Source organism: Callospermophilus lateralis, chromosome Y (genome assembly GCF_048772815.1).
Source record: "Callospermophilus lateralis isolate mCalLat2 chromosome Y, mCalLat2.hap1, whole genome shotgun sequence".
Lineage (NCBI taxonomy): Eukaryota > Metazoa > Chordata > Mammalia > Rodentia > Sciuridae > Callospermophilus > Callospermophilus lateralis.
The window spans coordinates 7,927,212-7,999,300 of NC_135326.1; the positions used below are offsets into that span (position 1 = coordinate 7,927,212).

Sequence of the window (72,089 nt, forward strand, 5' to 3'; positions counted from 1 at the left end):
CAAAGGAGTCTCCTTGAACCTTAACCAACTCCAGATTTTAAGGGACTTCAAGCTCCCCAGGTCTTACCTATTCGAAAACTTGAGACGGAAAGGAGTCACCCTTTGCCCCAGGGTTATGCCTTTGCATTCACAGTGCAGCAACTCTTGGCAAATCTCTTTTGCTAATTACAGGGCCTTCCACAGAGGCCACCGCAGGTTCCCCTTCTCCCTTCCCCCCAGGCTGGCACAGCAGTGGGGCCCGCAAGTGGTTGTCCAATTGCATAAAATCTAAAGGCGTCGATGGGCCACGCAGTGATGTGGAAAGCGCTTGCTTTGTTCTGATCACAGTTGTGCCAGAGACGCCCTGTTCTGTCTGCCGGGCTCTGTCATTTCCTGAGAACAGTCTTGTTGCTTTTGGAAGAGGGCAAGATAAGAATAATGAATCGCATACGGGATCGTACTGTGAACTGGATCCTTGGCCTCCGTCTGCGGAGCCTGTGGGGAGGGTGGCAAGTGAGATTCCTGAAACCCTGGAAGAGTGGAGCCGCTCCCTAGCCCTCTCCCCTCCCCCAGAGACAGCAGGGCTGGGAACGCAGGCGGCATCTGAGCCTAGAGTAGCATAGACATTTTTATTTGCACGTGTACCCCATGTAGCCTATGATATGTTTTCCAACAGGCACGTGCATGCTCTGCAACCAGGAGTCGCCCGCTGTTTGGCATAAACGGTGTGACTGAGGTCCTTTTATGCTGCTGTTTCGATTTCTCTGTAGCTGACCTTGTCCGATGGGCCCCTGCACCTTTGGATCCTGCAAGTCAGTGACTGCGTCCTGCGGGCTGGGTTGCAAATCCAAGCCAAACGGAACCTCAGCCGCTGGCCTTGAGTGTCTCTTATCTGGAGCGTCTGGGAGGACTCCTCCACTCCACAGCGCCTGCTCAGCTCAAAGACTTCCAAATGGCAACAACTGGCCAAATGTTGCCTTTGGTCCCTGCACCCTATCCCGCCTGTTCCTTTGCAGTGTCTTCACATTTCCTCTTTGTTGACTCAGAAGAATGATGGAGAACACGCAGGGGGGGCGGCTGGAAGAGAAGAGGAGGAAGCCAAGCTGCCCAGAGGCTCTGGGGAAGGAGCCAAGTTCTTCTTGCCTGCACCTCTTTTTGTTTCAGAGAAAGCCACCCGTCAGAGCTGCAGAGGCTCCCGGCTAGGGGACGCGTAGAGGTCGGCGATCTCCATGAAGGACACAGGATTCCAAACAGCTCTCAGGATCCTGAAAGGCATTCACAGGACCCCTGAGGACCCCAGCAAATTCCGCTTCCTGTTCATTTCTCTGAAAAGCCTGCCAGCTCATGAGGAATTATCACCGCCTTGCAGAGCCTATCGATGCTCCTAAGCACCCCCCTTCTTTTCTCCCTCCCTATTTGGTCTTCACAGAATTTCTTTTGCATCTAGGGTTCCTGGTGCTCTTATATTTTAAAATGTGTTCATGATTTAAATCATGCAACCAACACATCACCTGGGGCAAAATCACACATTTCAGAGAAGGCACACATTTCGCCAGATGGGAGCCTTCAAAAAAAAAGAAAAAAATGTTGCCACATAAATATGTGGTTATTATTTGTCGATTAAAAGCATTTTTTTTAAGTTTTTACTTTTTGATTTTTTTGTTTGTTCTTTTTAGGTATATATGACAGTAAAGTGTATTTTGACATATTATACATACATGGAATATAACTTATGCTAGTTAGGATCCCATTCACGGAGATTCCATCTCACTCCAGTCAAAATGGCAATTGATCAAGAATACAAGGGGGCTCTGGGCGTGGTGGCACACGCCTGTAATCCCAGCAGCTTGGGAGGCTGAGGCAGGAGGATCAGGAGTTCAAAGCCAGCCTCAGCAAAAGAGAGGTGCTAAGCAACTCAGTGAGACCCTGTCCCTAAATAAAATACAAAATAGGACGGGGGATGTGGTTTAGTGATTGAGTGCCCCTGAGTTTTCAATACCCAGTACCCGCACCCCCCGCCCCCCAAAAAAAGAATACAAGGGGCCTGGGGATGTAGCTCAGTTGGTAGAGGGCTTGCCTTGCATGCATAAGGCCCTGGGTTCAATCCCTAGCACCACAAAAAACAAAACAAAACAAAACAAAAAACAAGCAACAATAAATGTAGATGAGGATGTAAGGAAAAAGGTGCACTCATACATTGCTTGTGGGACTGCAAATTGGTATAACCACTATGGAAAGCAGAATGGAGATTCCTCAGAAAACTTGGAATGGATCCACCATTTGACCCAGTTAACCTGCTTCTCAGTTTATACCCAAAGGGCTTAAAAGTAGCATAGTACAGTGACACAGCCACACAAATGTTTATAGCAGCTCAATTCACAATAGCTAAGCTATGGAACCAACCTAGGTGCCCTTCAACAGATGAATGGGTAAAGAAAGTGTGCTACATATACACAAGGGAATATGACTCAGCCATATGGAAGAAGGAAATTATGGCATTTGCAGGTAAATGAATGGAACTGGAGCCTACCATGCTAAGTGAAATATGTCAATTAAAAATTTAAAAAGTAAGCCTGATATGGTGATTCATGCCTGTAATCCCAGCAGCTGAGGAGGCTGAGGCAGGAGGACTGTGAGTTCAAAGCCAGCCTCTGAAACTTAGCGAGGACCTAAACAACTCAGCAAGACCCTGTCTCTAAATAAATTATAAAAAGGGTTGAGGATGTGGCTCTGTGGTTAAGCACCCCTGGGTTCAATCCTTGGCACCAAAAAATAAATACATTTTTTTTTTAAGGTAGCAGGTGCTGTGACTCATACCTGTAGTTCAGCTACTTGGAAGGCTGAGTTGGGAAGATGGCTTGAGCCCAGGTGTTTGACCAGCCAGGCAACACAGTGAGACCCCCTTCTCAAAAAATAATAAGAAGAAATTAAAATATCAATAAGTAAATGAATATACTGGGCAAATGTGCAGCGGCAGCCAGGATGAGTTCCTTATTCTGAGTCTTGTTGGTGATGAATCACTGTATGTACATGGCTTGACAAGCACAAGTAGCAGCAAGATGGCTCTATAGCTACTCCGTGAAGCACGTGTGCCTAACTAATATCCCCCAGGAAAGATAAGTATCCCCACAGTGACAGCCTGTGCTTGCAGAGTTGGGAGGCTGAGCCAGGAGGATTGCAAGTTCAAGGTCAGCCTCAGCAACTTAGTGAGACCCTGATACAGCATTAAAAGCAGAAAGGGCTGGCATGGGGCTCAGTGGTAGAGCACCCCCTGGGTTCAATCCCTGGTACCAAATTAAAAAAAAAAAAATCGCTAAGGAATGTGACTTTTGAGCTGAAACAATTTGCATTTTTAATTTTTGCTCCTACCTTGCAAGTGGGATCTGTGCCGTGGCAGCTAAACAGAGAACAAATAGGCTGTTTGTGTTTTCCATTCCTGGCTCAGAGCATGGAGAAGCTGGGAAGAAGGAAGTTGTGGTGGCGTCCTGCATGTGTGCCTGGTACCCAGGGTGGCCGGAGGGGTGGGGAGGGCCCATAGAGGATGGACACCCACAGCGATAGAACGTCACTGGATACCTGCACCCTCTGTCAGGGCCTTTAGACTAGGAGCCTGTGTGGCTTCCTAGCATTTCAGCCAAGATGCCCAAGCCTAAGCCAAAAGCCAGGGCAGGGTGGGGTTCATAGTTTGTTTCTGGGAGGAGCTTGGGTTGGGAGGGGACATTGTTAGACGGGACATTGGGCCTGAAATGGGGGTGTCCCCAGCACCTCACCCTGGAGTTTGATCTTTGGAGCTGAGAAGTGACAAGTGCTTTACATCTAGGTACAGGTGGTTCCAGGTCCTGACGCCAAGGAACAGTGGATGATATCCAGTGACAAGTTTAGGTGACATTCGCTTTCTCTCTCATCTTGCCATTGTCCCTACACACTGCTGCTCCACGTTCAAACCCACCAGCAATGGTTTCCATTTTACTTTTCAAGTAAGGGGCAAAAATACATCTGTGGAATGTCTATTTTTTTGGCCACACATAAATTATAATTGCTGGATTATTTTTGACTGTTTTTACAAAGCAGTCAAGAAATGTATGGTAGAAAGAACAGAAAAAGGAAGGCCTATTTTTTTTTTTTTTAAAAAAAGCATACTTCATGTTTTCATTATGCACAGACTAACAACGTAAGCAAAAACGGGAAATGTTAGCAAATGTGAAAACCAAAAGTGCTTAATATGTTAATTCTGATTTTGAAAGAAGCCAGGTGCGGTGGTACACCTGGAGTCTCAGCCGCTCGAGAGGCGCAGAAAAGAGTATCATTTGAGCCCAGGGGTTCAGGGCCAGCCTGGCAACATAGCCAGACCCTGACTTGTAAAAAATAAAACAAAACAAATCTGCAAGAATGAGTTACTTGGGCAACTGGTTATAGCATTAGCCTTCTGATTTGGAAAATAATTCACTACACCCTTTACATAATTGTAGTGGCTCCCCTCCATCTCTGAGGATTGTACATCCCCATTTCAACTCATTGCAGCTGGAAAATATTTGGAAAGACTTGCCTCTGTACTGCATGTGCACAGACATTTTTATTTCCTGTTCCCTAAATGCACAGAGTAACACCTATTTACGCAGCATTCTCATTGTGTTAGGCATTACACGTCATTTAGACAGGAGTTGACGTGTACTGAAGGATGTTTTATGCAAGGTGTGCGATGCAATTTCATAGGAGGGGCTTGAGTGTTTATGGATTTTGGTATCTGAGGGGTCCTGGATCAACTGTCCCCTGCATAATGGGGACAACTGTAAGAAATACGCTGGTCCTGGAGCTCAGGGGCAGACCTTGCCTAGCACGTGTGAAGCCTAGGTTCAACCCCAGCACCCCACCCCCCCTTGGCTGTGTGACAGCTGATCACATCCGTGTGACCCATGCTTGGGCAGGGTTCACGGTCTGCAACCTCCGTGAGAAAACTCTTCACCACTCGGAGTGTGACTTGACAGTCATGTCTGAGGGGGAGAGCGGAGCGTGAGCCTGCGGCTTGGTGGTCCCATGCGGCTGACTGTCGCCTCCTCTTGCGACCTTTCTGTACCCCACTTGCCTGCCCTCTTCCATGACTGCAGCTTCCTTCCTCCCCATCAGGCACAGAAGGGATCGGGTCACCTGTGCGCCACCCGAGGGTCAAGGGCAGGACCCTGGGTACTTGAGAGGGTGCACATTGGTTCCGAGAGGCAGTAAAAACACCATAGAGAGACTGGGGGGTACCAGGACGGGGAATTCTCACTTGCAAACAACAGGCCCTGATTTGCATTTTGCACTATGTCATGCAAATCAGGCGTGGTCCTGTGTATACATCACCAAAAACTATATCCCTGCACTACAGCAGGCTGGATGAAGGTCTGAGGAAGGACCGACCGGAGAATGACTCACCTTTCCACAAACAATTAAAGGGGTGAGCATCCAGAGAACCAATGTCTCTTCTCAATTCTGAACAAATGCTGCAAAGCCTGTTTTCAAACCCCATGGATGCTCTGCTTGCAGTTTTAAACAGCTACTCCTGGCCCGGCCCCATGTGGGAGCAGTGGTTGAACGGCATCCTGCCTGGTGTCTGCAGAAGTGACACACACTGTCCCCAAGCAGCTGCCGGCCATTCCGGACAGTTGGGCCACTCTTCTGGTGCTCAGAAGAACAGCTTCTCAGAAGGCTTCCCCAAGACAGAGTCGTGTGATGTGAAATTGCAACAGACCTGAGCAGGTGCCTCGTGGACAGGAGCCACACAGGGGTCAACCACAGGACCTCTCGGGCTCTGGAAAAGGAGGTTCATCAGCAGCAGAGGTGCTGAGGGAGGTGTGGCTGCGTCCCTGGGCTGGGCCAAGTTCACTGAGATCTTACCAGGCTTTGCTGCCAAGCCACCTGTGTCTTTCTCCAGGTAGATATTCTTCCAGCACGTCTTCTAAAGCTCTTTACGTACCCAGGAGAATAGGCCTGATGCTTTCTCCCACCTCCCACCAGCATTATGTAACTGGTTTGACTGGTTTGGAGAATATTTTTCGTCTTTGATACTGGGGTTGAACCACTGAGCCACATTCCCGGCTCTTTTTATTTTTCGTTTGTTTGTTTATTTATTTATTGTGGTTCTGGGGATTGAACCCAGGGCCTTATGCATGCGAGGCAAGCACCATACCAACTGAGCTATATCCCCAGGCCCTCTTTTTATTTTTCATTTTGAGGCTGGGTCTTGATAAATTGCTGAGGCTGGCCTCCAACTTTCGATCCTCCTACCTCAGCCACCAGAGTGGCCGGGATTGCAGACATGCACCACCATGCCCAGCTGGAAAAATATATTGGGAAAGAAAGTCTTTTTTTTTTAAATTTCACGTAGTTAAAAACATCAGCAAGCAGAAACACATTTCTGCATGTATTTTAAGTCAGTGGTTCTCAACTGAGTGCGATTTCACTCCCTCAGGGGATATTGGGCATTGTCTGAAGACAATTATGGTTGTGACAATTGGGGGAACTATTGGCATCTAGCGGGCAAGGATCTGCGATGCTGTCAAATACCCTACAATGTATTGGTAGTGCCCCACAGCCAAGAACTGGGCAATCCCAAATGCCAACAGTGTGAGGCTTGACTTAAACAAAATTTTGCGCGCACACACACACACACACACACACACACACACACTCGACAAACCTCATTGAGCCCCTCAGCCCTAGTACAAATATGGAATGCCCATAAATTCACATGTCATCCTTGTGCAAGGGCCAGCCTATTCTCTGGTTCCCGTTTCTCTGTATGTGCTGCCAAAGTAAGCATTAAAAAAAAATCTTAAAAAACATGACTCAGTTCCATCCCTCAGCAAATAATCCATCACTGCTTCCCTCAGAGAGGGAGATCTGCTTCATCGGAATTCAGAATATTAATTTATCCAAGACGACTTCCCGGGGGGCAATTGTGGGTTAGTCTCCACTAAGCAATTAAAAGAAGGGTGGAGTGGGCGGCCTGCTCAGGCTGAAGAGCAGAGAAGCTGCAGCTCTGCCCCGGGAATGTCCTGGGGGGCTTCACCCATCTCCACCCTGCCTGAGGAGGACGCACACTGTAGCCAAGGTGCCTTGGGGGAGCCAGGCCTGAGTCCTGTTCAGGCTGGAACAAGAGGCAACAGGAGGCCAGGCCTGGGCCTCCAAGGAGTTGGCCTTGATTTTAGAACAGTTTTAGCCTCAAGCCAGAGGGGCTACCTCAGCACCCACACAAAAGGCCAGACTGGGCTGAGGGCTCTGGTTCAATTATGAGTGGTGGTCACAGGAGCAGAGATTTAGGAAAACGATAGGGTCTCCGTGAGCCAAGCTGGCTGGCAGTCCCTGGCTCTGAGATATTGTCATCTGGGAACCCAAACTATGGGAGTGGAATACATGCAGCTCTGAGGACCTCACCCCAAACTCGGGAATCTCAGATGCTCCCCAGTCTAACTTCTTGAGCTCGGATACGAGGCTGCAAGTGGAAAATGTCACAGTTTTCTGCACAAAACTACTAGAAATATCGCATACAATTACCTTTATGCCATGTGTATAAGGTGTGTATGAAAAATAAATGAATTTCATGTTCAGACTTGGGTCCCAATCCCAAAATATTTTATAGGAGAGTGCAAATATTCAAAAGTCCGAAAATACCTGAATGCAAAACACCTGTGGTCCCATGCGTTTGAGGTGAGGGCTACTCAGCCGGCAATACTGAAGTCAACGCTACCTGGGCCAGGGGGCACAGGCAGGCAATCCCAGTGGCTCAGTGCGGGGAGGCTGACGCAGGATGGTCGTGAGGTCAAAGCCAGCCTCAGCAACTTCGGGAAGCCCTAAGCATCTTAGTAAGACCCTGTCTCAAAATAAAATATCAAAAAGGCTGGGGATGTGGTCAGTGGTCAAGTACCCCTGGATTCAATCCCCAGTGTCAAACAAACAACAATAACGACAAAAGGCTGTCAGGGAGAGTTGGGAAGAGAAAGGAGAGACAGAGTCTTTTCTTAATGCCAAGACTTCTACTTCCACCTTATTTTAGGGTTTAATGAAACCAGAAACTTCTAGAATGGAGAACAGAGTTTCTCAATATCAGAAATATGGACACTTGCAGCCAGAGTCTTCTCCAACGTGGGGGCTGTCCTCTGCACTATGGGACGCTCAGCAGTATCCCTGGCATCTGCCCACTACATACCAGAGGCACCGCACCCCCGGCCCCAGCCCTGTGTGGGACAACCAGAAGTGCCTGCAGACATTGCCTAATATCCTCTGTGGGGCAAAATGACCACTGGCTGAGGGCCATTGGTCTAGACCAGTGTTTTTCAAACTGGGGAGGGGAGGAGCCTGTCTCAAAAATTAGTTGGCAGTAAAACCAGATGTGTGAGTGGTATCTAGCACTTAAAAAAAAAGAAGAGGAGAAAAACCATACAAAAGTGGATAAATAAGAAAATTCCAGAGCTTTTCACACATGGCAAGAGCAAGGATTATTTCATGAACCCAGATCACAATTCAGTGCCCGTGTGGGTCCTGTGCTTCTATGGGGGGTCTACTTCTCCTCGTGGACAAGCAGTTCTCTGCAAAGAAGGAATCTCACAGGAGCTCAGAGAAGTAGGGGAGAAACAGCAGCCAGAGGAATGGAGGGTGACCCAGGCCCCCAATAGGGAGATCAAGTTAGGCTGCAGCCCACCAATAGGAGACACGCAGCATGGCAAGGGCCGTCTGCCCCACAGCGTCTTGGGAACATGCAGAACACCCAGACAAGAAGGAGGGCGGAGGCCAAGTGCTCACAAGTGCTGCAGGTCTGCCCCTGGGTAGAAAGCAGAGAAATGCTGTCACAGAAAAAAACCAGTTTACTCTACCCTGTGCTAGTTTTAGGGTGGCCTATTTTGAAGTTTTGTCTTTTCTCTTTAGCTTTAGTGGGTCTGTGTTAAGAGCCCCTTTCCACCTAGAGTCGGTGCCTGCAAAAATGTTACAATATACCATGAAAAAAAGTTTGGCTAAGGATGTAGCTCAGTTGGTAGAGTGCTTGCCCGGCATGCACAAGGCCCTGGGTTCAATTCCCAGCACCACCACCAAAAAAAAAGGTTTGGCTAAGACATATTTTATACATCATAAAATTCCCCCTTGCAACTGAGTAACTCCTTGTTCTATAGAGTCAGGCCATCCTGATCCTAATCTGGCTTTAGAACAATTCCACCCTCCCCATCCCCCCAAAGAGCTTGGAGCCCACTCTAGTCAGTTCCCACCTGTCCCCTTTCTTAGGGACAACCATTAATCCTCTTATTTCTTCATCTTATTTGGACACTGCACATAAATGGGATCATATACCATGTACCCTTTGGTGTCTCTGTATGTTTTCTAGGACCACAAGTTCCAGGACAGCCTGAGCAATATGGCCAGACCCTGACTCAAAATAAAAACTAAAAAGGGCCAAGGGTGTAGTTCAGTGGTAAAGCACCCTGGGTGCAATTCCTAGTACCAAGTAAATAAGTAAATAAATCCCCAGTACCACAAAAACTGAGCAAGCAAACAACAAAAACCAGTTGCAGGTGATGCTTTATGGAGGGAGGGTGACTGTGCACTTGCAAATCTCTTCTCTTCATATTCAATATTGAAACAGAAGCAAGAGGAAGGAAGTACCTTGGGAGGCAATTTCCTCATGCTTGTTTGTGTGACAGACACAAAAGCAGGGGGTGATTCCTGTCACTTAGAGGACTCTTCACAGCTCTGGCATGAGCTTCTTAGGACCGCCAAGTTCGGCATTAATGGGAACAGTAGATTATTCGATATCCCGGGGATGCCTTCTTGTCCCACCATATGGAGACTTCTGTCTTTCGTTTACAATCACTCAATAGATACGTAATCAGTGATATCCACCATTCTGCTTAAATGTGCATAAGAATATAAATATAAAATGCTATATTTAGCAGAGAACATGAGGAAAAGAAAATTTCTACTCGTTGCCATAAACACTGAGGCTTTGTGGTATTTTGGAGATGACCCTCAGAAAGAGGCTGCTGATGCCGGGATGTTTGCAATGCTCTGGAGCATGCCCTGCCACCCCCTTATCCACCCTCTTCTGGGCTTTGAAGTCGCAAAGAACAGCAATCAGCACTTGGCTTGGATGCTTGACTAATGTTTTCTTCCTTTAACTCTAGAAAGTTACACATAGGAATTCCAAACAAGCCCAAAGCAATCTAGGATCCACACTTACCCAGGGCAAGGAGGAAACTGTATCCACTTGTTGCATTGAGGGTTACGGAGAAAAAGGTTACTAACCGTAATTTACACAAGTGGGGCTAATTTAGGACACAGTGTTTCTTTTTGGAAATGCGTGTGGCATGGGGGATCAAACTCAGGACCTCATGAAGGCAAGTGCTCTCCCACTGAGCTACACCCTGCCCCCTGCCCGACCCTCTGCATTGCATTTCTTAAATGTTAAAGGCGGGGAATGTTCTGCAACAGGGAATGGCTGATACATCCCGGCATGTGAAATTCCACACAGCGGAATTTTAAGCCTTCATTCCAAGTATGACTTCCAAAAACATTTAGTGACCTAGAAAAATATTTTTAAGGGTAGGTAACTAAATCAGAAGGCCAAACTATTCACAGTGTGAGCCCAACTTTATTAGTCACCTCCCCACCACCCTCAACTCCCATTTTGGGATAGAAATCATTTTCTGCGCAGAGAAAAATGACAGGCGTGTTATGCTTGCAAATGTTAACATGTTTTCCTCTGGGAATTAATCTTTTTTTTTGGACAGAAAAGGGACTACGTTCCATTACATAAAAGGTGTCAAATATCCTTTAACATCTAATTATTTAAGTGATACAAGATTTCTTCAGAAAGAACTCTGGCCTGGCGCGGTGGCTCACGGTGTAATCCCAGCGACTGCGGAGGTTGAGGGAGGCTGAGGCAGGAGGATCACAAGTTTTTGAGACTGGCCTCAAAAAGGGACGGGGGATGTGGCTCAGTGGTTAAGCAACTCTGGCTTCAAGCCCTAGCAGCAAAAAACAAAACCAAACCCAAAAAAACCCCACACGAAGGCTGGCATTTAAAGAACTAAGGGGACAGCTGGCTCTTGCCAGGATTCCAAGTATCAGATCTCAGAGGTGACCCTAGGGGGTATCTGATGCGCGCCTCACAGGGCCCGGCTGGAGGGCCTTCTTGGTGGATTTGAGGTTTCCTAACAGGGCGGGGTGGCCAGCAGCAGTGCTGTCCCCCCCCCCCCCAGGACATGGAGGCGAAACTTGGGGCCGCCCCACGGTGTCCACCGACTGGCCCAACAGCCCTCGAGATCAAGGCCTGACCTTCCCGTCCCAGGCCTTCCTTTAGGGTCGCCCACCTCCCCGAGCCTGCCCCTGCCCCTCCCCGCGGCGGTCCCCCCGTCTGCAGGCCCGGAGCCGGGAGCGCACCCCGCAGGCCTGCGCAGCCCGCGGTGGGGGCGGGGCGGTGCGCTGCTCTTCCAAGGTCCTCGGTAGCTCCGGCCGGCGGCGGGGCGCGGGCGGTGACCTCTTAACAAAGAACAGGTTTTGCCGTCGCCCCTCCCCCGCCCGGGAGGCGGAGGGGCCACGTGACCTTTGCAGGCTTCGCCCACTGAGAGCTGGCAGCCGGGGCGGACCGCAGGGGAGGGGACCAAGGGTAAGGGAGGGAGGCCGGCAGCCGGCCAAGGGGGAGGAGGGGGGAGGGGGAGGGGGGAGGGAGGGGGTTAGAAAGGAGGGAGGAGGGGGATGGGCGTTGCAGAGGAAGGAGGGGGATGGGTGGCGGAGCAGGAAGGAAGGGGATGGAAAGTGGAGGGGGAGGGGAGTTGCAGAGGAAGGAGGGGTGGAAAGTAGGGAGGAGGGGGATGGGCGACGAAGCAGGAAGGAGGGGTGGAAAGTGGAGGGGGAGGGGGAGGGGCAGCGCGGAAGGAAGGAGGGGAGGAAAGTGGAGGGGAGGGGGTGGGGGATGGGAGTTGCAGGGGAAGGAGGGGTGGAAAGTGGAGGGGGAGGGTGGAAAGTGGAGGGGGAGGGGCGGTGAGGAAGGGGGGAGGGGTGGGCTGTGGAGGGGGAGGGGGAGGGGCGGACTGTGGAGGGGCCTGGGAGGGACGCCGCCCGGCCTCATTCCAGAGGCTGATTAAGATGCAATTGCCAATTTTTTTTTTTTTTAACCAGACTGTATAAATTTACAGTTTCCTCTTCAGCTGGAGCAGACAATGCTACAACACATTGGATTTTCCGTTTCAGAATGCAGATTAAACATAGGCAAGCTCTTGGAAGGCTTAATGGAGGGCTTAAGAAAATAGGAGATTTGAAACCTCGACGCTGGGCTGGGCTAAGAAGCTGTCCCTGGCCTCGGAGCAACGTGGTCTGGGTGTGTGTGGGTCTTTTTTTTTTTTTTTTTCTCGTTTCTTTAAAAAGAAAATTGCTTAATAATGAAACGGCCGCGAGTCTCCCTTGAACATAACAGGAAGTATTGCTTTAAAAAAAAATCTTTTTCTAAACAGCCTGATCTGTCGGTGGGCCGGGAGCGGCGGGCCTGCCCTAGGTGGCCTGCCCTAGGTGGCCTGCCCTAGGTGACCTGCCCTAGGTGACCTGCCCTAGGTGGCCTGCCCTAGGTGGCCTGCCCTAGGTGGCCTGCCCTAGGTGGACCTGCCCTAGGTGACCTGCCCTAGGTGACCTGCCCTAGGTGGACCTGCCCTAGGTGGACCTGCCCTAGGTGGCCTGCCCTAGGTGGACCTGCCCTAGGTGGCCTGCCCTAGGTGGCCTGCCCTAGGTGGCCTGCCCTAGGTGGCCTGCCCTAGGGGGCCTGCCCTAGGTGGCCTGCCCTAGGTGGCCTGCCCTAGGTGGACCTGCCCTAGGTGGACCTGCCCTAGGTGGCCTGCCCTAGGTGGCCTGCCCTAGGGGGCCTGCCCTAGGTGGCCTGCCCTAGGTGGCCTGCCCTAGGGGGCCTGCCCTAGGTGGACCTGCCCTAGGTGGACCTGCCCTAGGTGGACCTGCCCTAGGTGGACCTGCCCTAGGTGGACCTGCCCTAGGTGGCCTGCCCTAGGTGGCCTGCCCTAGGTGGCCTGCCCTAGGTGGACCTGCCCTAGGTGGCCTGCCCTAGGTGGCCTGCCCGGGGCTCACACCCGGCTCCCGGTAGCTGGCTCACCCTGCCCCCCTGCATCCTCAGAGGGTGGCTCCAGAAGCCTCCCAGCTGCCTCCCGGAGTGCCTCGGCTAGTACGGGCCTGCAGACGGGGTTCCTTTCGGTTCCCTGCCCCCTCCTTCCACCCCAGCAGAAGCCAGCCCCGCCGGGCTCAAACCCTGGGCTCAAACCCGTCGGGGCTCTTCCCGTGCTCTTCTCCCCAGGCGAGACTCGAGGCCTCTGGGTGCCGTTCCGTTCACACTAGGCACAACTGAAAGCCGGTCTGGCGTGGGGGGCCGTTGGCCAGTGTGCAGCTCACTCTCCGTTTCCATCTAGAGAAGCCAGACTTGGCGAGGGCTCCCCAGACGGCTCCTCTGGGCGGGTGGTGCGCCTTCTTCCCGGGGGAGGGGAGGGAGAAGGGCGCCCGAGGGGAGGGGAGGGAGAAGGGCGCCCGAGGGGACATCCGGGTGTGGGTGTTACTGCGGGTCTGCCTGGGCAGCCAGGTCAGCAGTCCCAAGAGCCAGACAGCCCCTAGCTATCACTGGTGGCTTTAAAAAGTGGGAAGGCCGGTGGTGAGGGATTCTGCAGGACCTGGATGCTCCAGGGGTCCTGGGCTGGTGACAGTGCAGCAGGACAGCCGTGTCCACCTACTACATGTTGGTCTGGGGGCTGACATTCTTGGTCTCATAGCCCTGGAGCCTGGACGTTCAACATCCGGGCGTCTGCAAGGGCCTGTCCTGTGGACCACCGTCTCCTGGTGTCCTCACGGGGTGGTACCTCTGTGTGTGGGTCCCCATCTCTTCTTGGGACCTGTTGGGTCAGGACCACCCTCCAGACCTCAGGACCTCAATCACCTGCTTAGAGACCCTGCTTTCAGATACACATTGCAATGCCCTTGTGGCTGGAATCTGGGGGAGAACATCTCTGAAGGTAGTGAGGGAAGGGGAAACCGGCCTACCCGTTATGTACCCTGCCTGGGCACCTCTCAGTGCTGGGGTAGGCAGCCTGGAGGGGCTGGTGTCAGGGAGGGGGTGTCTCCTTGGCAGGGGATGGGGCTTGCTAATATTTGTCTTTCTGGTTCTCAGCAGAGTGCTAGGCACTGGAAGGGAGCCCTGGGTAGTCTTGGAATAAAGGAAGACAAGAAGAAGGTCATCCTATGTGTTTTCAAGATGTTAATTGAATCTTCATTGATTTGTACAAGACAGAAACTGAAAGCTTGCTTATCAAAAAAGAGCATTCTAAGCTACATAGGATCGAACCCAGGAGCCCTCTGTTCCTGAACTACTCCCAGCCCATTTTATTATCATTTTTTTTTTTTTTGTTTTGAGACAGGCTCTCCTTATGTTGCCCAGGCTGGACTTGTACTTGTGATCCTCCTGCAGGTGTGTGCCATTGGGTCCTGCTAAAAGCAGCCTTTCTTGTGGTCAAATGATTATTGATGATTTTCAAAAACAGACTTGGTTGCTCTACTGTTTAGAAATGCAAGCCCGGTCGCATAGGTCTGTAATCCCAGTGGCTCAGGAGGCTGAGGCAGGAGGATCACAAGTTCAAAGCCAGCCTCAGCAATTGAGCAAGGCCCTGAGTAACTTAGTGAGACCCTGTCTCAAAATAAAACATAAAAAAGGCAGGGGGAAGGGGGAGGCTGGGGCTCGGTGGTTAAGTGCTTCTGGGTTCAGTACCTGGTATCCCTTTCCCCCAAGAACAAACCCACAAATGTGGGGATCAATACCAAGGCTGTGGCTATTCTGACATTGAGAGTTTTCTCAGCAAGGCTAAAATCTGTTGGAATTTGTGCTTGGATGGCTTTTGTTAAGGTTTGATGCCAATGACCCGTGGCTCAAGACAGCTGCGGATTCCAGGGTGCTTTGGACTGTGCACAGGTCCGTGCATCAGTCCAGCCTTGGTGGGTCTCTCAGAGGCATAAGGGGGTTCAGTGACAGACAGGATTAGGAGGCTCTCTTGGTTGTGGTGATCTTGCAGGAGCCCTGGGGCACTGGCATGCTTGCTCAGCAGAACACATCTCGCCTTCCCTGGGTGCTGGATGGTTCCTGGGCATTCATGCCATCTGCCTTCATTCACTGGAAGGAGCTAGTTGAGCACCCCTGAGGCTCTGTGACAGAAATTGTGGGTCACTAGGCAAAGCTGGAGGGCTTGGGCCAATCTGGTCTCTTGATGTTCTTCCAGGTAGAAGGTCATGTTCTACTGAAGTGTGCCAGCAGGCGTCTACAACTGGGGGACTGCTAGGAATTACATACCTAAGCTTTTGTAGGAACTTCTATGAGGTGATTAACAGCCACAGGGAGGAGACGGAAGCCTGGGTCATTGTTTTTGTGTGTTCTGTGGGTTGCATGCATGTGTGGGAAATGAAAGGAGATTGCTGACTTGGGGCTCAGGCTGGCCGAAAAACAGCATCTCACATCCCTCAGTCAGGAAGAGTTGCTAGGGAAGGATCTATGGTCCGTCATGATCCAGAGACAGATGGATCAGGGCTTTTGATAGAGTTTGTAATGGAGAGTTTTGTTTTGTGCTGGGCTTGCTAAGTGGGTAACAGGTAAACCTAGTGAAGATAAAACCACATCTTCTGTTTCACTCTTTGGAACTGAAGACAACATTAAGACTCGGAGGATCATTGAGAAATCCTCATTAGGTAGCATCTGAGCACCTGGATATAGCCTAGCCTACAGATCACGTATGAAGTTTCCAGTTAAATTGACCAATGTGTTTCTTTCTTCTTTTCTTCTCTTACTCTTCCTGTCTCCCTCCTCCTTCATCTCCTCCTCTTCTTCCCTTTCTAATTGATTTGGGTTTTTTAAAATTTTGTTTTTTATTTTGCAGTGTTGGGGGATTGAACCCAGGGATGCTCTACCATTGAGCTATGTCCCAAGCCCTTTTTAATTTTATTTTGAGACAGGGTCATACTAAGATGGCCTCACACTTGCGATCCTCCTTCCTCAGGCTCCTGAGTTGTGATTGTGGGGTGTGTCCTGCCACCCTGGTGTCTAGCTCGATTTGGATTTCCAGTGCTTGTCGTTAAAAGTTGAATGCTGGTGTAGCCACGGAATAGTCCTTCTGTCCTTTCACTTCTTTATTGTGACGCATGACCTATGGACACAGAAGTGCATTCCAGAGACATACATTGTCATTCTGCAGCACTCACCCAAATCCAGAAGCTGGATGTGGCCCTCTGCTCAGCAGCCAGAGCACCCCACCCCCACTCTCCCTTAACACTATTTTGACTTGGGGGAAAATCATCTCCAGCACCGCTGCTGCGTTCAGCTTGTGGCTGCGCAAAGGTGGATCAGAGTATTTTTTTGTATCCAGTGTTTACTATATAGGATCTATTGAAGCCCATGCATCCAACGAGCTCCTGTTGGAAACAAACCGAAACGTTGTGCGGGGCCCTGTGCACAAGCCCCATCTTCCACCAGCCCAGCCATCTGCCTTGCTTGGTCCACATCCAAGCTCCCCACGGTGCTGGAGAAAAATTGCACGATCGAGCAAATTCGTGTTACTACAGAATCTTGATCTTCAACCCCAGCTGGGCCCTCGTGGGAGCAAGCAGTGCTGTGTGCTCTGTCACCCGTCCTCAGTGCCAAGGACATCAGGCTGTTCCTGTTGTCCCCGGCCCCTGCCCTGAACACTCTGCTGTGGACCTTGCCTCCTCCCGGCCATCACCGGTCCTTCTGTGTCTCCACTTAGCTGTGATGAACCTTGTCTATATCCATAACCGTGGACTTAGGGCCCACCCTAAAGATCGCCTTTCTTGAAGCTTACCTTAATTACAAGACCTTGCTCCAAATAAGGTCACATTCTGATGTTCTGAGAGTTATGATTTGGATATTTTATTTTATTCTACTTTTTGTTTTGAGATAGGGTCTCACTGAGTTGCTTTGGGCCTCACTAAGTGGCTGAGGCTGGCCTCCAACTTGCGATTCTCCTGCCTCAGCCTCCCAGGCTACTGGGATTACAGGTGTGCACCACCATGCCTGGCTCATTTTTAATTGGTTTTCTCATTGTGGTAATATAGAGATAACCTAAAGATTACCATTTAAACCACTTTTAAGCCTACTGTCGATGGCACCAAGTACATTCACAATCATTTTATTTCATCTTATGGAGGAATTCTAGCATGAACATGGTATAGCTTCAGGCTAGCTTGAAAGTGCAGACGATGTTTGGTAATTTTTTTCCAAGTTGTAAATGAACACAATATCTTTATTTTTACTTACTTATTTTTATATGGTGCTCAGGATCGAACCCAGTGCCTCACACATGCTAGGCGAGTACTCTACCACTGAGCCACAACCCCAGTCCATCCCCCCTTTCTTTTTAAACCTTTGAGAAAAAGAAACCTTCTCATCCACTAACAAAGTTGGGACTTTGATGGAGTGTGTTCTTCTAGTACAGCAAAAAGAAAAAACCCAACTCAGGTAGGAGCCCTGGGCCTGACACAGGCTATGGTGTTCTGCAGTGAAATCTTGCTTCCTATCTTGGAGGAAGCTTTCTGGTTTGCAGGATAAAAGGATCACAAGATTGAGTGGGCGTGCTGTCAGGAAAATCAGACTAAAACATGACGCTGCTCCAAATGCCACAGGCCCCGGGCACCTGGACAAGTGCCCCTGCAGTTCTGGGCCTCATTGGTGACTGAGGCGATAAGCTGAAACGGCAGGAGGAAACACTAGAAAAGGGCAGTGCTGGTGACTTCACAGGGGACGGGATTATCTTCTTCTCTTGGGTTCTAAAGTTCACCTCATCTCATTAATGTGCACACAGGTTTTTGATTTTTTGGCGATATTGGGGGTTGAACTCGGGGTGCTCGAGCACTGAGCCACATCCCAAGCCATTTTTATTATTTTATTTTGAAACCGTGTCTTTCTAAGCTGCTGAGGCTGGCCTCAAACTTGTAATTCTCCTGCCTCAGCCTCTCAAGGAGCTGGGGTTACGGGCATGAGTTGACGGTGGTGAGCTTGGGGTGCAGTTTTTTTTTTTTTTTTTAATTTGTTCCAACTGAAAGCTAACCCTCATTCTGCAGGAAACACTTTTTGAGCCATCATTAGCTAATGGATCAATGGTGAAGGGCCTTGAAACCTGATCTCTGTAAACCGGAAAAAGCGTGACATCAGGAAAGGCTCTCTGTTCTTTTGGGGAGAAAGTTTCTCCCACGTGATTTTTTCAAGATGAGTAAAAGGAAAAGTGCTCGATTGTGGCTGTCAGAGGTCGTTTTCTCCTTTGCTCTTTGGGCCTCTTCTTAGTTGTCTTGTGGAATTTGCATTGTGTGAATTCTTTCTTGGTAAGGAGTGCCTAGGGTCCTGTTTATGCTCTGCTTAGAGGAGATGGCCAAGTTTCCTGGAGCGCACTGCACTGATCCAGGGCTGATGGTTTGCTGAGTGCCCCAGGATGCAGCCTGGTGTATCTGAGTGACACCCGGCAGCCCTGGGGCTGGACCAGGTTAGCATTCATGGATTTATCAGTTGGCAGGCGTGCTTGCCCAGGCGACTTTCAGAATCAATTAAAGGTGGCCTGGTGCACACAGAGTGCAGGCTCCGGCAGTGTCTTTGGGGGCGCTCAGGCTGGGGGAGGAATCTCACCAAACTCATCTTTCACAGTCTGCCTGTCACGATGGATAGGATGTGGTCACAAGTGGGGCTCGAACAGCAGCCAGCCTGAATTTATACACATGTCATGTGCAGGGCACCCGGGACTTCCATGCCTTTGGGAAAACCATGGAAATGTTCTCAGCAGTCACTTTTAACCTTCTCATGTTGAAGTGATGCTATTTTGCCCACGTGGTCATGAGCCATCCAACTACGTTTTGGTCACCAAGGAACCTCATAGACAATGGTGGTCCTGTCCAATGACATTACTAGGAGATTTCTGTAAATGCGCTGGGATATTTGCACAATCATGAGATAGCCTAACAAAATGCTTCTCAGAGTGTACCACCATGAACTACTGTACTGGGCTAAATTATATCAAATGAACTTAAAGAGAAGGAAAAAAATGGATAAGGCTGCTAGCCTTGGTCCATGACTTGTGTCAAAGCTTCCTGGATCCCACTATAGGTCGTGGTCATCTGCCAGGAAGAAGCGAAGGAAACCCAAGAGAGTTGTTATTGTCCTAAGTCCTATAAAAGCGCACAGGGGCACTGGTAATGTACACTCCATTTGGAAAACAGTAACACCATCCAACAGACCCTGAAAGAGGAGGAACCTCTGCAGTGGGGGCTTGGATCACCGGCAGAGTCCAAGGAGGTTTACAAAGAAGGGTTGAAGTGGTAAATCTCTTTCTTCACCCAATTAAAGCGTTGTGTCTGCTGAGAACATCCAGGCTGTACCCCAGAAGAACTCACTTTGTGGGATTGGAAAACATCCTATCGTGTAAAAGCTACTGGGGATCACTTTCAGCAGAACAGACCACAAAGCAAAACGTGGCACTCATGCACTTCTGGGTTTGATCACCAGCGTGGGCTGGGGTGGGGGAAAAGAGAGAAAAATCACAACAGGCAGATATATTTTTGTGAGATGGGCGAGTGAACTGATGCCCATTGGCACCATTGATGCATTGATGCTTATCTGGGTTTCTTTGTGGGGGGCAGGACAGAGATTTAGCGGTCTATCAGGATCAGAAACAAAAAACCTACCAGGAAATTTCTTAAAATAAAGTTTGATTTATTGTCTTCTCTTGCCAGTATCCAGCGCAACTGGAAACGATTTGTAGCCCTTCCGTGTGGCCCATGAATCATGCCTGAGTATCCAAGTTGAATTTCGATTCATTGTTGCACATTTCAAACTAAGAGTTTCCAGCTTTGGAGGAAGACCGTGGGCCAGGGACAGCTCTTCCCTGTCTCTTGGTATGGAATTTGTCTAAAGCCCAGGTGTTGAGGTGGAGAAGGACTAAGGTACACAGTGTGATGGGAACAGTGCTCAGCACTGGACCTATTTTTTTTTTTTTTTTCCATTTTCAAAATTACCCTTTGAACAGTACCGAGACACAAAATCCTTAGCGAGATAAATGTGTGACTGACTCCATTTAGTTCTCTGACTAAATTCTCTATCACTGAAATGGCTTTTCCAAGGGATATAAATTGAGACACCAATTATCAGAGTGATCCTTTTCAAATGTTAGTCTAAGACTTCCTAAATTATTTCAGAGATCCTCGGTGGGCATTCCCCCCGCCCCACACCCTCCATCCTTCCTTCCCTTCTTTCTCTCTGTAGCTTCCACGAGCAAAGCAATGTCAGGAGGGACAGGGGGCACCCAGTGTTTAGCTCCTCCTGGACTTCTTCACTCTCTGCACCCCAGCCCAGGGCACATCTGGATGGATCCCAGCACTTCCTACCTGGGCTTGAGCTGGACGGCTGCATCTCAACCTTGCCCAAACCTGGCCAGCAATGCCACTTGCCCCAAACCTGCCCCCAGACCCATCCAAGGCAGGAATTCTCAGAGCACCAGGTGGCTGTCATGTTGCTGGGGCATCGGTGACCACTTAGTAGTTCCCAGGGCCTTTGGATTCAAGAAAAAATATCTATAGTCTTTGTTAAAAAAATCTGCCATTAAACTCTGGTTCAGAATCGTGCCCACCACGTGTAGCTAGGACTCTGCGATTTCTCCAGCTACGAGCTGGTCATTGTCCTTTAGAGTTTCTTGCATGTCTCTGATAGCTTTGGAAAAGTCTAGGGGCAGTGGTCCTCTTTAATATCCAATAATCCGTATTTGTATAATTGCTTTTTTTTTTTGCTTCAATTCAGGTTGGACATGTTTGGCAATGACTTGGCCTCCTGGGCTGCAGAGTTGGTGCCGTGTCCCTTTCATGAAGGTGCACGAGGGCATTCCATGGTCAGGTTGGCCTCGTCTTGTCTTGGCTGGGTGTGGAAAGCTGGTCAGGCATGTGTCCACCAGACCTCCACATTGGGCATGTGCGTCTGTCCTGTGCAATGAGTGAGTAATCCGGGGTGGTATTCTGAGCCTGTGACTATCTGTGCACAGCCATGCACCGTCTTTTCTTTTTGTACTGAGTCACAGACTGGTGAATTACTGACACTTTCGTTTCTGCTACGAGTACTTAGATGAAGTCCCCCTAGGGAGCAGAGATTTTACTTCTCTGTCCTTTAGTTTTGAGCAACATTATTGACTCGTGGTTTCATTTTTGTTATATATCTTGTCATCGATTACTGTCATGATTCTTTTTGAGGTTCAGCTTGTCCCCAGATGGGCCCATGAGAGCTCTTTGCCTACCATCATGCTTAAAAGGTAGCGATTTCCCCTCTGAAACTTCTGTATGCACCATAGTTAAAAAAAAAAAAAAAAAAAAAAACCAAAAAATCTACATGTGAATTTGATGTCTTTTTGTTACTGTGTTTCACCCAATCTCTTGCTTTAGCCAGAAGGTACACTGCAGTTAATGTTGGCATTGAATGGTATCAGTGGGCTAGATGCTTGCCTGGGATCAAAGGGAAATTGTATTTTCTTCTTCTTTCTTTCTTTCCTGGGAATTAAACCCAGCAGCGCTCTGTCATTGAGCTACATCCCCAGCTGTTTTGATTATTTCTTCGGAGATAGGGTCTTCCTAACTTGCCCAGGCTGGCTTTGAGCTTGCAGTCCTCCTGCCTCAACCTCCCAGGTTGCTGGGGTTTCAGGCATGAGCCATTGCGCCTGGGCTTTTTTATTTTTATTTATTTTTATTTTTTTGGTACTTGGGAGTGAATCCAGGGGCGCTCAACCACTGAGCCACATCCCCAGCCCTTTTTAATATTTTATTTAGAGTCATGGTCTCACTAAGTTGCTTAGGGCCTAGCTAAATTGCTGAGGCTGGCTTTGAACTCACGATCCTTCAGCCTCAGCCTCCGCCTCCCGAGCCACTGAGATTACCGGCATGTGCCACCATGCCCGATGGGAAGCTGCATTTTCCTAAAACATTGTGGTCTACCTTGTTGAGTCACGAGTCCAATTTGGCAAACATTTTATGACAGTTGGAATTCACTGACCAACTAAGGGAGTTTTTAAAAAAATTTTTCTAGGTGTCAATGAATCTTGTATGTATGTATGTATGTATGTATTTGTGGTGCTGAGGATCGGACCCAGGGCCTCACACATGCCAGGCAAGTGCTTTACCACTGAGCTACAGCTCCAGTCATCAAGGGAGTTTTTACATCAACACACAAGATAAAGCCCTAACTCTTAGTGCTGGGGTTTGAGAAGAAAGGCATTTTCTTTTCTTTTTTCTTTTTTTGAAAAGTCATAATAATAGATAAATTTCACTTGCTTTTTGCAGTGCTGGGGGTGAAACCCAGGATCTCAAGCACGCTAGGCAAGCGCCCTACCGCTGAGCTATACCCCAAACTCCTAGGGATTTTGTGCACGGGTGTGCTGCGGTTGATGGGCATGCCCACGTCTGTGTGCACATGTGCACTGGTCTGTGGTAGAGGGCACGTGCTGTTTGTGTGAGTGCTCATGCATGAGTTGACCCGTAGTAGATAAGTGTGTGCCTGTGTGTGCGTATATGCACTGATCCACGGTAGATACACACCAACATACTGTTGGTGTGTACGTGCATGGATTCCTGCACCATAGATGGTGTATGTGCTGAGTGGGTGTGGTTAGCTCCATAGGAAGGTTCTAGAGCTCATGAGAGGCTGTTCTAACAAAATGCTGTAAACTGAATGGTTTTCAAAAGCCAGAAACATTTCTTGCAGTCCTAGAGGCTGGAAGTCCACTGGGAGAAGGTGCTGGCATATTCTGTAAATCTGTTGGGGCAGCTTCCCGGTTCATAGGTGGAACCTCCTTACTGCGTCTTCACATGGTGGGAGGGGCAGGGAGCTCTCTGGATCTCCTCTATCCGGAGCCTCATCCCATTCCGGGGTGGTGCCATCATGACCCCAGCCCCTCCCAGAGCCCCTTCCATATACCAGCACCTTGGGGTGATGATTCGGTGCAGGAACTTGGGGACACACGTACTCAGGGCATTGCACTGGTCAGAGGGCTCGTGTCTTAGTCTCCCTGGGCTGCTGTAACAAAACACCCCATCCCGGGGGGCTTAGAGACCCCAGACCCTGACTGCTGTCAGCTCTGCAGGCTGCAGCCCCAGGTCCAGGCATGGCAGACGCGGGGTCTGCTGAGGCTGCTTCCTGGCTCCTAGATGGTGCCTTATCCTGGGTCCTCCATGGTGGAAGGGCAGGGGCTCCCTGGGTCTGCTTTCTAAGGACTCTCATCCCACCATGGGGCTCCACCCTCATGACCCCAGCCCCTCCCAGAGCCCCACCACCAACACCATCATCTTCCAAGTTAGGAGTTTTGCAGAGGACACAGACCTCTGCAAAAGGTCTAGACCACGGTGCTATTTGACGTCTGAATCACAGCAATCTGCCTTTAAAAGGCAATTCCACTTTTCCCTGGTGGAGTGTGTCTCAGAGTGGATAAGGTAACACAGACTGCGGCCTCCTTTGTGCTTTTTGAAAGTGGTTGTGGGGTTGGTGGGTGGTTTGAGTTTTGCCAAACCTCCCGAGGCAGCCCGGGTTTTCCCTTTTCTTGCTTGTTACTCAGGCTCAGAGAGCACTGAAACCTTTTGCTAAGTCAGTAAAATATCAAGAAGAATGATTGCAGAGTGCAAAACAGCAGGAAGCAAGGAGGGAGGTCAGATGGTGAAGATCTGTGTGGTGCACCGAGTACCAGTGCCTTTCCTTCCCGAAAGTCCTGGGTGGTGGTTTCTCCTGGATTCCCTGTGCAGGTGACGATGCGCTTTGTCCCTGGGGCAGAGGCACACACTGAAATGTTCCCAGCACCATAAAGTTGGCCTTGGGTCCTGGGTCATTTCTCTCTGTGACTGATCAAACACTTGGAAAATCTTTGAAACTGTCTCTAGATCTTTTTTTTTTTTTTTTTGGTGTTGGGGGGAGGGGGTACCGGCGATTGAACTCAGGGGTATTTGCCCACGGAGCCCCATCTCAGCCCTATTTTCTATTTTTTTCAGAGACAGGGTCTCACTGGGTTGCTTAGAGTCTCTCTGTTGCTGAGGCTGGCTTTGAACTCGTGATCCTCCTGCCTCAGCCTCCTGAGCCACTGGGATTACAGTGTGCGCCACCGTGCCTGACTCTAGATCTTAAATGTCGCACACTTATGCATTTATCTAAGGAAAAAGACAATGGGGAAAAAATCCAACTAATTTTTTAAATCTGCCAAAGTCATAGATTCATATTGATGAGAATTTAGAACCCACAGACTTGTCTTCCTACTGTGCCTTCAAGCTCCGGCCTCCTGTTGGCCCCATGGGTCCTTCTTCCTGGGAGGCAGGGCCAGAGCAGGCCAGAGAGGACTCCCAGGGGGCCGGAAGCCCTGGGAGAGTTCTTCCCCAAAGGAGGAAATGATGACCCTAGCAAGCCCCAGAGACCAACTGGGTGGCTGAGGCAGGGACCAAGGGGGAGGGCAAGTGTGTCAGAGTTCTTGCTTTACTCCTAAGGACTGAGGTGACAAGTTTGACCATTCTGGAAATTTCCTTCATCCAAGCATATGTTACAAAGAATTATGAAACTGTTATCAAATGAAAGGCTTGGGGACAGGCGAACATACGATGCTCCAAATGGCTTCAGCTGCGGTCAATTCCTGGACTTCAGGGACTCTGTGCCCAGGTACCAAGCATGCAGAACTCCATGATGGTGGACAAAAGTCTTTTAAAGGGAGATTCTTGCTTTCTGTTCTGTTCTGCTTTCCCTCTGGTGTTAATAAATAGGTGAGACCACTCCATGCCCAATGGTGCCCCATTAAACTGTAGTCCTCCTTGGGATTCATGGGAGATTGGTTCCAGGACCCTCCCAGATACCCAAGTCATGGGGGTGCAAGTCCCTAATGTGAAATTATGCACTATTTGCAGAAATCATCCTCCCAGATACTTTATTTATTTTGGTACTGGGGAATGAATCCAGGGGTGCTTAACCACCAAACTACACCACCATCCCTTTTTATGTTTTGAGATAGGGTCTGGTTAAGTTGCTTAGTGCCTGGCTTTTGCTGAGGCCGGCCTTGAACTTGTGATCCTCCTGCCTCAGCCTCCCGAGCTGCTGAGACTACAGGCTTGCGCCACTGCACTTGGCGTTTCCGAATTTCAAATTCTTGATCTAGCATGCTGTAACCGTCTGCATGCTTTTTGGTCCCATTTTTGGGGTCTGTTCTTTTTCCTGATCATTTCTGATGCCTTTGCCCTAAACCGAAACCATAAAGCAACGCAGTGCTTTTTCTAATGGGGGACAGTGGGGTGACATTGACACCACTGGTGCTGGATAGCAACAGCTGTGTGGATGGAAAATTCCGGAGTCTTTTCTGTTGCGATGGTTTTGATTTTTATATGCACCAAGAAATATGTGTTTAACTGGATTCAGCTGTTTGAAAATTCACAGAAAGTATGAGATAATATTTGTCTTTGCCGTTTAAGCGACTTTAATAGCAGAAGAGATGTGGTTTGGTCAAAGAGAGTTCAAATACACGGTATCTGTCACCATTACCGTGCTAAACACCAAGGGAGGTTTAAAAACCCATTAGGTTCAAATCCTGGTGAATACAATAAGACCTATGCACGTGAACCTAATTCACAATTTTGCTTTTTTTCATGGGAAGAAAATGAAAGATTGCTCTTTGAAACTTTCACAGTTCATGGAAGGGGTGAGTTTTGAGCTGTACTTTTTTTATGTTATTTTTTTTTTAGTCGTAGATGGACACAATACCTTTATTATATTTATTTATCTTTATGTAGTGCTGAGGATCGAACCCAGCACCTCGCATGTGCTAGGTGAGTGCTCTACTGCTGAACCACAACCTCAGCCCCTTGAGTGCACTTTTTGGGATGGACAAAGCTTCCTTTTAAGAGCTGTTGAGCCAGGTGCGGTGGCGCATGCCTGTAATCCCAGAGGCTCAGGAGGCTGAGGAGGAGGATCGTGAGTTCCAAGCCAGCCTCAGCAACAGTGAGACCGTAAGCAACTCAGTGAGACCCTGTCTCTCATAAAATACAAAATAGGGCTGGCGATGGGGCTCAGTGGTCAAGTGCCCCTGAGTTCAATCCCTGGTACCTTCCAAAAATAAAAAGAGCTGTTGAAGTCAGGCACCCTGGGGCACATCAATAGTCCCAGGAACTCGGGATCTGGAGAATTGCAAGTTCAAAGCCAACTTGGCGATCTGGCCAGCTCCCCAGCACCTAATGAGACCTTGTCTTACTGAAAACAAGAATTGAAGAATATATCTGGAAGATGTTTGAGTGTTGTAAGTGGTCTGTTTCCCTACACAGGCACACCTGTGGTACAGTTTAACTTGTGAATTAGAGGTGGACAAGAGTAAAGAACAGTTAGAACTGTATGTTGTCATAAAGGGTATGTGAATATGATCTCTCCGTTTTTTAGAATATCTTACTATATTTTCACCTTTTCACTTACGGGAAGCATTTCTATTGCCATATTCAAATTGCCAGCATGACTATTCTTGTACTTCAGGGCCACTGTTAAGTAAAACAAGGTGACTTGAACACAAGCTCTGTGATACTGTGATAGTCCTTCTGATAACCAAGATGGCTACTAAATGACTAATGGGTGGGTAGCACATACAGCATGGATACAGTGGTCAAAGGGATAATTCACATTCTGGGTGAGACATTCTAGGACAGTGAGAGGTTTTATGATGCTACTTGGTATGCCAAAAAAATTAAAGCTTTACAAATGTTGGCTTCTGGAATTTTCCATTTAATATTTGACCTCAACTCACTGCAGCCACTGAAAGGGAAACCTTAGATAAGGCAATACTATATGTTGAATCATGTGGGCCTGGCTGCTTTTACTCATTACCATGTCACAGTAGTCATGTGCCCAGGAATACGGTTGGGCCATTTCAGTAGAAACCTGTAGGTAGTGTCCCTTAGTGGTCATATAAGCTGATGCTCCTGCCAGCCGGGGGTGAGTTTCCAGTCATTCCACTGCCTAGCCACAGGTGGACCTAGAAAGCCACACTGGGCCTTACTGGGCCTCCCAGGGCTTTCTTGTATCCCATTTGGACTTCCTTTGTGAACAGAACTTGATTTCTAATCCAGGCAGCCTTGCTTCACTTTGCTGCCCCATTGAACCCCAAAGGCATACATCAGGCCCCCTCTTACAGAACAGACTGAATCGTCCTTCCATGATTGGAGAGGAACCTGACTGAAGACACTGGGTGGACATCCTTCTTTACTCTTTCTTGTCTTGCTTCTTAGATTAGATCCTAAAGCGACTCCAGACAATAGTTAATCAATAGGGTGTCCTTGAAATTTTGAAATATGGTTTGAAGTTTTAGTTTTGAGTCCTTTTATATCCAATTCTGGGAAAATGATTTCTAAGTTTTAGATTGAGCATCATTCTGGAGAGAAAGATGAAAGAAATCTCATGACATTCCACTCTGGGATGTGAATCATCACTTTGTCCAGTGTATCCACAGTGTATATGCTACCCTCCTTTTGATAATTTGTGGCATTCTGGTTACGAGATTGACTGTCACAATATCACAGTGCTTTTGTTAAGTATGGGTTATGTTTAGGTAACACATATTTTATTTCAAATGGCTCCAAGAGTAGTTATGTTGGCCGTATTATGTTTTATTATTAACATTGTTCCATTTTATTATTAGTTGTTGTCAATGTCTTACTGTATCTAATTAATTAATTAGTACAGGGATTGAACCCAAGGGCACTTAACCACTGAGCTACAACCCAGCCCTTTTTGTTTTTTATTTTTTATCTTTTTTGTTACTAGGGATTTAACCCAGGGGCACCTAATCACTGTGCCATACCCCCAGCCCTTTTTGGTGTTTTATTTAGAGACAGGCTCTCATTAAGTTGCTTAGGGCCTCGTTCCATTGCTGAGGCTGACTTTAAACTTGCCATTGGTCCTGCCTCAGCCTCTGGAGCCACTGAGATTACAGGTGTGCCCCACGGTGCCTGGCTTATTTTTTATTTTGAGACAGGGTCTCACTGACTTGCTCAGGGCTTAAGTTGCTGAGGTTGGTCTTGAACTTGCAATCCTCCTGCCTCCCAATTAACATAGGTGTGTGCCAGTGCACCCAGCTACTGTGTCTCATGTATAGTTAAGCTTTCTCTCATGCACAGTATGTGTTTGTTTTGGTGCGATGCAATTTCACATACCCACTGGGGGTCTTGCGATGTATCCCCTAGGGATAAGGGGGAGCCCTGTAATTCTCAGATTGTGTTTGGTTGCAGTTACTTGAGGGTGCCCCAAATTCTCTGGGGAATTGTCCTGAAGCACCTGGCTCTTCCTGGTGCCATATCTTCTAACCATATGTGACTGTTTATATCTAAGTGAAGTACATGGGTAACTAATTAGTCATGACTTAGTCACTAGCTAGAATCCAACGTACTAATAGTTGGCTTCTCCATCATCCTTCCCACATCTCAGGGGCTCCATTGCTACGGGTGGCCACCATGTGTGACAGCAGCGTTTGTACTGTCAGATATGGTGGCTGACTTTTGTTTCAGTGGACACCATAAAAACGTGTGGTCTTCCACCTGATCTCCCCGGCAACATTCGCAGGTCCCCTGGTTTCCTATTTCAGGTCAAAGCTTTCCGGACTTTGTTTCTTTCACACATTACTATTTTCTCCCCACCCTCATCCTCACTGTGAAATAAAAGCTGGGTGATGAGGCACTTCCCACGTTGAAAATCCATTGCAACTGGGCGTCGAGGGTTGATTTATTGCGCGTGTGCCAACAACTCACTAGCCCCGGCAAATGCTGTTTTAATGAGGGCTTGGGCTCCCCTCTGTGGCCAGGGGTTGAGTGAGGTCAGCGCCAGGCTGGGCCACTCCTCTCTGGGCACCTGCTGCCCCACACCTCCAGGCATTTGGAAACGGGGAAGCCCAACAACATACTTGGGCTTAGGACGATATTTTTTATTTTTGCCTGCTTTTGGAAAACATTCGTACGTCTTGTGCCTCAAAATGATTTTCTGAATTCACAAAAATCCCTACTCTGGCGATTTTCCTTCTTCCTTCTCAGAGGTGGAATTTGTTCCGGTTTGGGTCAGCAAGAAGTGAGAGCAAAGTCCCCAGGGTCATCTCCTGGTGTCACACCGATTTGGATGGTGGTTCCCTCTTCATCCCAAAATACGCATCGGGGGTTTACCAGTTGATCAGCACTGAATATGCTCCTGGGGTTTACGCTGGCTGTTAGGGGAAACCACACACTGGGGAGGCTGAGACATTCAGATTTTGCCCAAAAGGCCACAGAGAAAGGAACACTGTGAAAGCAAAGGACGCGGGCTTTGGGGTCCGGACCTCTGGGTTCAAATTCCTGGTGCATTGCTTATGTCCGGCTGCAGAACAAGTCATCACCTCACAGTGTAGAACAATCAACAGCATTATCTGCGTTTCTGGGCGTAGGAATTTAACTGGGGGTTTCTGATCCAGGACTTCTTGTGAGACTGCAGAGAGAAGCTTTAGCTGGGGTGGGTAGATCTGCTTTCAAGATGAGTCACCAGGGTGGCTTTGGGTGGAAACCCTCCTTTTTGGTCATTTGGTCATTTAGTCTTTTCCTTGCCTTTCTTCCCAAAGGTCAGTGTCAGAAAGGTTGAGAAAAGTTGGCTGAGGAAAGATATGTGATTGCAACAGAGACCATTTCTTGGTTCCTCTGAGCAATCTTAATCAAGCCAGCGCTCAGATCTCCATAACTGACGCTCTGCCACAGGCTTCAAGTTTGAAGGAAATGAGGTACAGCACTGACTTTTCCAGAATGCATTCATTGTTAGGTGTTTCTGGAATTATTGAACTGGCCCAGGGCTGTCAGAATCGTTCATGTGGCTAGTTCATGTTGCACAACTGTGTGAGTGAACAATGAGCAGATGAGATCCACGTGGGTCTATGGGTTTGAAATGACTGTCATGATGATCTTTTTCTTTCTTTCTTTCTTTTTTTTTTTTTTTTTGGTGGTGCTGGGAATTGAACCCAGGGCCTTGCGCATTGAAGGCAAGCACTCTACCAACTGAGCTATGTCCCCAGGCCTGAAATGCTACATTATAGTTTTGGACATTGGACAAGATATCTCAAAAACAAACCAAACCAGACAATAAATGGAGGTCATAATCTACCATAATCCTGTGTCATAGTTAAACATTATCCAGTGATGATTCTCCCCAGTCAATAATTTTTCAAGGAAACTACATGTTCTCGGATGATGTTTCTTGTAGTATCAGGAATGTGAATGCTGTTATTCTCCTAAGGAGCTTGGTCTTGGCAAGCATTTACAGGATTCATTATTTTCTCTGAATGATGAGTTTTTTTTAAAAAATAAATCTTCTTAATAACGAATTATCCAGTCCCTAGCACAAAAGAACTGAATTTATTGTTTGCACGTTCATAGTTTCATGTATTTCCAGCAGACAGATCACTGGGGCAGGCTGAATCCATTTTCCAATGTATGAATTGCTACATTTTCTCCAGTTACATATTTCCTATAACGTCCATAGATCAGTGATACTTTAGAAGCTGGTTCTGAGTTTGAATTGACCACTCTGTTGCCTCTTGTCTTAAAACTGATCAAGAACATGGACAGTTTAATGCACGTTCTAATACACACGAGTTCAGAGCCACAGTTAAATCTGTTCTCCCGGCTACTTGACATCAATCCATCCATCTCCATGCTTGACGGAACATTTCCTAAGAGGTACTCTGTTTTTGCAATTCTCTTATAGCAGGTGAATTGCACAATAGAACTGGTTTATCAATAGCAGTCTTATAAATCAGGGAAAGCCCTGTGCAGTGAATTTCTTTATACATTAGTTACATGTATACTGTTGGCGTCACGGCCCTGTTTGTCAGGTTGCTGGGATTTCCGAGGGACCTCTAGCAGGCATGAAGTCCCTATATGTAGGACTCTCAGGCTTTGGGGGATTCCGCTGTGTTCTGCTGTTTGGGGTAGATCAAAAGATAACTGGTTGGAGAGGCATTGAGATTTATTAATGAAAGCAATCAAGACATAGAGTCAGGTCTAAGGGTCCAGAGCCTTTGGTGTCCGACGTTGCCAGTTCAAATCCTTGGGGCTGGGGATATAGCTCACCCTTGCCTAGCATGCACAAGGCCCTGGGTTCAATCCCTGGCACTGGACAAATGAAGAAGAAATCCTTAACTGGTCTCCTACCAGCTGTACCAGTTGGGCAGAATTTCTCCCTCTCTCTGGACCCTCAGCTTCCTTCCTGTGGAAAGGGGGTTATCAGTTGTACTCAGCCCAAAGGTTATTGAGGAATTAAATGAGTTGGACAGTTTTATGTTTAGACAACTGTCTGGGTCATAGAAAGTGCTCAAAAAAATATTTTAAAAGCACACCCCAAAAGCCAACTTGTATCGTGTTCCCCGCCCCCCCCCCCCGGAGACAAAGAATAAAAAAATATGATCCAGAAACACAAGATTACAGGCTAGTTTTTGACTAAATGGTCTTCTTTTATTTTTATAGGCTATTTCCTCGTGGATTTGGAAGGTGAGCTTTGGACAGGGATGGCGGCGCTGTGGTTGGAGAACATTCAGGATGAATAAAGGATGTTAAACTGACCTTTTATATTTTGGGTAATCACCCAGAAATCAGAGGCAGTTTTCTGTGCTTGAGAAACTTCCTGCTATGGTGGGAGAATCGTCTTAATTTTTGTTTTAAAATTTATTGTGCACGGCAGGCTGTGTTCTCTTGGGAGGCCTTCTGAATACTGGGTTTGCGTCATGAGCTGAGGTTTTCCACCTCTCTATGCGCTTCCCTACATTCGATTCTCTGAAGATAACTTGATACATCCAAAATACTCTTGTTCACATGTAGTTTTTAGTATTTAGCCCATTACATGCATAGGATAATGAAAAAGTCTTGTGTTTAATCTGTTTCAAAGACAAATATTTGATGGAACAGGTGGGATTTTACTTCAATATTTCCCTCAGACTCAATTAAATTATTAAGCTTTGTTTTGTAGGGGAAAAAATGAGCTTATGTTCTACCCTGTCTCAGTCTGATTCTTAGTTTTTGTCAATTAAACAATATGTCACAATTTCATAATTCGCATGGGTCGTCGGCAATTACATCTAGACAGTTACTGGAAATTCAGAAAGGCAAAGGACATATCTTTACTCCCTTTATCAGAATTATAGCCAGGAAAAGGAACTTCATAGAAGGAGATACATTGTCTCTGAGAAGCAAAATTTAATTAATGTGTGAAAAATACTCATGTCCAATATATATATATATATATATGGTTGGCTGCTTTAAAGACTTGAGTTAAAAAACTTGTATCTGATCTACTGAATAATCTGATCGAAGGGGTGAAAACCGTGGCAAACTTTTTTTCCTGATAACAGTGAGTCTTTTGGGGGCAATCCATTTTGGTGTGTGGGGGTGGGGGTGGGTGAGAGAGAGAGACGCAGACAGACAGTATGGCTGCATAACAAGTATCCCCAAATGGAGCAACTTCAAACAGAACTCGAAGGTGGCTCCCTCCTTGGCTGGCATGTCGGCTTCTGTGGGCCTCTGCCTCGAAGTGTGGTGGCTGTGGTTTTCAAAGGGAATGATCAAAAAGTCAAGGCAAAAAAGCGGGGATCCCTTTTCCAACTCATCCTTGAACATTACACCCTCTTGTCTCTGTTATTTTCTATTGGATATGCAGGCCAGTCCTGGTCAGGGTATGACAGGGGGATCCTAGGTGGGGAGTCTTCAGATTGTGGGCACCATCTTGACGGCTGGCTATCAGAACGTCCACACTTTTGTTATAAGCTTTGTAGCCACATTGAAGAATGTGCTTGTTGGATAGACCAAATTCACCACAGAATACTGGGTCTCATGACCATAAGCACACTTAAGACAGTGATTCAGGGTTTTGGGGCTATAGCTTAGTTGGTAGAGTGTTTGCCTCATATGCACAAGGCCCTGGGTTCAATCCCCAGCACCACAGGAAAAAAAAAAAAAAAAAAAAAAAGGAAGTAATTCAGGGATTTTTTAACAATGAGTTCAAGAACAGCAAATTCAAAAACTATAAATGTGATCTGCTTTTGAACAAAAGGGTGGCTTTAAAGTCATGTGGTTTAATAGATTAAGATTTAAAAGTATATATATATATAATCACTTTTTTTTTTTTTTTTTAGATATTCTTGCTATTTTCCCCAGGTCTCAAACTCTTAGACTCAAGTGATCCTCCTGCCTTAGGCTCCCAATCCGCTGGGACATGCCACATACCCAGCGCATATTTCCCCCCCTGTCTGACTACCAGTCATGCATGCTGACGGACCTGGGCACCCGAGATGGCAATGCACACGGCCACAACATTGAATACAAGAGGACATGTTTCTGCTGTGGTTCAGTAATGAGCCTACTCCCAGGAAAGAAGATCTGCACATTCAGATTTTGCAAGCTTGTTCCAAGACCCTGGTGTGTTCCAAGCCCCATAAAGCCTCTCCGGCTGTGGCAGCCTCTGAAGGAGAAGGCAGGCATCTGTAAGGAGTCCCAAGGACCTGCCAGCCCCTGGGTGTTAGGTTAACGCATCCTCATGAAAAGCAGCCCAGGGGCTCAGACCGTGCATCCCTGTGTTAAAGTGGAACCCAGGGACGGCTGGAGAGAGTAGGGAGGGGGGAAGCCACGCCCAGACTCACCAACCAGCCACCTGCTGGCCTGGGGCTGCTCAAGTTACTCATTTATTTTCTCCCTTAATGGTGCTGGGGACTGAACCCAGGGCCTTGTGCATGCCAGGCCGGCCCTCTGCCACCTGAGCTCCGTCCCCAGCCCCAGCTCGTAGCTGTTGGATATAACCAAATCCCAACATCCGTGCGGACATGTCTTTCCAGATTTTCTGCTTGTTGATTCTCCTTCCTTACCTGGAACTGGCTCTCCTCAGCCGTCGAATTTAAAACCCCGAGTGATGGGTTTGCTTTCTCCCTTGAAGATTTTGTTGGGGAAAAAACAACTTTAGGAAACAACAGGAAAAAAAGACATCCAAGAAAGAAACCGTCACAAAAACCCAAACAGACCCAACAACCCGCTTTAACACAGTCATAAAAAAGAATCTACCACGAGATAAGGTGGGGACACTTCTTTAAAAAGAAGGACCTAAGAGTGATTTGTTTTTAAGGGATGCAAACGAGATGTGCAAGGGAGATGGTACATTTTTACATTGGGCTCCTGTGAGTCCTGGGCACCGGACTTATTTTGTTTGCCAGGGCTTATTTTTGTCTTGGTTCTCCCCTTTTCTAAATCTGGTGGAATTATTTTCTCGGGACCTCAGATTGTTGGCTTGGGTTGCAACCAGACAGACTGGAGCATTTTTTTTCCCTCCAGTATCCTTTTCTTCTTGTTTCTCATCTTTTATTTCTCAAAATACATGTGCTTTTTATAGCTCTGGGAGCAATTTTCAAATCAGGCTGCCTGAAAATAGTTTGAATTAGAATATATTAGGGGGGAAATCACCATCTACCACACAGCACACCATGTTGCGTTTTATTAAAAGCAGTCTTTGGAGGCTGCAGACAGGGAAGAAAAGAAGTGGAAAATGTTCTCTCTCAGCTTTGACCGAAGCTACAGTTTTTGTTTATAGGAATCATTTTGAATGTCAGATGGACACGTTGATTGGAAATGTCTTGAACCGCGTCTAGTTTCTCTTCTGCTCTCTCCGTTCACATTTCTCTGCCCATCTCTTCCCAAGGGCTGTAGATGTTCTGGGAGCCTCATGTTCCCATGTTCCCAGCCAGGGCATTAGCTTTGCAAGATCCCCAACAGCTGGTCCCTGTGGGTGCCCTTCTCCTGCCCTCACCCACTAACCCTTCCTGGTCTACCACTCTTTACGTTTTTATCTGTGATTACGGTGCCACGTTAGACTCCTCGTTTGTAAGAGCGTCTCCTTATTTCCATGAGATCATTCCTTAGAGTAATACCCTGCTTGTATCTTATTACCCCAAAGTTTATCCTTTGCCATTTCAATTAGATAGAGTACACACCCCTTTAAGTTGGTGCTGATGATTCTTCAAATACTTGGCACCTTAGAACATGCGCAGTGCATGTTCACAGTGCCCTACAATTGCTCCCCTGCACATTTGCCCCAAGGAAATGGAATTCATGTCCACAGAAAGACACACATGTGAGTGATCTTCACAGACTGACTCACCAGGGTCCCAAACTGGAAACAGTGTCCTCCTAGACGAACTATGGTAGATTCAAACGGTGGAATATTATTGGGTAATGAAAAGGAACTAAGTATAGATACAGGCAATAACTTCGATGTCTCTCCAAGGAAAGGTGCTGAGTGAAAAAGCTGATGGGTCATCAACTGAGGGTCACTCCCAAGGCAGAATAATCCCCCTGCACTGACCCCGGGTTGCTCGAAATAGCAGAGCAGAAGCTGGTCCCTATAAAATCCCTGAGTTGTGGGTGCCTGCAATCAGAAGGTACAGTGGCCCAAGTGCACATTTACACACCAAGGGATATGGATGAATGTACCCTGGGCTTACCGCCTGAGGTCCAGTTGAAGAAATCTAGAGAGTAGAACAAAGGGAAAAAAGAAAGGATACAGAAAAAGAGGAGATTAGCAGACCAACTCTGGGGGTCCAATGGCTAAATAAGAGAAATTCCAGAAGCAGACAAGAGTAAAAAATAAAAATGATTAAGTAAATAATTTTTAAAAAATTGAGGTCGCAGTTGCGGGTTCTGCTGGGATTGTGGTGGCAGCTCTGCGCTGAACGGTCTCCTCGCAGGAGATATGCAGAAAAAACACATTGCCAGGGACCCTGGAGGCAGAAAATGTACAAACTCCAAACTGAAAGCTGCTGACGTTGGAACCGCACAGGGGAAGCCTGGACCGGAAGCTGCAGCAGTTTTACCTAATAAGAGTCCAGGCTCGCAGCTAGAAGACCCTGGGGAATGTCAGCGGGGGATTCTCTGTGTAGAGGCGGTGTTTGATGTCACTGGGAAAAGAATTTTACCAAGAAGAGAAAAGGTTGCTCGGTATGGTGGTGCACACCTGTAAGCCCAGCAACCTGGGAGTCTGAGGCAGGAGGATTGCAAGTTTGAGGCAAGCCTGCTCAGTTTAGTAAGACACTGTATAAAAAAAAAAAAAATTAAAAAGGGTTGGGAATGTAGCTCAGTAGTACAGCACCCCTGGGTTCAGTCCCCAATATTAAAAAAAAAAAAAAAAAGAGCGAAGTGTTCCAATCCTCTCATTCTGTAGATGGGGAAGCTGAGGATCAAAGACTCTCCCAAAGGGGTCTTTAATGATTAACATGAATGTCAACTCTGAGTAGATTAAGAGATGCTGAAGGACAGAGGGGCTCTGGGCGTGTCCAGCAGGTGTGTCCAGGCGTGATTGGCAGGGGGCATAGCCAGCTGAAGTGCAGAGCCTCCCTAAGTGTGGGCAGCACTGTCCAGTAGGTTGCAGGCCTGGAGGGGACAGAAACTTGGAAAAAGAAGGAAGCAACAGCAAGAAGACTGCTCCAGCGTCCTTGAGCAGGCTCGTGATGGCTGCTGCGGTCCCCTGAGGACATCAGACCTCACAGAGTGGACTCTGACCAGTGACTCTCCAGGGAGCTCCCAGGCCTTTGCTCCTGCACAGGGGGCTGCATGGTTGGTCCCTCTTGTTCTGAGGCTCCAGCTTCTTAGATTGAGCAGCTCCTGGTTCATCCATCTCTGCAGCCTGCATACGGCCCCCGGGGACCATCCAGCTCTGGTGGTGTGAGCCAATCTAATAAATCCTCCCCCCCTTTTTTTTTGTAATCATCCCTGCACACATATCCCATTGGTCCTGTTCCTCCAGAGAACCCTGGCTAGTACCGGGTCACAACAGGATAATGAGAAGAATGTGTGAAGAGCCCACAGTCTCCCAGGATGTCACCACATGGACCAGCCACGTATGCATTTTGAATTTTCCTAGCAGTCTCATCTCACACGCACCCCTCCAAAAAACCCAAATGAAATCAGTTTTCATCATATATATAATGAATTTTAATCATATACATCAAAAAATTATCTTTCAACCTGTAATTAATATAGTAATGGATATTTTATAGTCTTTTTCTCGTACTGAATCCTCACGATCCTGTGTCTGACATTTGCAGTAGATCTCTCCTGTGACTGGCCCATTCCCAGTGCTAATGGCTTCTTGTGGCCGGTGGCTTCCTAATGGGGTGACAGCTTCAGGACAGCTCTGAAGTCCTAAGAGTTCTCAGCCACCCCACATCTGGGGATATGCTTGCTGCTGAGAAGAGCAAGAATAAAGAGCTGGGGCTTATTTTGAATTACTGGAAGTGCAGAAGATTAGGGCCAGCCACCAGCTGCAGGCTGTCTTTTGTCCATGGAGTCTGTTATTAAAATTATAACTCCTGCCCAAGGAATGCAAATCAGTAATACAAGGAAGTGATAAATTTTGCATTTAAAATATTTGTGCTCTGAAGACAAAGGTGACCAATGCACTTTTGGCCTGATGCTTCCAGTGTTTTTGAATTAGGATGGTAATGTTCCAGTATGACTCACTGTCCCTCCCTCTACCCCGGCTGCAAAGAAGCAGCATGTGGGCTGCTATACTGTCACAACCCAGGAGCGCTCCTCTCTTTATTCAGAACCGTCCTGATACTAACAGGGTCAGTATTTCCAAAATCAGGATCTGCAGAACTACATCTTTGTGGGATGTTGTTCAGGACTATGAGGAAGGGGTCTCTGGGTTCACATGAGCTGGAGCACACTGGGTGAATCTGAGGGACCACGCTGGCTTTGGCTGCATGTGACACAGCCTCGACCCAGCAGGAACTTCTTTCTTGTCCCACTGCTGAAGGACCAGACACAGATGCTCCAGGCGTGCCTGTAGCACCTCCACGTGCTCAGCAACATCCGGGCTCGGTCTCCTTCCCGGGTCTTGCCCTCAGTTTGCATTTTAACCCTCTCACTGGATGTTCTGTGTTGGTGAGATGGTTTCCCCACAAGTGTGTGTTCTACAGGGAAGAGGAAGGAAGGAAAGGAGGGAGGAAGAGACGAGGTCTTCATCAGGAAATGGAGCCTTTGCGTAGATCTATTGGAGACTCCTCACGAGGTCTCAACAGCTGGAATTACATCCCAGGGCTAGGGGCAGCTTCCACAAAGCCTGAAATGATGAATATTGTAACAGATCCCATTATAATGAGAAACCAAATAACTCTTTTCTTCAGGACAACAAAGGAGAACCTGGAACCCGGGATGGAGCTCAGTATCTGCCACATGGAGTAAAGACCTTCTCCCAGGGCGGGTTATCGAAGAGTCTGCTTTGTGCAAATCGAATGCGTGGGTGGTGTGGGTGTCACCTCCTTTGTTCCCACCAGATCCTCATTGATTCATGGAGGATCTTGAAGAGCTCTTGTTTTGGAAAATATGCTTTGGGGGAAGTTGTAACATGCAGTTCTGGCAAAGTGATGTGCCCCAGGAAGGAGCCAGGAGGGGGTATGTGGGAGACCAACCCCCTCTTCCTCCTCCTCCCTCCCTTCCTTTGGCTCCCCTCCCTCTCCCTCTCTCTTGTTTCTTTGATCCTAGACACACACACACTCTTGGGGAAGCCAACTCTCAAACATGGAGCAACAAGCATGAGGATTAAGGTTAATGGCGTGTGCCTCATCCAAACGACTTTCTTGCTCATTTCTCTCCACTTCCTGGGCCTTTCAGGGAGCTAGGATAAGTCCTGGGACCTTCTGCCTTGTACACTGCCACCACCCCTGGAGGGACAGTGGCTAGTTTTCAGACATAAGCGCTAGTAACAGAGAAGAGCAGAAACACCGGCTACGGAACCAAGGCAAGCCAGTGCTGTCTCCAGATTCTTGTCCCGTAAGCAACGATGACTCTCTGTTAGTTTGGGGTGCACACATCCCCACTGATCCTGGGATGTCCCTAAGGGCCTTCTTATCCGCCTAGACCTTTCTCTACTCCTCTCAGTCTCAGGTATTATGTGACTTTGACTGGCAGCTTGGTCTAAATGGTATCCAGAGCCAGAAGCTGAGACCCGTCGAGGCAGGGGCTTTGGAACGTGTGCTGGAGTTCTTGGCCTCCTAGCCAACACTGGGGAAGGGTCATGGGCATCTTGGCGCTATTCTAGTTAACACTGAGCTCCCACTCCTGCCTTTCCCCTGATTAGCCCATGGGTGCCCTCGACATTCACTGACCTACCTTCATCCACAGCCAACTCCCCTCTCTGTGGGTGGGTTGGACGCTTTCCTCAGCTACTGCCTGGAATTTTGCTCCACACTAAATGGACCATTTGGAACACCGCTATCTACTCCAAGCCTTTCTCTTGCTCCAAAATTTTTGCTGCTTCAGCCAACCACAGGAGTGGATCGTCTTTGATCTTTAATGGCTCCATTATATTAGATGAACTCTGGGTTTGCCATGCATTTTTGGATGGTGACATTTGAATTGGTGGCCTTCTGGTACAAGATTGGCCAGTCAGTCTGCAAGCCCTCAACTCGGTCTTGATCTTTCCCGTTTTGACAATTCCCGTCATTCTCTGGGAAACTATGGAGTAGCCATTTTCCAATATGGCGCCCAATGAATTTTCCCTTGTGATATGTGTAGGGTCCTTCCACGTTGATGAAGACTAACCGGTGGAATATCATCACCCATAGAATATGGTGGCAAGATGGGGTGTTATTTTAGAGGCTAGAGCATAGAACACATCACCATTTCAGTCTTTTTCTTCCTTGGATCACCATCAATTGGGGTGGCCAGGTGTTTTAGAATGGTGAGTATAAGAAGCCCGTGGAGAGTTCTTTCTGGTGAAGAGCTGAGCCCTCCTAACAGTGCACAGTCTTCAATCACCACCTATTTTCACAAGTCATCGTGGAAGTTCACCAGCCCTGGTCAAGCCATCCCACAATGGCAGTCCCAGTGGACAGCTGAACTGAAACCTTTTGGGACACCCGGAGTCCGACTATCCATCTAGACAGCACCCAAATCGTGACCCCCAGAGGTTGAGGGGATTACAATCAATATAGTTGTATGCTGTTAAGTTTGGGTGAATTTTATTACAGCAGGCCACAAATAACAAATACACAAAACCAGAGCCCAGCCATGGCCACCAGAATTTCTTAAAAAGTCCATTTTGCTGGACTATGGCTATGTTTGAGCTGCAGTAATGCTCACATAATATTTTCCATTTGGGGGCATGAATAAATACTGCCCAAACTTAGTAGGCAAGAGCTTTTGGGTACTTATTAATTTGGGAAAAGAAGAAATTATATAAGAATTAAAAAAAGAAAGGTCAAATAATATTTTAAAATACGATAGGTCTAAAAAATGTGGTTGAAGTTTAAAAATTGAGATTCTCAAGGAAGACTCGAGGAATCAAACACTCCCTTGCTGAGATTCTCTGAGGCTCTGAATGGTACAGTCTGCTGCCGTTCTGGGGCAGCCTCGGAAGCTGCTAGAAATGGGTATGAAGTCTCCTTTGTTTTGTACGTACTTTCAGCAGTGAGACGTCTTTCTTTTATACTTGGGAAGAGAAGGTGTCAGAACCCTGCCCAGGAGCCCAAATGAGGTGAGGTGAGAATTCGTATTTTCATCTGCAGACAGAAGGTGGACCTGCTCAGGGGAGGTGGGCTGATGAGCACCAGGACACTAGCCCCGCCTGTGTCCAGGCTGGCTTAGTGGGACTGGTATCATTCTGTTCTGCTTTTTTTTCTTGGTACAGGGGATTGTTAAGGGTACTTACCACTGAGCCACATCCCCAGCCAGTCATTTTCTTTTTTGGTATTTTATTTATTTATTTATGGTGCTGGGGATTGAACCCTGGGCTTTGTGCATGCAAGGCTACCAACTGAGCCACATCCCCAGCCCTGTATTTTATTTAGAGACAGGGTCTCACTGAGTTGCTTAGGGCCTTATGAAGCTGCTAAGGCTGGCTTTGAACTTGGTATCCTCTTGTCTCAGCCTCCCGAGCTGCTGGGATTACAGGCATGTGCTATGGTGCCTGACCTGTTGACGTGATTATGACAGCGATTGAGTTGCAATGTACTCCGCACACAGGAGAATCCCGTGGGACAGACAGACAACACTTGGCGACCCACATAGAGAAGGCTCTTTCTGGCTTAACCTAATCCAATCACTGGGACTGAGCCTCAGTATTCCCTTAATATGATTAAAACAAAAACTGGGTCATGCGATGCACCAATCCACTCTAGGCTTCTGCCTTGGACAATCAACCACAAGGTATGGCTCCTTGTAATTAGCTAAAAGACGATCGCTCGGGCTGGGAGTGTTCTGGAGCTGGGGTCTCCCGGGAAACTGAGGCAGTGTGAAGACCTCCGTTCACACCTAGATTTTTGCGATCAAATCAGCAAGATTTCAGACATAGGGTCACAGTAGTAGAAATGAGCCTATTGAAGGGATGGGAAAGGAAAAGGGGACACTCTCAAGGGACAGATGCCCGCCCCTCCTGCACCCCAGTTTTATTGGGGTCCCAGGGAGGTTTCCACAGAGTCCCGCTGAGGTCCAGCTCCTGACCTGACTTTTGACTGACAGCAGGATGACATCAGACTTCAAGTGCCCGCTGCCATGACCATTCTAGGTCACCTTGGCCCATGCAGACTTGTTCTAATTGGATTCTTAACCACAAGTTCTTAGAGGGCTTATGGTTGGGGGAATCACCCTTATCTCCCCGAGTTTGGGGATCTGGTCTATGAAAAGGGCCATAAAAGCCTCTCCCTTCAGGGTAACTTGACTTCCTCTTATCAGCATTACTTGGGGTCTGCATTTCTCCTGCCGATAACAGGTGGTTGGCTGAGGAATGTGGCATAGCCTGTCCACTTGAACCAGGCAGGACTGCAGGTCAGTTGCTTTTTGAAAGAGAAAGCGCGATGCCCGGGACTGTGAAACAAAATCCAACTTGTTCTTGCTGCAGATGGGGCTTGTGACCTACCCATCTTTCCTGTCTTCCCTGAGATGAGCCAGCGTGAGTTGGTTCGCCATTTCACCCCCTTTCTATGTTTGACATCTTCAAAATTCAATGTTCACTCCAAATAAGTATCTCTATCTTTCATCTGACCACGTTTTAAAGAGGTGGAGCAGAAAGGGGGCATTATAATTGGCTGGAAACGCATCATGGAGGATGGAAGTCGGGCACCAGGCCTTGGTATAACTCTCTCTGATTGTTCAATGGCCTTCAAACCATATTGATCCGTAGATGTTGCTCCATTTTCAACATCTGCCTCTGGAACTGAGGTTTCATGCACAGGCTGGTGTTTCCTGATTATGTAAAGTCGCCCTGGGGGAGATCAAGCTGGGTGGCTTCCAGGCCCCCAGCTTAGCTGTCCCGGTGACCGCCTCAGCTGCTAATCTCCTTCAGTCTGGACGCTGCAGAGCCGGGCTTCCTGCCTTTGAATAGGGATGTTAAAACCTTTGCCAAGCACCCAGACAGCCAGAGCAGTGTCATTTTGGCTGAAAACACAGTGTGTGTGTGTGTGTGGGGGGGTTATTTTGCATCTATTTACATAAGAGTAAAGACTCTGAGAGAGAGAGAGAGGAAAGGCCATGCAGTAGGGAAAGCCTCTGTTTAATCATCTTCTTGCTCATTCCCTGTGACCAAAGTGCAGCTGCCGCGACCAGGGCACATACTGGGTTTCGCCTCTCCCCAGTCACCCCACCCAGGCACCTGCTACCTGCTGGGAGGGCCTGTGATCTGGTGTGGAGAGCCGGCAGGTGGAGGACAGCATGGCTCTCTGATTTGGCCTCCCTTTATTTTCCTGGTTCTGCTTATTTGCCTGCTTTTCTCACTCAATTCAGGAGAGCAGGACCCATACCTTTGTCAGGGAGTGAGCCCTGCAGTGCATGAGGTGTGAGCTTAGGTGCTTACTATGATCTGCCTGTTAGCGGCAGAATGGGGGAAGTACAGGGGCCTTTGCCTTCTGCTTTTCCTACAGACTCTTGTGACATATCCGTACGTGCACATAAGAGTTGGCTCCCTTTCATTCATTTTTAGTTTTTGGCGGACACAGCGTCTTTGTTTGTATGTGGTGCTGAGGATCGAACCTGGGCCGCACGCATGCCAGGTGAGCGCGCTACTGCTTGAGCCACATCCCCAGCTCCCCTGAACCCCTTATTGCAAGATGAAAACTGACTGCGGAATCCTGGAGGTCCCTGTTCGGAGTCTCAGTCTGAAGGATGGAGTGGCCTTAACCTGATTTTCCATCACCTTTTCTTTGGAGCAAGGCCTTACAAAGGTTTCTGGTTTACTTACTCTCTCAGCTGCCAACAGAGGACTCGTCACATCAATACGTGTGGGTGTGGATGCATGTGCTTCTGTGTATCTGGTGAGCGTATCCGTTTATGCCTAAGCATGTGCATGTGCGTGTGGGTGTGTCATGGGTACGTGGGCATTTGTGTATAGCTCTAGGTGTGCACACAAGTGCCCTCAGGTATAGGTGTGTGTGTTTACCTGTTTACGTGCACGTGTATGCATTTACTGACCCCTGTGCACACATGTGAACGGGTTGGCACAAGCATGTACGCCGGATGAATGCTGTGCATGTTGCCGCGTAGCCATGCGTACCCCTGTTGGTGCTTTCGTTTGGTTATTGTCTATAACCTGCAGCAACTTGGGCTGCACTCCCGTGGCTGTTTGTTTCCCCACCGTGGCTGATCACTTTGGTGTTTGTATGCAATCAGACGTGATTTTGAGGCCCCAAATACTAGACTGCACCCTCGATGAATTAATGGGTCAGGAGGGGCGCGCTGATTACAAACTGAGAGGTTATTTAGACAGAACTCCATAGCAATCAGGAGGGTAGGAAGGGCTGGAGAGCCTGCGGGCGGGCGGGCGGGCGTCCTGGGAGCAGGTGTCTCCCGGGCCTAGATGGGCGTGGGGGAAGGGCCTGTTGCCTGGAGACTGGGAGCTTAGAGCTCAGGTGACAGAAGACGTCCCAGGCTATTCAGAAGGGCAGCAGCTGCTTGGAGCTGAGACTGGGGCGGCAGTAAGCCCTGGTGTATTCATACTGTGTACGGAACTGTTTAGACTGGGCAGCGACGTGGAATGGGTGCCCTGTGCCGTTAAAACGCCACCTCCCCACAGCACCACAGACAGCACATTCTCTCCTGACTCCTCCCAAGAAAATCCAAATGGTCACATAAGTCCCTTTTCCGCCTGGCAACCCTTCCAGCCATCCCAGGAAGAATGGGTGGAGCCTTTACCTAGATAGATCCCCACGCGTTCCCTACAGACCTCATATTTATTCTTTAAGCTTTTCTTATGTGTATTCCCACAAGGTCCCCCTCCCGCCCCCATCTGACTTTAACCGTCTTCTTAAATGTAAAAGCTTAACGTACTCGTTTCTCCTACTTCATGTCACCTGTGCCGAAGAGATGCCCAGCTGCCTACCTGGCCAGGCTAAAGCCACCAGCACATAGTAGAGATGCTTGCAGGTGCTGTAGGGTGTGGACATCGACTGCCACCATTTATTAAAGGGGGTATGTTCTGTCATTCCCATCACAGGCCGGTGAAGAGGAGAACAAAAAGGATCTCCACGTTTTATTCACATGGTCGCACTCCAGCCTGCCCCCCAGGATATCTTCCCTGAGCTCCTGCCTTTCACTGTGCAAAGCCAGGTTCTAACTAACCAGGGGGGGCTGGTTGGAATCTAAAATGTGTAGGAAACCAGCAGGGATCAAAGGGAACGTGGAGCCGGGTGCCCACATCCAGAGGCAGTGTCTACAGATAAGCTTGCAATTAGTAATTCAAATCCTTCCCAGGGCTGACTTCATTAAGCCCCAGGTGGGCGGCTCTGGAAAGGTGAGGTTGATACAGGAGCATCATCAGCCTCACCTGGGAGCCAGTTAGAACTGGGCATCCCCAGTCCTTCCAAAGCCTCCTGAACCAGGGACCCAGGCTGCGCACCCTTGAGGTTTGCTGAAAACCTTCCAGCAGACACTGACTCCGTTGGTGCCAGCAGGGGACCCGTTGCTCCAGGGAGATCCCCACACCCTGTCTTACATCCTTTTTTAAAAAATCCATTTTTTTTTTTTTCACGGTAAGATCCCAGCTCAGAACCTAGGAGATTGAGCAAGGCTGGGGAATGGGGGGTAAGCCAGAGAGTATAGACTGCCTGCCCATTTTCGTCATGCCTTCTGCAGCTGGTGGAACAAAAACCCAAACCAAACCAAAACAACAAAAAACCACCTTGCAATTGGATTGTCATTATTCATGATCAATAAAGGCCACAACTTAGAATTCTGATTCTAGAGTTAGAGACGCTGATCTTTAGATTTGATGAGAAACTGCAGACTCTACGTTTCACTTTTCCCTGGCTCTTGGTCAGATACTGAGGTGCTACGGCCAGGGGACAGGGCTCCCCTGTTCCCGTGTCACCCCACACTCTGAGGCTGGCTTTCCTTCCCGTGAGTCAGCGTGGGGGCAGGGGTGGGCATCCTGAGTCATCTTCCAAAATGACCCAGAGCTGCTGGGGATTCTGTGACTTCTCTTATTAGGCTCCTTTACCGTCTAGTAGAGGTCACAACTAATTCCATCCTGCAAAGCGTCTTTGAGATCATGGGACTCGGGGACCACAGTGTTTTCCTTGCTGCAATTCCACATGATAATATTAGCAAATACATCTTCTGTAAGCCCCGGCTCCACGTCTCCACGCCTTTTGAATCGCATTATCTCCTCTCTGTATTGTTGACTTTCTCATCGAGAGCATTTGGCTCTGCAAAGCAGGGGAAATGATTTCACACTTGCTTGGATCAGAAATCTGTTGAGGTGGTTAAACTGCTCAGTCTATTCAAATGTGGTTATCTTTGCTGAGGAAAAAAAAAAAAAACACGTTCAGATTGTTAGCATAAATCAGGATGCCCGAGGGCTGTCTCGAATATATTCAGATGGATTTAAAAAGTCGTTTAAATTCAAAAAGTTTGAGGATGTCATGAATTTGAAGCAAACCCATTACGTACCAATTCCAGCAGTATGTCACATCCTGCATATTTGTGTGTGTTTGACGTCTAGATTAGGTTGAGTCAAAATGAAGTCACCTTCTCCACTGTATACACTATTAATCTACCCTCAGGGTTAACCTGGAGTGAGCTCTTGGTGAATTACGAAATGCTTGCATTTGTTGTTGCCAAAGACAGTGTGGGTCATCCGCATGACTTCTAGATTGGGAGAGCTGATATTACCCTCTCTTATCTTCCTCCTCAGGAAAAGTGGTCATTTTAAAACAGCATTTGTAACTTTACGCAACTAAAATTGGCTCAAGACTTTGCCAAGGGCCATTCGTTGCTTAATAATAAATACATATATTGTTTTGAAATATCTGGAAGCTTTGTGAGTTCATTGAGTGACTATGCAACTCCGTGGCCACTAGCATGTGGAAGTGAAAGATTGTGTGACACAAGGCCAAAGGGAAATCGGGTGTGCAGAAGTGAAAAGGACTCCAAAGGCATCAAAAGGGACTGATGTCATACTGTAGATGGTCACAAAGGAGGACAAAGGTTGCCCAAGGTATAGCTACAGAAAGAGTTGGATGTCGGAGCTTAGGAAGATGTGAGGCCTGAACTCCAAGAAATCTGTCCAACACGCAGGGCTTTTGAAAGACTGTATTGAGAGAGAGAGAGAGAGAGAGAGAGAGAGAGAGAGAGAGAGAGAGAGAGAATCAGCCCCTGAATCTCCACATCCCGATGCAGCCACCCACAGATGGAAAAATATTTTTCAAAAACTTGAACATGTGCAGATTTTTGTTTCTTCTTGTCACTCTTCTCTCTCTACAGCATCACAACTATTCACCCAGCCTTTACCTCATATTACGTATTATAAAGGATCTAGAGATGACTTAAAGTAAATGAGATGCTCAGCACACAGCGCAGGGCCTGGGTTCAGTCCCCAGCGCCAGAAGACGACAACAGCAAGCCGAGAGAAGAGGAAAGACAAATGTAAGGTATGTGACAATAGTGGACTGTGTGTCACAGGAGGCAGGAAGGAGGGAGTCGGAATGTGTTCACCAAAAATAAAGGGTGGACGTTGGAGGAGATGGACGTTTCAACATGAGGGTGTATAAGGGCACCCAGAGCATAGCAGGAGAGCAGGTGAGGGTCCTTGCAGAGGACATGCCCTCTCCAAATAGCTCTTTTCTCCAGCCCTGCACCCTGCCTTGGGGTACTTGCCAGAGGCCCTCTAGGCTCACCCTATGACCCTGGCTTGGTCTACATTTCCCAGCATCTTTTAAACCTGCAAGTGGAAGGTGACCCATGACACAGAAAATACACATCAGGGGCACAGAGGTGGCTGCTGGGTGCACATTTCCATGAGCAGAACAGAAAGCCTGGGGTAGGCAAGGAATGTAAGCTGGGTCAAGATCAAGGACCAACTGGTGGCCGCGGGTCCACCTGGGACAACGGCATGCTGGCTTGGGTCTCCGGGAGCATGCAGGCTGGGAGGTGCAGAGCTTTAAATTTGGGAGTTCAAACAGTTTATGATTCAGTAATTTTAAAAGGCTACTGTGTATAGTAGTAAAATATATTAATGGTTATAACACGAATGTGGGTATTATATAATGTACATGTATAATTCTATATTTTGTAAAATCTAATCACGTATTAACAGGATGCATGCAGTCATGTGTCACAGAATGCCGGCGGGATACATCATTATTGGGCAATTTCATCTTTATGTGATCATTGCAGAGAGTAGATTGATTGTCTGTGTGTGACCAGAATTTCTGCTGCAGGGTTGGGTTGCAGAATATGGAGGCTGATTTTTCTCTTGCAGAGCTGGGAACGAAACCAGGGGCCTCCTACATGCTAGGCAAGCACTTCTCCTGAGCTACACTGCCAGCCCTTTTTATTTTATTTTTTATTTTGAGACACGCTGTCACTTAGCTGCTGAGGCTGGCTTTGAACTTGCAATCCTCCTGCCTAAGCCTCCTGAGTCACTGAGACTACAGGTGTGCACCACCACACCCAGTCTCTTGATGCAACGAGGGACAGGTAAAGATGAGGTGTAAGAGGCTGCTGCCGGCACAACACCGTAAACTGTTTCACAGTAACCTTTTTTAAAAAAAATATTGATAGGAGGACACTCTAAGCTGGTGATTAATAGTGCAGTGAATACAGCAACCAGCAACATACTTGCCTATTGTCATTATCAAGTATTATGTGTGGTCCATGATTGTGCTACACTTACAGGACTGGCAGCACAGTTTTGTTTGTTCACACCAGCTTTGCTACAGACTTGTGAATGATGTGCTTAACAGTTATGGCACTAGGTGACAGGATCGTCTCAGCTCCAACGTCATCTTACAGGACCCTCCTTGTGCGGTCAGTCTATCTTTGACTGAAACACCACTGTCTGTGCACGGGTGTAACTCCATGATGTGTTAACTTAGCAATAAATGCATGCTGTACACTGCAAATGTATAATGTGCACTTTAATTACCAATGTTATTATACAATATAAGCATCAGGTACTTCTACAGTATATAATACCTAATTATATTGTCTTTTCCTATCGCTACAGATGTGGACTCATGCATGTAACGACTTCTGGCACCTATTACACGAAAACAGAAGCTGAGTTTTGTTGCTTTGTTTTGTTTTCGCTTCCTGAAATAAGAAGCAGAAGATTACGTAATCTTCTCAAATGTCAAATCGGGTGACTGATTACAGAGGGGCTGAGCGGTCGGTGGGAGTCACCATTCAACATAATGCATCCTGCAATCAGCCTGGGGTTTGTGTCCCCAGAGCAGCCCAGAGGGTCTGTGATCTAGTGTGGTCTCCAGTGGCATCCCTTTATTCCGTGGGCATGATGCACGTGTACAGTGCTGACCGCGGTTCATTTGCTGATGAAGACGGAGCCTGCCATGAGCAAGGTGCATGCAGCTGGTTCCTGGAGCACCAGCTCTTAGGAGGCACTCACCTGTCTCATGGCAACATGTTACAGGCACCTAGAAGCTTTTATTGCGCTGTCTGCTCCCTATGGGACTTGCCCTCTGCATCTCAGAATATCTCAGGCCACCAGCCTCAGAGCCTTCCTGGGGCCCTTCTGCCCAGCTCACTCCCCTCCAGCCTTCCAGACACATCCAGGACCACCCACTTCTTCCTCTCCTGTGGCCGCTGTGAGCCTCGTCTCCCTGAGCGCTCCTTTGATACGCATCACCTGCAATTCAGGGCGATTTTGTTTTGTGGGTGATAAAAATTGAATCAAGAGGCACAGGGGTTGGCGGATGTCTGAGCAGTGTGAGAAACAGCTGGCCTGCAGGAGGACCGGCTGGTCCATTCCCCAGCCACCAGGAGATGGAGGGGGAGCAAAGGTACAGCGGAGGGAGATGGAGGGCGCAATCTTGGTGGTTGGTAAAGACAGGGTTAAAAAGTTCTGTGTGGGTCACCGGGTTGGGAGCACTGCCTGACCAAGTCTCAGTCCCGGGAGGTCTCCAGGAAGGGGACATGAGAACACTCCTGGAGGGTGGTGGGTCCTTGGTACAGGGCATCTAGAGGCTTGGTGGGGACCTGCTGTGGAAGGCAGAGTTCACAGCTTCAGGGCTGCTGGGGGACCCTGGTACCATGTTTGCTTCCAACTCAAGTCTTTCTGGTTTGCCCAGAGGCCTGCATTTTTAAGGAGCTCCCAATTGCGTATCAAGTGCTCTGCCACGGAGCGGCACCCCGGCCCTCATAGAAGATTCTATAAAGGTCTTACACAGTTTCTTCAAAAAATGAAAGGAGACCTAACCCTCCTGGGACAAAGACCCTGCAGTTTACTTAGCAAAATGTATTTCATGTTTTCAATCATGCATTTAAAGAAACTGAGGTGAGGCCTGGGGGGATAGCTCAGTTGGTAGAGTGTGGCCTCCCACGCACAAGGCCCTGGGCACAACCCTAGCACCACCAAAAACACAAAACCAAAACCAAAACAAAGAAAAACCCCCAAACAAAATACTGAGGTGAAACTCACACAGCATGAAATTGACCATTTTAAAGTGAACGGGTCAGTGATATTTAATACACCTGCAGAGTCATACAGCCATAATCACTATCTAGTTTCTAAACATGTTCATCACCTCAAAATAAAGCCATACTCACCAGGAATTACTCCCCAATCTCTCCTTCCTCAGCCCCTGGCAAACTGCAGTCAGCTTTTCGTCTCTGTGGATCCATCTATTCTGAATATTTCATATAAATGGAATCTAATTATACTCTCTCTTTTGCATCTGATTTTTTTTTTTTTTTTTTTTTTTTTTGTACCAGGAATCGAACTCAGGGGCACTTAACCACTGAGCCACATCCCCAGCCAGTTTTATATTTTATTTTGCTTAGGACTTCGCCAAGTTGCCGAGGCTGGCTTTGAACTTGCAATCCTCCTACCTCAGCTTCCTGAGCCACTCAAATTACAGGCGTGGACCCCCTCACCCGGCTACGTGGCTACCCCCTTTAATTCCAAGGTGGCCTGCCTAAATGTAATCTTCTTCCCATCAGGCTCAGGGGGTGCCCTTCAGGGATGTCCCCAGCTCTTGTCTCTGGGTGTGGCATGGCTCTGAGGCTCAACTTTATGTTGTCACACCCGTCACTGGCAGCACTAACTACTTGATATAGACGTGCAGGCACCAAGGTGAGCGCGTTCTCCAGTGTGAGGGGTCCAAGAGTTAGTGGGTGGATGTTCTTCCTGGAAAGTGACTTAGGAGCAGTGGTGTCGCTATGACTGTGAGGCCATGCTATGAGGATGGATGGAGGGATGGATGGATGGAGGGATGGATGGATGGAGGGATGGATGGAGGGATGGAGGGAGGGATGGATGGAGGGATGGAGGGAGGGATGGATGGAGGGATGGAGGGAGGGATGGATGGAGGGATGGAGGGAGGGATGGATGGATGGATGGAGGGATGGAGGGAGGGATGGATGGATGGAGGGATGGATGGAGGGATGGATGGATGGAGGGATGGATGGAGGGAGGGATGGATGGAGGGATGGAGGGAGGGATGGATGGATGGATGGAGGGATGGATGGAGGGATGGATGGAGAGACGGATGAATGGAGGGATGGATGGAGGGATGGATGGAGGGAGGGATGGATGGATGGAGGGAGGGATGGAGGGATGGAGGGAGGGATGGATGGAGGGAGGGATGGAGGGAGGGATGGATGGATGGATGGAGCCACTGGGGTATGGGCGTGTGGGCATGGCTCCTCACTGTCTGCAGGGGGAACATGAACACAGAAACACTCCAAATATCAGAACAAAATCAAACAAACTCAGTGCTTGGTAGAGTTGCAGGGGTGCGAGGTTCAATTACACCAAGCCTCACTGTAATTTCTCTGAACTTTAGTAATTATACTTCAACAATAAAAATGATCTGAAATAGATAATAAGAATAGCAAAAAGTCACCCACGTATCATTTATGTGTGCATACATGTTTGGTTTTTCTTTTCCTTTTTTAAAAGATATGTATTTATTAGTTTTTCGGCGGACACAACATCTTTGTATGTGGTGCTGAGGATCGAACCCGGGCCACATGCATGCCAGGCGAGCGCGCTACCGCTTGAGCCACATCCCCAGCCCCCTAGCCCTTTTTAATATTTTATTTAAAGACAGAGTCTCACTGACTTGCTTAGTACCTCGCTTTTTGTTGAGGTGCTAAGCAACTCAGCGAGGCTGGCTTTCAACTTCCAATCCTCCTGTCTCAGCCTCCAGAGAAGCTGGGATTACAGGCGTGCACATGTGCCTGTATATAATACATGTCTGTTTGCATATATGTGACCATTTGTATACTCAAATGGATAGATAATGTGACCAATATTTAGACACATTCCACTACAGTGGAATGCTTGACATACTCCCATTCTAATTAATTTACTGAAAATATCACTACTCTTCTTGACTATAATTCAAAAAAGTATAAATCCACTCAGCTCAGCTTGTTCAGTAATAATTGCATGTCCAAAATGAAAATAGGAAATCAAAGGAACTTTGTAATTGCAAAGCTTTTCTTTGCTTTCGTGGCAAATTCCAGTCTGGTTGCTTAACGGTGTACTGCTGTTTTTTCCTTCTGTGCTCTTGACCTTGAAGGGCCTGCTCTGCTAGGCACGGGAGATGGCTCTGCTGTCTCCCATCTACAGTTCAATTTACTCAGCAGTTCTTTAAGCACCTGGGGGCGGGGAAGGTGTTTGAACTGTGTTCAATGCTTTTGAGCTTCCATTTTTCACTTGCAGCAGAAGTTGGAAACATTTCAGAGAAGTGAGAGTTGAAAAGACACATGGTAAAGTCTCCAAAGAGACCAGACCCATAATAACAACGACTCCTTATCTCCAAGGAACTTCTGACCCAGTAGGACCATTCCAGACAGAAATAGACAGCAAAGATAATGGAAAATTGGGGACAGAGCATTAGGGGCCAGCTCTTCAGTGCTAGGAAGGAGCTTGGTTCCAGGGCGGATGGTACCGCAGGTTGCATGCCTCAGGAAAAAGAGCTCCAATTGGAAGCACTGCAGATGTTGCTAGGTACGGAAGAAGAGGTAAATCAGTTTCAAAGACTGAGGATATTTATAAGCTCCAAGAACTTGCTAAATCCTCTTCGTATCAGAAGAATTTTGGAAAGGTCCCGACACCCTCAGATTGTGGGTCAATGAGGGGAAACAGAGAGCGTTGCAGACGAGCAGGAGAAGGTGCCTCTCAGAAGTCAGTCTGGGAAATGACTCTGGAGGATTTGTCTAGAGGAAGCTAAATGCCAAGTGCAAGGCTTGGACAAAGGCTCAGAGTGGGGGCAGTACCGGCAGATTCGGGGTGCAGCTAGTGGGCTCTGTGGGAACTCCAGAATCAGGACTCACACAGCCACAGACGAGCTGAATTGGGGAGCCAGAATTTACGAAAACTTGGCCCAAGTTGGGAGAGGTCAGGATGGAGCTCTGTGCGTGGTGGTTGAGCCTCCTCCCTTGTGAGCCACCTGGAGCATGGCGGGTCCAGGCTGTGCTGGCGGGCAAGTGCTTTGCTCAGCCGGGGGCCAGCAGAGACATCCTTCTGCAAGAGCCCAGACAGAGATCCATCTCTGCCTCGTTCTCGCAGTTACAGCTAATTGCCTCCGTGCCTGTGGATGTGAGCATTTGAAACGGCCTCCTGTACATCTGCCTTATTATAATGCAGCCTGGCTGCCTCCAGACAAAACATCATCTAAATGAGATTTGCTCTCAAGTATCTGGTGTGTGGGAGGAGGCAGCAAACGAAACGGTGGAGCTTTCAGATGCATCATGGAAAAATATATAACGGTATCCAGCGAGCTCATGCATTCAACACATCTTGTTATAATAAGCAGTGTGAAGGAGTGAGCATTTCTATTTTGAACTCTCGTCCCAGAGGTGGGATGAGCCGTAGAGATGTTCATAACAGTGATTTGTTTATTTTGTCATTTCCCTTCCTGACCCTCTCCTCTCTCTTGCTCTCCAAAAGACAGGCAATTTGGCTTATTGCTGGCCTATTTGAACTTGTGCAATTCAAACATGGTATTTTTTTTTGGTTTTGTTTTTTCAAAACACAGTTTGTCACCCATCCAGCCTCATTTGGCAGGGGCCTTTACTACCTAGAATCCTACCAAGATTCCAATACTAACGTCTGAAAAGGAGTATCTCTCTACAGGCTGTCAAGATTTTATCTTCCCATACTCTGAATCCAGCTTTCCAGAAAGCTGGTTAGTATGTTGGCATAAATCTCTGGGGAAGCCTCCCCTCCCCTCTCCAGGCAATGATGGAAAGCAGAGGGGCCATCTTTCCTCCAAACTTATCTGGTCCACACTCCAAAATTCTACAGATGCTTCAGTTTTTACATGGTACATGCACTGCCTTCCCGTAGCCATCGGATGCCCCCTGGTTCACTCACAACTGGGTGTGGTGGTGCAAGCCTGTAATCACAGCAGCAGCCTGGGAGGCTGAGGTAGGAGGATGGTGAGTTTAAGGCCAGCCTCAGCAACTTAGCAAGGTCCTAAGCAACTTAGCGAGACCCTATTTCTAAATAAAATATAAAAAAGGGCTGGGGGTGTTGCTCAGTGGTCAAGCATCCCTGGGTTCAATTCCTGGTACCAAAAAAAAAAAAAAAAAAAAAAAAAAGTCTCACTCCCTACTAAACCAGGGGCTACTATTTTTCACTGTTTTCCATAAAGGTTGCCTTGGAAGAGGTCTAGAAGTACACATGATGATTATCATTCCCTACATGGACCAAGCTAGTCCATTCAAAGGACTATCTTATTCTGATACCTTCTTGCTACGCTTTTAGTAGGTGTAGGAGTCTAGCTGTCCTCCCCACCCTGCCCCAAGCAGAATAAAGTTCACATCAAAGGTCAGTAGATAAAGGACCAGAGAGCAGTATTCTCTGCTTTGTGGGTCACCCTTTGTAATCACCACTGACTTGTCAATTCTGCCACCATAGCGAAAGACAGACACAAGAAAGCTCAGCGGAATTCACAGCCCTGGCTCTGTTTCAGTGAGACTTTATCTACAAAGCGTGCCTTGGTGGGATGTGGCGTAGAGGCTCCTCATCTAACCAGTGGGTCCCACCCCCCCAGGACCCTGTTACTGTGAAGTGTGCAGTTCACTGGGTGAGGGGTCCCTGCTGGTGCAGATTCCGCATTTTCTGCCTTTTAAGCAGCCCCCCACCCCCTACCCAGCGCTGAGGAATCGGACCCTGAGGCTGCACTTTGGGCAGTGAGGGTCTGCCCAGAGTCTGCTTTTTCTAAGTGGATCTGGCAATTGCAATAACCAGGGGGAGGCTGGTGGATCTTCCCAAAGAGCTGAAAAAATTCTACCAGATATCACGAAGGGCCTGGAGAGAGGGATCTGAACTCCAAAGAAAACCCCGAGGGTGACATTCTCTTCGGACGTGTCTTCTAAGCAGACCCAGCCCCGGGAGCCCCGGCGTGGCGCCATGACTTCATTCTACCTGCCCAGCTACCCCCGAACACCTTCACTTTTGAGTTCATCCTGGAACCATCCAGAAATGAGAAAGGGGTTTCATTTTCAGAAACCAAGCACTTGACCTTCCAAACCCGAGGGCAATGCAGATGAGCCCAAGGCGCCGCGGCTGGGAAACAGATGTAGAGTCCGAATCCATCGACGGGCTCTGCGGGGGAGCTGAATTTGCACAAGTAGCTCAGAGTGGACCTTTAAGTAGTGCGACTTTTCCCAACACCAGGGGTTGACAGTGCAGCATGATGACTCTCAGATTTGGGACAGGTGAATCCCTGCCCCCAAACCTTACACGACAAGAGTCAGAATATCCCCAAAGACGCTCACGATGCCTTAAACAGCCTTTGAAGGATCATGAAAGGTTTCCACGAAGTCTTCGCACACCGGCGGGCAGCGTCTTGCCAGGGCGAGATGGCATGGTGCTGCAGCCCCGATGCTACAACATGGTTCTTCTCCCCGGAGTCCATCTGCCTCCTCTCTTTCCCTCCCCTCTCTGCCCAGTCCCTGGTAACTCTTTCCATATGGAAATGAGAAGCTGCCAAGTCTGAGAGACCCCCGCCCTGGGCAGAATTCCTGGAATCAACTCCACATGTACAACGCATCTGGAAGTTTGCTCAACATGTGGTCGAGGGGTCTGGAATTGTTTTAAGTTTCAGGTTTTAAAAATAACAGGCCATTTCGACCCTCTTGGAGGATTTGCTACTATTGGGCGCTCTCCTGGGACAGTCAGGTAGGGATCCCGTTTTCCTGCCTGTCATGTCAGACTATCGTCCTAAGGAAAAAGACTTCATGTGGGTGGCTGTTTGCATGACACATTTGTTGGGGTTGGAATTTCTTAGGCTGTGTCCACAGCACGTCAGGAATTGGGCATCGCTGCAAGAAGCTGCCTGGGTTAGGACATTCTAGCTGTGATTTCTTGTAAGTGCGGGGCTCCTGGGAGGAAGCATGGCCTCAGGGTTAGTCCCACAAAGGGTCTCACTGCAGACCCATGGCTTCCTCTGTTTCTGATCAGCTTGCCCTCCGTGCGTCCATTTTTTTTTACATTTAGCAAAACATGTAAGACATTCCATCGTACCAGGGTATATGGGAGAGAAAACATGGCTATATATTGTTGCAACGGTGGTGCATCTTGCATGGATCTTCTCCATAGCTGGCCGTCTTAGCAAGAACATTCTGGCTGTGGCTACTTACAGTTACGGGTAGACGTGGGAGGTCCAGGAGTCTTTATGAAACGTCTTGCACATTTGCATGAGTGTTGAAGGTTTCTGAAGAACCGAGAGATTATAGGGCTAGATGCTTTTGGAGGGCACAGGAGAAGGATGACAAGCAGCACCACTCCAAACGCACGACCTGAAAATGGAAATTCTCAATGGGACTTAAGACGTCAATGCAGCACGTATTTATGGAGCACTTTGGGTCAGGAATTCCCAGGCACTTCTTGAAGGCGGGAGGGGGAGTAGATGTACCAGGGAATAAAACACACAGAACCCCAGCAGGAGCTGCGTGCCAGGAGAGAGACAGAGGATCCATGATAGTGACAGGTAAGCGAATGCCGTTGTCTGTTACAGGTCTGTAAGCCCCGTGTGCAAAAACCCTTTAAACAGTGCTCACGATGAGCCAGGTGCAGTGGCGTACACCTGTAATCCCAGTGACAGAGAAGGCCGAGGCTGGAGGATTGCAGGTCTGAGATCAGCCTCAGCAACTTAGTGAGGTCCCAAGCAATTTGAAGAGACCCTGACTCTAAATAAAAAATAAAAAGGGCTGGGGATGTGGCTCAGTGGTTAAGCACCCCTGGTACAAAAAAAAAAGAATATCATATTGTCTTTCCCTTTTTTGTAAGAAAACATGCCTTGCTGTTCTGTCAGGGACTGTCTCCCTCCGTCCAGTTGCTGCTTGGTTTTTGGATATTATAGATGATAGATAGATAGATGATAGAGTTTGAGCTCATTGGCTAAAGCATGCATTATGACTTAGGCTGGGAAACAAAACTCTACCCCAGACCCAGACATTAGTTTCCAGAATGTAAGCTGGGCTTCTCATTTTATCCCGGGCACTGGGCTGGAAGGATACTTTAGGACCACGCTCATCATTCAGATCGACCCAGAGGACAAAAATCAGTGATGTGAGCTCCCCGGCATTTAGTCTAGAAGGCATAAAATATCATTTCCCGAGGAAACGGGAGCAGGACCAGGCTCTGTGTCTTCCCCGTCCCTGGTTCTGTTTGTCGACGTCTCTGGGTCTGTGTATGTTTTAGCTTCTCTCTATTAATTGTCGCAGAGCGCAGGGGGACCTCTTGTCTAGCCATCCTGAGTTCTGAGTAACGTGGAAAGATCCGGCGGGATGACCCTTTCTGTTTAACCCCACGTGGGCGCCTGCCTGGTGCAGGACCGACCTCAAGGTGCTTGCCATGGGTCCAGGGGCCCACTCCCTTTTCCTACACCCCGTGGGAAGACCTGTGGAGGTGGGGCTCTGTTTGCAGTTGTCTCCTTGGTTTGCAGAGAGCAGACTGCTCAAGGGCCCCCGCTGCCGATCCAGAAGATGCTCTTGACCCTCTGTATGAAATGTCCCCTTTCTCTGGTTGTGCTGGCCAGATGCCCGCGGGGTTTCCCGCCGTCTTTCATAGCTCTCTCCGTGAGCTCATGTGTCTCCCTGTCTGGGTCGGCCCCGCCATAGTCTCACCCTTTTCCAGGTGATGTCAGCCACACCCAGGGCTTCTCGTGCTGCAGGGCACTCAGATCCTTTGCGGAAGCCTCTTGTCTAGGAAATACCACTGCCTTGTCCTTCATAGCAGGTCCTTCCTCCACCCGGTGTGATTGATACCTAGTTGATCCTCCTTCTCCTCCAAGCCACCATCCTCATGGCCAACAGAACTGCTGTGTTCGCAGATCCCTTATGTCGGAAAGCTCCAAGATCCCTCTGGAATCTCCACCCTTCCCTGCTCATCCTCTGAGCCCCGTTGATTCTCCCTTTGCAGCGTGGTTTAAATCTATAAAAGGAAGAGTCCTTTCTCCTCTAAGTCGTTCTTGTCCCACGTTTTGGTCACAGTGATGGAAACATAAAATGATACAAGGAGTGTGAAGTGAGTGTTCTGAGAACTGTGAAACTTATTGGAAAGGCATCAAAAAAGACCCAGGTTAAATGGAAATGCATCCCATGTTCATGGATGGATGGAAAGACACATCCAGATGGCGGCGCCACCCAAACTGAGTTCCACATTCAAGCTCAGCCCCGCCAAAACCCCAGCTCGCTTCTTTTCACAAATGGACCACACAAAACTACAATTCATCTGGAAGCGGCGGGGAGCCAAGATGATCTTGAGAATGAAGATCAAAGGAGGACTTGTTCTTCCTGATTACAAAACTCACTGAAAAACTTACAGGCAGAACTTCCTATAGTAATAAAGACGGTGAGGTACGTACAGTAATAAAGACGGTGAGGTACGTACTGACCGACTGATGGATGTACAAATGAGCAGAGCAGAAATAACCTGTCACGCTATGGTCAGTTGATTTTCCACGGAGAAGTCAAGACAATTCAGGGGCAAAAAGGACTCTTTCCATTTTTAAAATTGGTTCTGTTTAATTATGCATGATAGTAGAACCTGTTTTGATAGGATTATACAAGCATGGACGATAGTTTCTTCTAATTAGGACCCTGTTCTTGTGGGGATATATGATGGTGGGATTCACTGTGGTGTCTTCACATGTGTACATAGTAAAGTTGTGACACAGATTCGTTCCACCGTCTTTCCTTCTCTTATCCCCCTCCTTTCCCTCCATCGCTCTTTGTCTAATATTTTTCCCCTTCCCCTCTTTATGGTGGGATAGCTTCCACAATCAGAGAAAATATTTGACCTTTGATATTTTGGGATTGGCTTCTTTCACTTAACATGATAGTCTCCAGATCCATCCATTTACTGGCAAACGTCATAAAGTCATTCTTTTTTATGGCTAAGTAGTATTCCATTGTGTTTATATACCATGTTTTCTTTATCCATTCTTCTGTTGAAGGGCACCTAGGCTGGTTACATAGTTTAGCTCTGGTGAATTGAATTGCTATCAACATTGATGTGGCTACATCACTGTAGTATGATGATTTTAAATCCTTTGGGTACAGACCAAGGAGTCAGATAGCTGGGTCAAATGGCGGTTCCATTCCTGTTTTTGTGCGGATTCTCCATTTTGCTTTCCAGAGTGGTTGCACCAATTTGCAGTCCCACCAACAATGTGTGAGTGTACCCTTTTCCCCACATCCTTGAGAAAGGACTCTTCTCAAACCTGGTGCTGTGATAATTGGATATCCATGTGCCAAAGTTGGAAGCTGAGTCCTTACCTCACATTATATAGGACAGGCTACTTCAAAATAGATCAAGGACCTATATCTTAAGGCTAAAACTTCTAAGGTTTTAATGTGTCAACTAGAAATCTAGAAAGATGATTTAAGGCAACAAAAAGACAGTTGGGTGGGGGTGGGGGAGCATGTGGGCAGAGTATTAGCTGACTGATGGGTGAATGGTGGTCTCTCTCTCTCTCTCTCTCTCTCTCTTGTGCTGGCAGTAGAACCCAGGGCCTCACACATGCTAGGCAAGTACATTAGCACAGGCTACACCCCAGTTCCATGTTTATTCAGGATCTTGTTCGTCAGTGGAGTGAGGCGCTTCAGCATTTAGTGGATTGACTCTGTTAATTTTTTCTGAATAACTTCATGTGGTCAGACCCCTTGAGCAAGGGCAATAATCCTAAAAATCAGGGATCAGGATTTTTTTTTTCCATAAAAGGGCTAGAGAATAAATAAATGCACTTGAGGCTTTGCTGGCCCATATGGTCTGTGTTGTAACTATTTGACTCTGCTGTCCAAGCTCAGTGCAGCCATGGGGTGACCCAAATAAAACGGCATGGCTGGGTTCCCATCAATGTTTATGCAAAACGAAATGAGACAAATAAACAAAAAAGAGGCGTTTTCCAAGTCTTTGGGAAAATGATGGTAAAAAATGTAAAACATCAGTTAGAAGCCAGAGGTTTGGGAGTCAGACATGTCTGGCTTTGTATTCCCATTTCCACTGTGTGACCTCAGGCAGCGAATCACCCTCTCTGTGTCTCATCTTGTAAGATAAGGACAGTCAAACCGACTTCACCAGATTTTATAATGATTAAGAGCTATAATATATGTAAAACATGTATCCTGGTTTCTGGCACATGGTAAATGATGATAAATGGTAGGAAACAATTATGCTCAATTATTTAAAGCATTAACATTTAGATATGAAATATGAAATCCCACTTCCTTAATTTCCAGGCTTAAACAGTTCTTTGGCTCCTCAGGCAGACAAACAGACAGACGGGCAAAGAAAGAATGCAAACTGCCCCAGACCATCACAGCAAGTGCCGGATACCGAAAGGCAGTTGCTCGCATCATGAACAAAGTGTTGGAGCTTCCCTCTGAACACAGTGCCACTTTAGGAAAAAAGCCCTTGCTTGTCAAGAAAAATATTTTCAAACAATTCTCTGAGTCTCTTGCACATTTGATGGTTTATTGTGTGCCCCACGTAGCAGAAGGCAGAGTTGGATACATTTTCCTCTGGGATTTGATGTAAGACAATAACATAGCCAGGGGCACAAAATAAGAACAACTCAAGTTTCTAAATTATGTCTCATGTTTTTAAGGATCAGAAAAAATCAGCAGTTATGGAGAAGAAAAAAAAAAAAAAGCAACCCTAAATCAAGAAAACATAAAGTTGAACAGTGATTAAAGTCTACAGCTGAATCTATGTCACAGGCAGATCTTTGTTTCCAAAAGTAGCCCAAGATGAAGATCTGCCAAATTTTCTCAGGTTTATATTGGGATAGTGATGCTGATGTTGGATACAGCAACTAACTTCAGTTCTTATGTGTGCAGAAATGATGAGGTAAAAAATTCCAAACTTTTCATACAACTGGGGTTGCTCTTTCATTAGCATGCAGACACTTTTACTTGCATTTTAAGAAACGCAGTTTATTTCAAAGATGTGGCTCACAACAGGAAGAACATAATATCAGTGGGGTAAAGATTTAAGCATATAATATAACATAATATCAGTGGGGTAAAGATTTAAAATTTGCCATCCTATAGAAACTGAGTTCTAATGTTGGCTAGAAATTGCTTCATCTCTTACAGAATAATTTGCTGGACTTTAACCTCACAAGCCTTATTCTAGTTGATAATGGTCACAAAGCAATCTTGTATTATAATCTACAGAAATACATTTTTTTTTTAAATATTGGGGAGATTGAAGCCATGGGTCCTTAACCACTGAGCCATAACCTCAGTCCTTTTTATATTTTATTTAGAGGCAGGGTATCACTAAGTTGCTCAGGGCCTTGTTAAGTTGCTGAGGCTGGCCTCCAAATTGCCATCCTCTTGCCCCAGCCTCCCAAGCCACTGGGATTACAGGGATGCACCACCACACCTGGCCTGGGGACACATTTTTAAATTTTCTAAGGGCTAGTGAAGAATTGTGCTTTGAAGTGACTTAAAAACCAGTAAAGCAGGCGCATCTCAGGTGAGCAGGCAGGTAGGCACCATCTGACACCTGAGAAGGTGCGTCTCTGGAGGTCACTAGGGATTGCAGGAGTAGAGATGCAGTTGTGCTGCAGGTGAGGGTGGGCTTCCGAGGCACTACTCTTGTTTGCCTAGTGTGGAGCTTCAGGCAGGCGGTGGATCTGCTCATTGTGGCCTGCTCACCAATGCATCCCGGTGGTGGTTAAAGATTGCATGCTTTTCTTCCCCTCCTCTGCCCACAGTCCCCTGTAACTGGCAAGATGACCAGAGACTCTGTCTTCTTCTGTCATTGCTGGAAAAGCCCAGAGAACATTCTCTCCCCATCTCTGCCCTGGAGTCGTGGTTGCCATCTCAGTCGAAGGAGACGTCCAAATCCTGCTCACGTGTCAAGCCCTGGAAAGCTTTCCTGCTCTTCCCACTCAGGCCCAGTCTGTTTGCGGGAGGGGAAGCGCTCCGGGTTCCACAAGCCAACCTTGCTTCTCATCCAGGACCTGCACCGGCTGCATCCGTTGTGGGTCCTTGGAAGAAAAGTGCTGTGCTTTCTGTGTCTGGAATAAGACAGGAAGGTGGTGCATTTCTAAAGGCAGAGTCGCAGAGCAGCGGAAGCTATCTCTGTGCTATTAGGTCTTTGCTGGTGATTTTCAAGGAGACACTGGAGCAGTGGTTACAAAATGCCAGGTGCCTGTCAGCCCTGGGACAGGCTCACTCCATTGAAGACCGCAGAATACCAAAGTCTACACCAGGAGGGGTGCTGTGGTCTTGCCCTCAAAGACGACGTCACGGCGGGCACGTGAGACCGTGGCTCTGTGATCCCCTCCGAGGTACGGGCGCTTTCTATTCCTGTAGATAAGAGGCATCCATGCACCTTGTCCTCAGCCCTGCTACAGGGCAGTGTCTGCTGCCCCTGGCTCTGGTCTCTGAAGGGGCAGGAAGAAGAAGAAGGGCACAGGGGTCAAGGGGCAGCTTCCCTCGGCGCCCCACCTGGTTGTGGGACTTTGGCTTAGTTCTTATGGGCAGGACTGAGTCAGCCACTGGACTGGGATGGGATTGGACAGCTCACGTGGCCGGCTAGAGTTTGCTGGTTGACCTCTGCTCCGCCCAGCTTCCAAGGGGCAATGTGCCTGTTGATGGTGAGCTCTGACAGTGGCAGATTCCTAAGCCACCCCCCAGCCCTGCTCCACGCTGCAGCCCCTTTACCTCCCCCCCCCCACCTTTCTATCTTTTGTTCTGGGTCTTCATCCGGGTAACTGGTCAACCAGTGGGATCAAACACTCCAACAACATTGGTATGAATGCTGCACATTTTATGTTCTGTGCTGTTCAGTTCAATAGCCGGTGGATTCACAGTTACAACCAAGTTTTACAAATGACTACCTGATCTGTGTGGTTCTTGATCTATGGGCTTTTCAGGGTGCGTGGCCCTTGTTTGGGGGTGAGCCAGGCATTTCTAGCTCTTGATCCGCATGAAATAAACAAGCTGGATCATTATCTTTTCTTCATGGAAATATTTTCATCATACATGGGTGTGGAGCTAACGAGCAATCAGACTTTGAACACTTGCGTACATGTGAGCTATTGCACGTACATATCAGGCACACAGGTATCTCAAAGGAGTTTTTGCAAGAGAGCAAACCTAACTCTCTACTATCACTTCAGTGAAAGCAACCGTCTTGCAAAACAGCAAGCCCCAGGAAGAAGCCATTTATGGAATTGAATACAGACGACTTATTTTTAGAAAGAACACCTTCCAGTTTCAATAGGGGAAAATAAAAAAAGTGTGTGTTTGAGATGTGAGATAAAACGAATGTGAAGATGGAGGAAAAGCGCTAGAGTGTGGGTTGGGATTTATTTTCTTTTGATTCTTAGAGTCACTGCCACCACACTAAAAATTGGCCCTCTTTGAGAGAAAACAAGATCTCCTGCCAGCGATGTTTTATCATTCTGCTTTATGCTGTTTGTTTTGGCTGGCTGACAGCAGCTCTCTGCGACAAAGATTCATCAATGTGAAGTCTGTCAATTCCCGAGCCTGCCTGGTTTGCAAAACACATCATGCAGGGCCGTCTTCATTTGGGTTTAGAATGGATTCAGGATAATGTCCTTGGCTTTAAATAAGGTTTGCACTCCCCGGAGGGCTGGTCTGGGCTGCAATCTCCGTGCCCTTTGCTACTGCTAGGTAACCAGGCAGACCTGCAGACACCAATGACCTCAAAGGCCTAAGCTTATAAATAAACAGAGAACACCACTGTTTCCCAGGCGCCTGGGCCCTGAAGCCTTTACACCAACAGAGATGCCTGGTCGGCAGGTAACCTAACAAAGTCGAACGTGAGAAGCCGCATGAACAGAGCAAGCCCCCCTAAATCCCAAAGCAAACCTGCGCCTTGCCCCGGACAGAGTCTCACTCAACTGAAACCGTTGCTGTCTGCCAAGGTTTGCTCAGCCGCGTACAGCTCCCGTTTCCGGGTTTCTGGGGTTTCAGGAACCTGTGACCCCAGGGGTGATCTGCAGGCTGGCTTCTCATGGGCCTGTGCACGCTCCTGTGTTATCCTGCCCAAGTCTTCCAGGAGGGTGCTGTGTACACCCAGCCGCAGTGCGGACAGCCCCGCAGGAGTCCAGGCGGTGTGGACGAGGTGGCCGCCCCTGTCCTTGTCCCTCCTTCTCTCACTTTGAGCCAGCAGCCTGCCTTTCTCTCTGTCCCTGCCCCTGGGCATTCCGCCCTCACTCCAGGCTCCGAGTCCTGGCGGCGGTGGCTTTGATGTCTGCTCAGCGCTGGACTCCCCTGGCCTCTCTGGCTCTGAGCCTCTCTCTGTTCTTATCACACTGGGGTTTTCTTTATATCTCGTATCCTGACCTGCCTCGGTAATTCTTTGTTGTATTTCTTTATTTCTTTTTGCCGCATTCCAATTCTACTTAACAGTGAGCTTCACTATGCCATACTCCTACGTGCGTGTGACAAAATTGGACCCGTCTCAATCCCAGTACCTTCCCTTTAAGTTCTTTGTTTATACCTCTCTCTTCTCCACTGAAAGTCTTCTTGGGAGAAAGGGGTTTGCTTTCTTCCTTGTTTGTGATGAAGCATCTGCAACTATGAACACTCTGACTCAGACGAACGCATAGATCTCTTCCTAAGTGTGGCATATTGCACTTAGGTTACTGGGACATCCTGCCACCTAGAAATTTATTCTGAATCTCCTAGTGATGATATGCACATACACCAAATGAGGATCAAAGATAGCTGTATGTATGTATTATTTATCTTGTTTGATCAATTATCTACCTACCTATAGATAATCTGTTATGTATCTATTGATATATACCTGTTGATATACCTATCCTATATGTATTAAAATCTATCATCTATTTACCATCTATCTACATGGTTTTATCTACCAATCTATTGATCAGAGTATCATATTTCTATCAATATTCATCATTTGTCTATATCTGTTATCTATAGCTATCTACCTACTGATAAAACTATCATATATCAATATCTATCATCTACGTTCTATCTCTATATATTATCTACCTCTTGGTCAAATTGTCATGTATCAATATGTATTAATCCATTGATCTGTTATCTATATACTACCTATCTGCTGATCAAACTATTATTCATCTGGTCTATCATTTGTCTAAGTACTACTTATCTCTATCCATGTCTATCTTCTCATCCATCTCTATCCATCTATCATCTATGTCTCTATCCACCCCTCTATATCCATCTATCATCTATCTATCTGTATCTATCTATCCATCTATCCACCCATCCTATTGAATCTATCAATCTATCCATCCATCTATATTCATCTATCATCTATATCTATCCATGTATCTATTATCTGTTATCTATCTATCCATCTGTTCTTCCATCATCTGTCTCATTTGTCTGTCTATATCTATCTATGTATCTAAGTATCTATCCATCCATCTATCCATCCACCCATCCATCCATCCATCTATTCATCCATCCATCCATCCATCCATTCATCCATCCGTCCGTCCGTCCATTCATCCATCCTACCTAGGTTCCACATAGAAGCTCTAATCCCAGCAGGGTGACCATGTCTTCCAAAGAAAATATTAGACAAGATTAAAATGGGGGTGATCCTGGAGGGGAATGAATTTGTCATCAGGATCAATTGCTGTAATTAGTTAGTAATGAAGATAGTGACTAAACATCACGTGGAATTAAAATTTTGACACTAGCCATTGCCCTGGTAATGGTATTAGTGTGAACCAACACCTTTTAAAAATCCCAGCACAAAAAGAAAAACAATGCAGGGCTAGAGTCAGTCCTGGGCGTATGCTTTGGGTGGAAGGCTTCTTTGTGGTGCTGAAGACGGAGTCCCAGTCTCTCTAAGGGGCAGTCCTTCCCTTTACTGATCCTTCCTTCTGTCTGGCCTTCCCTCCCTCGTCCGTCTGTCTTCTATCCCTCTCCTTCCCACTCGATGCAGCCTGGGTTTTCTCCTTAGCCTCCTTGTAAGGTGAGGAAGTTCTTAATAAAAATTAATGTGGGGCTGGGGTTGTGGCTCAGCGGTAGAGCGCTAGCCCGGGACATGTGAGGCACCGGGTTTGAGTCTCAGCACCACATAGAAATAAATAAAGGCCCATCAACAACTAATAAGATATTAAAAAGAAACAACATAAGGGGTACCTTATGCTTGGAAGAGATGATCTTTAAAAAAAAATAATGGATGAAGCAATGTTGGCCGAATTATGTTGTCTTATTTGTGCATGTATAAATATGCAACAGCACATCCCTCCATTATGTAAAACTATAATGCACCAATAAAAATACAGATAAAGTTAATACGGGATTTCAGTGATGACACTCGGGATCGTCTAGGTAGTAATAATCACATCGTGGGCCAGGTGTGGGTGCTTTACTCTCATAGACCAGGTGTGGCCTTTAGTTCCCATCTGTGAAGTGAGGATCCTGCAGTACTGGGTAGCTGAAGGATTAAATCAGGGTTGATGGCTGGCACTCTCCCGAAGTCACAGGGTTAGGTAAATATCAGGATATGACCTAGAGGATGATATACTCCCTGTTGCTCTGAAAACTGTCCACTCTGCACAAAAGAAAAGCATATTTTTCTCTTCTCATTTGGAAATAATTTGGGACTTACAAGCATGCTGTAAACCTAGCATGAAACATTCCCACAAACGCTTCCACCAGCCTTGAAAGACGTCAACGCCGTGCATGGCCGCAGTACGAAGATTAGAACCAAGAACCCACTGTCGGCACCGTCCTACCCGCTGGCCTGCAGACTGTATTCAGGTTCGTAGTTTTCTAGCCCCTCATGCCCTTTTCCTGGTCCAGGACCCCATCCAACACCCCACATGGCACTTGGTTGCCGAGTCTCCTTGGTCCCTTGCAATCTGAGCCTCTTTATCTTTTGTGATCTTGACATTTAAAAAGAGTGCTGGCCCGTCTCGGGTGCAATGCCCCTCAGTGTGAGTTTTCCTGGTGTCTCCTCATTGTTAGTTTATGCCTCTTTGGCAGGAATGTCACAGAAATGACAGGGTCCTTCTCAGTGCACAGAATTAGGGTCACATTATGTCACTATGGTTCATTACAGTGATATTAACCTTGGCTGAGGTTGTCTCTGGCAGGATTCTCCTCTACAAAGTTATCTGTTTCCTTGGAAATCAAAACGTAGATTCAGAGGACATGTTTCTAGCGTTGGCAAATATCTGGTTTCTAATCTTTTCTTTTTTTAACTTGATAATTTTAGCGTCCATTGATGATTCTTTCTGGAACAGTAATTATTACCAAGATATATGGATATATTGATATTCCATTTCCTTCATTCCTTGCAGTTATTAGTTGAAATTCCAGAATGAGAAAGAGTTAAACCTTGTATTTGTTGGCAATAAATTCATGGATATCCATTTCATTTTAGGAGTTATTATTTATTACTGTCAGTTTTTGTTGTGGTTGTTGCTACTGTTGTTCAAATTGTCCCTAGATTGGATCATTGGAAGATGTTTTAACTGGGCTCCCCTGTCCTGTTTTTCTTCTTTTGGCAAGGGGTGGGGTACCAGGGATTAACTCAGGGGCACTCGACTGCTGAGTTTTTGTATTTTGTATTTTATTTAGAGACAAGGTCTTCCGGAGTTGCTTAGGGCCTTGCTAAGTTGCTGAGGCTGGTTCTGAACTTGCAATCCTCCCACCTCAGCCTCCTGAGTCGCTGGGATTTCAGGTGTGTGCCACCATGCCCTGCTCCCCTGCCCTTTTGATATCCCATCATGATTTTTTTGAGCACCTTCTTAATTTTTTTTATTACTTTCTCAAGACAATAACCTTCTTAATTTTTGACACCATATGATATGGAAGAGACATTTTGTGTTTTCCTTGCCTCAGTCTTAGTTCCTTCTATTGGAAAATGGATTTAGAAACCAAGATCTGGGAGCCTGGTGTGCTCATTGCTATTGGAGTGTAGTGGCTTCTTAACCCTCTCAGAGCGATTTACCAGTATGTATGTGAATACACACTCGAACACATATTCCCATCTCTCTACCTTATGTGACTGTTTATATATTAAAGACCAAGAGTTCACATGTCACTGATTGAGTCCAACAACACAGTGTTTTGGATCCTTGTTTCAACAGCAAAATGCCCTTTTCTGATTATCAATGATGTTTTTACTTCCTTGTTCGATTCTAGAGTGCTCATTATAAGATTGCTAACTCTTGAAGAGAGCGTGTCCTAGCTAGAATACAGCACACAGTGGCCCATTAGTATGTGTGTGTGTGTGTGTGTGGGGATTGGTTCTAGGACCCCTTGTAGATTCCAAAACCCACAGATGCTCATATTCTTTATATACGATGGTGATTGTTGGTAAAATATATGCAGGTTAAGGACTAGTTGGGTTGTAGGCAATGATAGCATTATTATTCTGTATGGGAATTGAAGAATAAGCTAGAATTTTTTTGTAGTTGAGTCTAAATCCTCCCCTACCACCTATAAGAACTGATGAGCATGCTATACTTAAAATTTTTGGTTAAAATCATGATAGATTTATTGATGGTAAGATCTGAATTATAATTGAGATAGGTGCTAATTTTCGTCATGTCAGAAGAATTACTCCAGATCCAAGTGAAATGCCTTGTGTAGCTTCTGGGATTCAGAAACGGGAAGGGGCTTGTACTGATAACGCTAAGGCTAGCACAACGGGTACAGGTTGAGTGCAGGTATGGATTATAGCTCATGTCCTCAATCCAAGAAATTCATCATCACGGCCATTAATAAGATTACCTTTTATCTTTCTATTTTTTTTTTTAAATTTATTGATGCTGTTGCTCGAATAAGGAAATACTTGAGATGGTTTCTGTGGGTCCTGGGCTTCTTTTATTAATTAATAGTGGGATAATAGCTGGTATGGTTATTTCTAGTTGTGCTCAGGTAAGCAATCAGTAGGAGCTAAATAGGGCAATGGTTGTACCTGAGAATAAAATAAAGACATAGGTGGAAGACGATAGTGGGCTAATTGGTATGGGAATGGTAGAAAACAACATTTTCTGAGTGTGGGACCTGAGACCCTTTTACCTGACCTTACTAATCCCACATAGTGCATTATGCAGCTCAAAGAGTTTTGAATTCTTAGGTTTGGTTCCAGTCCTACAGTTCTACAAACAAGAGAGCTTAAACCTGTTATTTACTCTGTCCAAGTAACTCTTTAGTCAAACACATTTCCTTTATTTTTAGGGGAATTGCTTGTCAGGATAATGGGTATGAAGGTCACATGCATAAAGCTGATGTGAAAGGTAAAAATATTTTTTCAGAATAAATTCATTAGTTGATCATATGGGAATCACGAATAAGATGCTCAAATTCATAAGAATGAGGCCGTTAAAATAAGGGCTTTAGAAATAAAATTAAATGTGAAAATTTCAGGGATTAATGGATTATGAACTGCTCCCAGGAAAAGAATTATAGTTGGGGCATTTATTATAATGATTTTGGTATATGCTGCTATAAAAGAAGGGCAGACTGTCTGCAGCATATTCAATGTTAAGGCCCCCAAATGTTCTGGTTCACCTTGGGTTAAGTCGTTAAGGAAATAATGAAAAAAAAAAAAAAAAAGCTGGGTACACATTCAGAACTGACCTATTTTTTTTTCCTGAATATTTTCAATTTGCAATGGATGAAATCCAGGAAGATGGAGCCCAAAGACACAGAGACACATCTCTATATGGCCACAGTTATTTTTCTCTTTTAAGCCTTTGAATACACAGTTCAGAATACTGTTTTCCAAGGTCATTGAAGTCGGTTCTTCCTTCAGTATGGCTCTGCCACTCATTCACAATAGAGGTGGGCATTTTGGTTTCTATTTAAATTCCATTGTGGGTCCCCACCAACTACATCTGCTACTATCCTTAGGGATTTTAATTATCTGTTCATTTTTTGGAGTAAGTGAAATGCTGATATAATTCTAAAAAGTCAATAGTGCACTAAAACGCATTGATGTGGGCATTTTTTTTTTGATTCTGTACCCCACTGAGCAAGCAAGCGGAAACCTCAGACTCTGCTCTATTTTAAACTCCTCTGACTTTACCTGCTGAAGGAAATTCCATAGCTCAGTGGTGATGATCTCCTACAGGCAGTTTCAACTAATTAGAGGGAAAATGTCTTAATTTACAAGGGAAGAGGCAGTTGTCTTGAGAATAATTAATTTCTGCCATGAAAAATGCATATATTAGTACGGTTACCTTCAAGAATTAATTACCCCATCTTTGGCTATTTATCTTTTCTGGAATGCGGCTCACTTCAAAATGTAATTAAAATATTTAGCACATAACAAATTGAAAATTGTTACTCTGTGTGTCAGAGCCAGCATGCGAGGAGAGAAACAGTGGTTGTAAGCGTGCCGTGATTTCTCAGTTTACTTCCCCTGGGCAGGGATAGGGGACACTTCTGAGATAATAATATCTCGGTTATGCTGAGATATCTAGGGATTTGAGATTGCATTAATGCTGTGGTTAGATAAAGAAATAATAACTGATCCCCTCTCCCCATGTGGCTGTTTTTATCTTGTGATGAGTAGGCACTTAGATAACTTTGGATGGTAGTTACACCTCTTCTGGTCACATTGTGTCCCCCCCCCCCAGTACTGGGAATTAAATCCAGGGTCTCATTCATACTAGGCAAGTGTGCTACCACTGAGCTCCACTCTCAACCCCTATATTTCTTTTGATGGCTTCGCAGTTGTCTCTAAGTGCTTGTGTCTTAGAAGTGCAACAGTGTGTATTGCAGATAATCACCCTGTGAGTCGTCATGGTGGAATCCATAGACTCTTGTCAGCTTTCTGGTCCCATGTGGAGTCTACTTCCTCTCTCCTTGAATCTGAGAGGGGTACTTTGATCACCTCAAAAAGCAGACTGTGTTGTAAGTGACCCCCTAGGCTAAGTCATAAGATTCACCATAGCACCCATCTCCTCCCTAAACATTTACCTTGGAACTCAGTCGCCATGTTGTAAGGGAGACCACACCACATGGAGAGGTCATGTATCAGGTATTCAGTCAACAGCCCCAGCTAAGATCTCAGACAACAGTTAGCCAACATCAGCTGCCTGAATGAGTCTTCAGCGGATTCTAATCCCAAGTCTTTGAGCTTCTCCAGCTAAGACTAACAGCAACAAAAAGGAACAAGTCCTGTCCAACTTTTATATTTGGGAAAAAATTTTTCAGATAATTTGTTCTGCTACCACCTTAAATGGAATATAAGATAAACATACTTACTGGGGAAAAATAGCTTTTTTAGGAAGGTTCATTTCTAGTGGTTTGGAGAAAATGTTTGGTGGGATAAATATCAGTGACATAATTCATAATTGAGACTGGCCTTTTCACTGGATGCAAATGAGTTTAAATGACACACACACATGCACACACACACACACACACAAACATCTGCACCCCCCACAAGTATACATATGCACACAAATACATACCTCACAATATTACCAACTTTTCCAAGTCTCCTCTGTCTGATCTTCTCAGATTTCTCACAGCACTGCTCTAAACTAACTGGCACATAAAGAAACCTTTATTTCTCTTTTATTTCACACACACACACACACACACATACACACACTTTCCTTCCAAAGCCCAAAGATCATTTAGAATTTTCCTTCTTCTCTTGATTTCTAGGCCTGCAGATGTGACTCTGCAGCAGTTGACAGGCCTGCTCACCCTTCCTCCGGGGACGGCAAAATGCCATCTCTGTGACTTAAGCTCTCATGCCTCTGAAGCTTGGAGTGGAAAGATGTGCAGCGGTAGCTCCTCTCCCCGTGGAGCCGGAGGCGGTGGGGTGCCAGCTCTGGGAATTCACCAGGAAAACACCCGGCAATGCTTTGCCCCTTGGCATTCTTGAGAAATCAGTCTCACAAGGAGCCTAACAGCTTTGCACCTGGCCACCTCACAGGTGTGTGCGGTGGAATAATGCCAGAGCCTGCAAACGCCGGGTGACTCGGAGGGGAGAAGCCGAGGAGAGAGAGCTCCTAACAAGAGCAGATCTTGCTGATGCACCATTAGAATCGACCGCAGAAATGGCTGCATCCGTGGCAGCACCGACCAAGTACACCCACCTGACGAAA

At 47.2% G+C, this 72,089-nt stretch overlaps 2 non-coding genes across 2 annotated transcripts; both read left to right on the forward strand.

Moving 5' to 3' along the window:
- The first annotated feature begins 8,970 nt into the window (after positions 1-8,970).
- Trnaa-ggc (transfer RNA alanine (anticodon GGC)) lies at positions 8,971-9,041 on the forward strand. Its single transcript has one exon. It is a non-coding gene; the product is annotated as a tRNA-Ala (tRNA).
- A 23,889-nt stretch (positions 9,042-32,930) lies between these two features.
- Positions 32,931-33,004, forward strand: Trnam-cau (transfer RNA methionine (anticodon CAU)). The gene has a single exon. It is a non-coding gene; the product is annotated as a tRNA-Met (tRNA).
- Positions 33,005-72,089: the final 39,085 nt, after the last annotated feature.